General features: G+C 35.5%; 3 protein-coding genes and 2 pseudogenes across 3 annotated transcripts in view; 3 read left to right on the top strand and 2 right to left on the bottom strand.

The window, feature by feature from the left end:
- Positions 1-1,646, top strand: part of LOC132617824 (xyloglucan endotransglucosylase protein 6) — a 1,994-nt gene extending 348 nt beyond the window's left edge. The window contains exons 2-4 of the mRNA XM_060332899.1: positions 89-189; positions 597-790; positions 1,019-1,646. Coding sequence (XP_060188882.1) covers positions 89-189; positions 597-790; positions 1,019-1,454 — 731 coding nt within the window. The 3' untranslated portion in view covers positions 1,455-1,646. The remainder of the gene's footprint in view (positions 1-88; positions 190-596; positions 791-1,018) is intronic.
- A 22,781-nt stretch (positions 1,647-24,427) lies between these two features.
- LOC132618942 (uncharacterized) lies at positions 24,428-25,392 on the top strand. The gene has a single exon (XM_060333926.1). The coding sequence runs from the start codon at positions 24,652-24,654 to the stop codon at positions 25,015-25,017; it is 366 nt and encodes a 121-aa protein (XP_060189909.1). The 5' UTR covers positions 24,428-24,651; the 3' UTR covers positions 25,018-25,392.
- Positions 25,393-35,260: 9,868 nt separating this feature from the next.
- LOC132618907 (fasciclin-like arabinogalactan protein 21) lies at positions 35,261-36,702 on the top strand. Its single transcript, XM_060333903.1, has one exon. The coding sequence runs from the start codon at positions 35,466-35,468 to the stop codon at positions 36,501-36,503; it is 1,038 nt and encodes a 345-aa protein (XP_060189886.1). The 5' UTR covers positions 35,261-35,465; the 3' UTR covers positions 36,504-36,702.
- Positions 36,703-36,866: 164 nt separating this feature from the next.
- Positions 36,867-41,911, bottom strand: LOC132618460 (disease resistance RPP13-like protein 4; annotated as a pseudogene).
- Positions 41,912-63,807: 21,896 nt separating this feature from the next.
- Positions 63,808-65,352, bottom strand: LOC132619502 (disease resistance RPP13-like protein 4; annotated as a pseudogene).
- Between the last annotated feature and the right edge of the window lie 6,737 nt (positions 65,353-72,089).

Genomic DNA, 72,089 nt, shown 5'->3' with positions numbered 1-72,089 from the left:
TGTTGTATTATTGTGCAGTCAAGAATATTATATTTTGATGTGTATCATTAGTTAAATTTTGCTTACCTGATTTTATGTAATTTTTCAGGTACTGGGTTTCAATCAAAGAGCAAGTATATGTTTGGGAAAGTTACTGTTCAGATTAAGCTTGTAGAGGGTGACTCTGCTGGAACTGTCACTGCTTTCTATGTAAGTATTAAGTAATATTATCATTTATTAAAGGATAGAAGTTAAAAAGACTCAAAACATTTGTTGATATGACTTGAGCATTTTATTGAATCCACTACTGGTGAAATTTCTAGTGGCTTACATTATTAGTAGTGTGACAATATATCAGATTCAGTACATGCATTCGATTATTGTTTAAAGTCCTACGAACATGTTAAAATGCAATAAATCAAGCATTTTTTTAATTATTTTTTTCACCTTTAGTTATATCAAATGTAGTTGACCCTGTCTGCCCAATTAAGTTTTCTATTGGGTAAAATAGTGGTAGCATGACTTTATTGACTACTTAAACCTTTTTAATCTGTTCTTGCTGATATTAATATACTTGACGCTGATTTTCTTTACTCTGTTTTACGTGTGATATGCAGATGTCATCAGAAGGACCAACCCACAATGAGTTTGATTATGAGTTTCTAGGTAACACAACTGGTGAACCATACACAGTACAGACCAATGTCTACGTTAATGGTGTTGGTAACAGGGAACAAAGATTGAACCTATGGTTCGACCCATCTAAAGAATTCCACTCATATTCCATCATGTGGAACCAGCGCCAAGTTGTGTAAGTCTCCAATTAATTTATCACATTACTAAAGTATCTCTAATTACAAGCAAATAAAATAGGCCTAACATGCTGATTTTCAAGAATTGAAATGCTAAACAAAAGTACTTAAACAAGAGTTAGATTCCCTTTTCTTGACATGCCCAAAATGGATCCCACTTGCATTTTTTCAGAATTGTCTTTTCTTGATAACTTAAAATAATATAAACTATTTTAATTGTTATGCAGATTCTTGGTAGATGAGACACCAGTTCGTGTGCACTCGAATTTGGAGCACAAGGGGATACCATTTCCCAAGGACCAACCAATGGGTGTATACAGTTCAATATGGAATGCAGATGATTGGGCTACACAAGGCGGGTTAGTCAAGACTGACTGGTCCAAGGCACCCTTTGTAGCATCCTACAAGGGATTTGAGATCAACGGTTGTGAGTGCCCGGAAACTGCTGCACTTGCTGAGAATACTCGGCGTTGCAGCAGTAGCGGTGCTAAGAAGTATTGGTGGGACGAACCCGTTATGTCCGAGCTGAGCCTGCACCAAAGCCACCAATTGGTTTGGGTCAAGGCACACCATATGGTCTATGATTATTGTACCGATACGGCTAGGTTCCCTGTTGCACCTGTTGAGTGCCAGCACCACCAGCACAAGACTACTAAGAACTAGCTGGACACATTTGTGATTTGATTCGGAATTTTGGGGTTCAGTCTTGTATTGTGTAAAAATATTAAACAAGAGAAAATGAAATGAACTCCATGTTGCATGATGTTGGTCACCTCTCCTTGTTGTATGTAAAAATTTCATCGTCTCTTTGTTAATGTTTATGGTTTATTAATGGAGTATTTTTCATTTGAATTCTATGCTTGGCCTCAAATTACTAACTAATATGTTTTTCTCTAGTTTATATGAAGGCTTATTAAAACAACAATAATAATAAGTTGGAGTTTGAACTCCCCAACTTCTAAGTAGTATTTTTCATTTGAATTCTATGCTTGGCCTCAGTATTATTTATTACTGTTCATTAAGGATAAATCAAATTACTAACTAATGTGTTTTTCTCTAGTTTATATGAAGGCTTATTAAAACATAACAATAATAATAATAATTATTATTATTTACTTAGTTCCAATCAAGTTGGAGTTTGGACTCCCCACTTCTAAGTAGCATGATGCTGATAAACATGTTTTCAATTAGTAAATATCATCTAGAGCCTATTTGGATAGCCTATATAATAGCTGCAAATAGCTTATAAGCTAAAAAAATAAATTAGGGTAGTCTAACTTATTTTTGTGATTTATATAAGCTGTTTTTCAGCTTTTAAGCTGCTTTATAAACTAAGTCAAATAGACTCAATTATTTTTTTGAGCTTATTTTAAGCATAAAATAATTTTAAGCTGGCCAGTCAAACACTCAAAAAAACTGAAAACATAAGCAAGCCAATCCAAACGGGCTCCTAGTATTTTTTCCGTTATGTCTCCCAATCTAATCTGGGGGATCCAAAGGCAAAGATGTGTTTGCATACTCAATAACTTTTGTTCAAATTGTTTATAATATGTGTATTGTAAAATTTTCTAAATATCCCCATAAATATTGACTCTATTTGACCATAAAAATTATTCACTTTTTTTTTAGAATCAGCGTTTATCCGTGAGAAATCTTTACACAACTTGAAGTTATATTTCGGAATACTAAAAACTCATGAAATTTATTTTTCAAGAACTTTTCATTTTTACAGCTAAATTTTATCAAAAATTATGGTCAAACATAATTCCAACTTCAAAATTCTAAATTTTTTTGTTATGTAATAAGCGGGGCCTTAATTTTTAAATAAGTTATTAGTGCAGTAGCAATCAAAATAAAAATTCATAAATTTTAAATTCTGAATCCGGTTAGCTAAATCTTCCGTGCCTTTTAATACTTTCACTTATCGTACTTTGACGCTTATGGGCTGGCATCTGTATTTATTAGCAAAATTTCAATATTGTCGACGGTACGGAAACCAATCAAAAATCAAATTTATGTGGTCAAATTAAGATTAGGAGTCCGTTTGGATTGACTTATAAGTTGCTTATAAGCTGTTTTCAGCTTTTTTGAGTATTTGGCTGGCCAGTTTAAAATTATTTTATGCTTAAAATAATCTCAAAAAAATAATTGGATTAATTTAACTTAGCTTATCTAAAGTAGCTTATAAGCTAAAAAAAAAATAAGTTAAGGTAATCTAATTTATTTATTTTAGCTTATAAGTTGTTTGCACTAATAAGCCCCATCCAAACAGGCTCTAGGTTTATCAGCCAATGTTGTTATTTCCATGTGATAGTTGTGCATAATTTTGTTTTATTTTTATGATTTCTATAATTCCTAGTGGATCCCACTAAACTCACGGGGGCTGCATCAAGGCCCACGGGTACAAGAAAAAGATAAGAGGCATAAAGAATCTAGGTCCAAGATGAGTCAGCAGAACTTGAGCTGGCCTCAGATTCTTTGTTTATAGGATGAAGTTTGTCTACAAGGGGGTCACTTCAGTTCTTGAATCTATCATTGAATTGTAGGTTGTGAATTACATACTTAGATGATTTTATTTTAACTCTGTGAGTGTGCCTGGCCTTTTTGGCTATTGGTATTGAAGCCTTCTTGTTTCCCCTTTTTATTAAAAAAAGAGACTATTATGTGTTGTATATTTAAATATATTAGTTTCCATGTTAATTGGTATCTCACGTCGATCACTAATCTTGAGGTTGATTTTATAATCGCACCATATTGTTTCTTCTTGAGACACCGACTATGTATTCTAATCTTCTATTAATCCTCTTGCAACCATTTATATTTATACATATTTTTGTGGTTTCCAACCAATTTTGTGGTACTCGTATTGTGGTTCGATTAAATCCAGATTCGTGCCAGGAAGTTTCACAATAGAGTTAAAGTGCTCCCTAACAAAGGCTACTCCATACTCAATGAGGCTCAAAGTGCTATATTTATACTTGTATGCACATATAAGATTAAACTTTCATTCTTTTGTTAATAATCTTTGCAACCCCCAATACTATGGTATTTATTTTAGTGAATCAAATTTCTTTCATTTAAGGTAAAACAATGAACATCAAAATAAATGACTAAATGGTGAGCTTATATATACCAATTTATTAGCAGCTAATGCACGACTTTCATTATTTGGTTACTTCAGTAATTAGTTCTTTTTTTTATTATTCAATTTTAATGCAGACTAAGGACAAATGAGATAAAGGGTCAAAATAAAATAAAAAGAAGAAGAGAAGACCATAAATAATCTTTTCTTGTGGAACCTCTGTTATTAAGAGATCATTTCTGGTCTTTGAAACATATTATTTTATGCTGATAATATTATTAGGAATAATTTTTACGAACTTGGTTTAGGGGTAGGATAGTGCGACAACATTTGCAAACTTTGAAAAAAAAAAAAAAAACAATAACGATTATACATAAAAAGTAAAAGATCAACTTTATTTAAATCATGACTATAATACGTCATTTAAACCCTTCCACTTACAACTTAGCTTTTCAGGTGCAGAAATTTGTTTTCCTTCACATGTCATAGGAGCACGAGCAGATATACTTACAATTTGGATGTTGGGAGCTTTAAGTAAAGAATGAATCACTGGCTTTAGGTCCTAATAGCAGCATTTTCAGACAACATACTATCTGTCAACATAATTTTAAAATAAACTACCATTATAAATCAACAGTTGCATTAGAATTCATTCAAGAATTTGAAATGTCAGTTCTGATAAAGCCAAACGTAAACAACAAAAATAGAAATAAAACAATTTTTTAGAATATTAAAATGATCATGGTTGCTAATTAAGTAACTAAAAGGCCAATTTTAAAAAGATCTGTCAGGATGAAGTTGAGCAACGTACACATCAATAGATATTTTTAGAAAAAAGATGAATCTGTGCCAGGAAAAAAGAAAAGTGATCTAAGACCTTTGTTGTGCACATTATATAGTGCAATAAAGATGTGACGAGGCTACATAAATTGCTATTACCGGAGGATGCTCAAAGGACAAAACAAATGGAGTTGAAATGTCAAAAGGCCACAATGTAAATGATAATTAAGAATATTTACACAACTGTAACAACTTGTTATGATCTATTGGAAAATGAAACAGTCGTCCCATTTAACTTATCCAATTCAGTGCTGCAGAACCGGTTCATTGTTAATATAATTAAAAACATGTAATGTAAATAAAATATGACTATTTAATTAATTTTCTTGTTTAATTAGATATTTAATTAGATTTTGATTTAGTGTAAGGGCAAAATGGTAAACTAATTTTGAAGGTAAAAGCTTCCCACTTTTAGTATAATATAATATGATATGATACACTTAATAGTAATGGCATTATAGTTGTGCGATAGATAATTACAATCATCCATTCACTGTACCCAAGGTCATATTACTTCCTCCTAGGACAGAACATATATACCTGTTGATGACATAACGGTACCTCAAATCTCACCAACTTCGACGAACACAAATTCGGCAACAAATCACACAAAGACTCGATATTAGTTTGTAAGAAAGTATGCAGAAGTTCGAAAATGTAAAAGTTTTGAAAATTTAATAATTCCTCTAAATCTCTAGATAATGAAAGGGTGAGATGGAAAGTCGTAATCCAAAAGATGTCTTTTAGATACACTCCAAAAGATGTCTTTTAGATACACTCCAAAAGGTACATTTTCTCATTTTCCATTTACACCTTAAAATCCCAACAAGTAATACATATAAAAGAAGTTTCGAATCTGTTTGCTTCTAATGACCTATCTATACAGATAATTGACAGTAAAATACAAGTAGTATAATTTTTTGGTGAAAGTTATTCGACAAATCACCCTTGAACTTTTATGACACTGCCACTATTTGTGCTCCCAGCTCAATATGAGAATGTCAACAAGTCTGCAGTAGTGTCATTTATGAGTGTGGCTTGTGCTCGAAGTCTTGACCTTTGTATTGCTCAAACTTCTCTCAGTTGTATAAAGTAATATTTATAAAAGTTAGTTCAATGAAGAAAGTACCAAATCAACATTTATAATTTTAATTCCTATAAATATCCTCTATGTTTTACATGTTATACACTTATATACAAGCACAGCTAGATAGAATGTCACAAGATGATGGTAGAATTTGTTTTAAAGGCAGCTCGAAATTTGAATCAATTGCTATGGCACCCAAAGTTAGTGAAATTGGTATAAAATCTAGAAATCCAAACATGTAGTTCTTCTACACCTGATTTTCTTTAACTATGTTGCTCATACCAATTTCAGAATCAACTTATCACAAGTGATTATCCTTTAATCTGGATCAAAATATCTTTTCTAAACCAATATAAGGCCCACTATTATCATACAGTATTAATCATAATAAAAAGTTGTCAAAGTTGTAGAAATCATGAAGGTATCAACGCAGTAGTGGAAAAACAATTATTATTGGAGCATTAGTTCGAGTAAGTTATCAGAGTGCTAAATCAAATGAATGATACATTTAATATAGCTGTTGCATATCACATCGATTGGTCATTCATATTGAATAGGAATAGTAATTAACTCTGAATTATTGTACCCCAAGACGTCTTTTAACAAATAGTAGTAAACCAACATGGAAAAAAGAAAAAAGAAATCAAATCACTTGTTAATTTACTTTTTCGTTTTCTAGTGGTAAGTGCGACAGGTGGGTAATATAAGTGGTAATAGTTTTTGTCTCATGACTTAATAATACAATGCAATTACAAAGTCTATTAGACTCTAACTCGATACCCTAAAGAATATCTTTATCCACAAATAGACTACAAAGTCTCATAGTTCTTGACCTAAATTTCAAACTCAATCTATTTAGTATTCCCAATATAATTATGACATTACCACCTACTTTACGAGTATTATCCACCAATACCATGCACTATGTATAAGTGTGATACAACTGTGCTCATAATCTTCCTAACCATTAGCTCAATTAATCATTTTTTATATAAAGACCGGCATCTTATCATTTTTCCGCTAACTTAATCTTTATATATCATCAAAGTATATAAAGGACCATCATCTACAGTATCTTTCATTTTTCTTGTACCTTAAAGCACAATAACTCTAAAATAGTGAAAAGGATTAAATAGAAACAGCTGGAGCCAGTGAAATATCTATTACGCCTTTCAATCAAAGAGTGGGGCTAATTTGAAATGAAATGAGTGCTTGATGGAGGGTACTTTTGGATCCACTCCATTGAATTGAAGTTAATTCTATCTCTACAAAAATATCATCCTTTGGGGAATGCCAGAATGGGACAATCCAATGCTTTTGAATTTGTGCTTGGCCTTGGCTGATACCAATTATTGACTTACCCTAAAGCATCATTGTGGACCCAAATTTTTATACATGGTGACAAAGAGGTCTAGATGTAGGGGGTGACCAATTCACCAAAGGAGAAGCCAAAACTGTTTTCACTAAAGGACCTCTCATTTGGACCACATCAAATGATCAAATGTTATGGTTCAATCAAAAAGGAAATTGAAAATGGCTGATGTGAGTTCAATTTCACAACAAAACAATAGAAATGGGGACCCAGTGAATTATTTTAGTAGTTTGATTTATGGAGCAAATTGAAAGTGAAAGAAAAACTGTACATGCCAAAATTAATAGGCTAGACATAACATTTTACCTACCATCCTCTTTAGCTAATCAACATGATAGTGTAACATTTATTTGAAGTCTTAAATGACTTAATTCTTGAAAACCAAATATTTTTGTGATACCAATGGATAAAATTTCAACTCTGTGTATTTGTTAATTTTTACTACAAGAAGTTAGCCATAACAATTAAACAGTCTAGAAATGTAAATTGCCCTCGCTGCAAGAAATGTCATTGAGCTCAAGATCAGGAAATCTGGGCGTAAAGAAAGAGATTAGCCAAAAAGGAATTATTACACACTATATATAGCTACTGGAAAATTCAATGAGCATAAAATAGTTTTATTATTCTCTCATCCTCTTTGGTGAATTTTTACACAGTGCAGCTACAGAAAAATCTAATAAACATAAAACAGCCCTATTGTTCTCTCCTCCACCAAATGGAACCAGGAAATGCATGCCTAGTATGAGCTATGTTGTGTAACAAAAAAGAAAACACATTGTCCTCGTTTCTTTGGGTAAATAATTTTTCATTCAGCTAAGTGCATCATTTAGTCTATTTGGAGCACAAGGGCCAACATTTAATATTTGATCAATTTTAAAATATATGTACATAATATACCTAATTTTAAGGAAAAATCATGACTTCACGTGCACCAGAATTTGTACATTAAATCCACCCCCGAATATATCATGACATTAGGCCAAAAACAATTTTTGTTTTTATCAATTTCTGCAGTTGGCTATAGTTTACGAATTTTTTATGTTAAATTTTAAAACATGGCCAATAAGAGTTAGTTGAGCTATTTTCTTCCATTTAGTGGTCAGATTGAACTTATATGGCAATTTCTCAATAATTTTTGGAATGAGTTTATGGGCCAGGCGGCTGTAAGGCGCTATATTAACTGGGGATTTGGCACTGTGTACATTTTGGTATATGAAAGTGGCATATATTAACCAAGTTTTAAGAATGTAGCACAAGACGACCCATTTTCACGTTTTGGGTTAAAAAAATTGGCATATATGACCCATAAAGTGCTGAGTAGAAATAGGAATTTTGTACATTCTCTCTTTTAGAAGGTTAAATTTTTGTATACGTATACTTGTTCTCTTTCCTATATTTCTCTAACTTCTTCCCCAAAATTCTCTCCATTAGAACTCTAGAATGATTAATATATATTCTTTAAATTCTTCACTAGAGGGTTATTTGTAGTTGGGTTTGTTGTTTTTAAGAAAATAATTGAATTTTTAATTGGGTATATGTATTTTGGTTTTTGAATAATAAACTATACTATTATTCGGAAATTTCTCTCCCTTCACTATGTGTAGATATTTGAAAATCTCATTTGAGTTTTAATTGCAACTTTATTTTGGATACATCTATTGTATTCACTTGTTGGTTTGTTGATTAAGATGTATACAACTTAATGTATACACATGTTTTTTTATTTTCAATTTGGTTTTTGTATACATCTATTGTTATTTGCATACATATATTGTATACACTTGCTGGTTTATTGAACGAATTGTACCTAAAGTATGCACATATTGATTGAGATGTATACACATGTTTTTATATTTTTCAACTTGGTTTTTGTATACATATATTGTTAATTGTATACATATATGGTATACATTTGCTGGTTTGTTGAATGTGTTGTATACACCTAATGTATACATAAATTGATATACATTTGTTTGCATTAGTATCTGTATAATTTTGCACTGGTATACATACTAAATATGTGGTTTGAATTTATTATTTTTTAATTTTTCTTGTATTTCACTGAGATTATTATAGTTATACATATGGAAAATTTATTTACTAAGAGATATGAGAGTTTGAAGGAGATCATGCTTTTGCCTTGATAGACCCACTTAACAAATACAATTTTAATTATACGAAAATGATAGAAGATATGGTGATATTTGTATTCATAATTTTAGGGATATCTAGTAAGTGAATAAATGAGAAATGGAATCCCTAGTTTTATTGATATTCAACGTGGATTAAGAGAAATAATTAATGAAATTCCTAATTTTGCTCCACATCCCTATTATTAAGCCACGTCTTTAGTTGATTGGCTATATAAAGTCAATTATTTTAGAGCAAACTTACTCAAATGACAACTTTATTGTAGCTTCCTACCATTTGTAGCTACCCTTTTAAATATTACCATTTGTAGCTACATTTTAGCAAAATAGTGTATGTTTTCGCGTGTATTTGTTGCCAACAAATACATGACAACACGGTAAAAAAAACAGGATCCTTGATTTTAGCCTTTAACTGTGGAGCTATTAAATTAGATATTTTTTTTAGATGTATTTTAGTGATTTTTTTTTTTTGCTTTGATGTATTTCAGTAAAAAAATTTTGATGTATTTCAGTGATTTTTTTTTTTTTTGCTATAATGTATTTCCGTGTTTTTTTTAATGTATTTTACTGATTTTTTTTAATGTATTTCAAATACACTGTGTACATTCCAACTACATATGAATCCAAATATATTCAAATTTTAGTGTATTTGAATGGATTTCAACAAATACATTCAGATACAAAGACAAAATTAACAAAATACACTCAAAAAATACAAAGACAAATACATTCAAAAAGAGTGTATTTGTGAGATGTAGATTTTTTAATGTATTTGTATTTGGCTTTTAACAAATACACACGGCCAGATCTGAGACACTACCACCACCAAAAACCCTAATCTCTTCACCACCACTAAAATCCTAATCTGAGACACCACCACCACCAAAAACCCAAATCTGAGACACCACCAAAAAACCCTAACCTTTCCACCACCAACAAAACCTTAATCTCTCCACCTCCACGTCATCTTCTCCGCCGCCATCTCAAAATCAGTGCCATCGCTGCCGCCACCAACAATGCACACGACCAGATCTGTGCCATCGCCTCACCGGATAGAGTGAAAAGAGAGAGAGAGAGAGAGAGAGAGAGAGAGAGAGAGGGGGGGTGAGCACAGAGGGAGAGGGAGAAGAGAGAGGGGGGCAGCGGAGAGAGAGAGAGAGAGAGAGAGGTGAGCACAGAGGGAGAAGGAGAAGAGAAGAGGGGCGGCGCGGCCATGGTGGTGGTGGTGAGAGAAGGGGAGAGAGATTTTTTAGGGTTTTGAGAAATGAAAAATCTGAAATGGGTAGTGATGGGAAAAAAGAAAGATACATATGTTTGGGTATGTATTTTTGATATAGCTACCATTTGTAATTTAGAAAAGTTAATTAGCTACTAAATATAATTAAATAAAAGGGTAGTTAATATTAATAATTAGGTCTTAAAAGAAGCTACAATGAGTAAAAATTCCTTATTTTAGGCCTAAAACATGCTAACATGTTTTGGGTTAAAAATATGCAAATACTATGTATTACTTGTATTAAAATGCCAATTGCCCTATTAACTGGGCACCTCGTGTTTAAAAGAGAAATCGCGCTTCTAAATTTATGCACGTAATTAGCACAATTTTTAAAGTACATCAAAAATAACGTGTATAGTTAATGATCCCACAAAATTCTTCTGACTCTCTATTATCATTTCTATCTCTTCTTTAATTGTTACACCCCATTTTCCTCATTTCTTTCTCGTCTTCAACCAATACACCCCCATTATTCTCCGACTTCAAGAACGTATAGAAGGCATGAAAGGTAGATATTTCAAATTCGAATGTATTTTTAATTTATATTTTGCTTAATTTGATTTACTGCTCTCACTTGGTGCATAATTTTGTTATTTTCAAAACTACTTTTTTCTTTCAAAAGTTTTGTCTCTTATATTTGTAAATGTGAAACTTTTCTAAAATCAAATTCCTATTTGTCAAAGCATTGACATAAAAGCTTGTATACGTTTTCTGCGTGGGAAGCTTGTAGAGTATAGAACTCATTTGATTTATTTATAATTAATTTTGTCTGAATGTACAATGAGATCTAATTGGGTTTGATTTTTTTCCCATATGAGAAGTGATTGGAGTTGCAATAAATAAAATATATGATTTATTTCTAAGATTATATAATATTATTAATTATGCATGATTTAAACTGTGTAATCATCATTTATTCCTAACTTTGTGTGCTATTAGCCTATTAACTTTCTTATATACACACACTAATGCATATATCCTATCAATAATACTATCAGTATAATAATGTATATAAATAAATATACCATTAATATTATGGGTATAATAATGTATGTTACTAATTATACTAATAATAATATGAGTATAATTATAATAATGTATTGGTTGAAGAAGACCGGGTTTCATATTATTAATTATACCGATAATTATACAGATAATTATGAGTATAATAATATATATTATTATTTATACAGGTAATATTACGTGTATAATAATGTATATTACCAATTATACAAGTAATCTTATAAGTATAATACAATAATTATATTGGTAATATTATGAGTATAATAATATATATTAGTACTAATTATATAAATTATGAATATAATATTATATAGTAGTACTGCCAAACCTCTCTAGAATTGACATTCGTTATAACAACACTCACTATAACAGCCTGATTTTCTCCGGAACTAATTTTTTATGTTATATTTTACTTCTCTATAACAATATTCTGCCTATAACAACAATGACATTCATTATAGCGGTACACTCTTTGTAAAATTACCTCTCTATAACAGCCACACTCAAATATTGTGTAATAATATTTTGTAAAAAATATATTATCCGTAAAATAAAATATTTATGATAATCATCATTAATGTCATGTGCATCGTAAATTTCAAGTACGAATATCTATAAATCTTCAATTATACTATTAAGCTCTTAGCCAGCCTTCAAGGAAAAGCTATTAAATTCCCTTTTGCTGAAAGTTTGAACCAAAATCTTCGTTATTTCAAACGTTATATTATTATTAAGAGGCTGGAATTTATGGAACAATCTACAATTTTAGAATTCTTACATCAAACTTGAAAATTTAAATTTTCAATTAATTTTAAATGCATATGTTCCTTAGATTTTAATTCTTTATTGGTATGGTATAACTAGTTAAGGGTTTCTTAGTAATTTATTAGTCTTTTTAATTTTTAATTAATGAAATATGAAAATCAATTGAGATTTTAAAATTAACAAGTATTTTTGGTTTCGTTTATACTAGTATAAAAAGTATTAAAAAAAAAAATTACGTACTTTTGTTTACAACAGCTAAATGAAATTTAAACATCAAATGTCATTATACATACATAGCAGCACCTCACTATAACAGCCATGAAATTTAGGACAAACGCTGCAATTATAGAAAAGTTTGACTGTACTAGTTATACCAGTAATATTATGAGCATAATAATGTATATTATCAATTATGCTAATAATATTATGAGTATAATACAATTATAATAAAGAAGGAAAAAATAGACTACTATGTAATTAAAGAAAGAAGGTTGGCAGAAGAGTGAAAAGGTGAAATTACCATTACCATTAAAATCATCATTTTATGTTAGTGGGCAAAATCATTCTTTGAAAGAAAGAGAAAAAACTAAATATATGTTGAGCATTAAATTAGGGATCAAGGTTGTTAGGATAATGAATGTAAGCTGATATTTCGCTGGATTTGTGATGGAGAAACAAGGTGGATATTGTTATGAAATACATTTATATGTTGTTAAGAAATGTAAATTAAATAACTCTACTAAAAAATCGTAACTATTTTTAAAATTGTGTACAGTTACGTTTTTTTCCCTATGTAAAATTCATAAGCGAAAAAAGAGTCATAGAATGGGCTTCTCATTGGCCCGTGTTCTTTCAGTCATCAACTTTGAATGGGCGAGGGCAACTTGCACTATTGTTCTTAGGGGAAAGGAAACAAATGGTCGCTCGGCCATAAATAATCTCACGCATTGGCCCATCTATTTCTAAATTTAAAAATTAGCTCATAAACTATTTTCATTCGCTAGCCAAAATCTATAGCAAGTCTTTATGGCGACTAAAAGTCGCCACAAAAAATTTAAAAATTTGCCACTAAAGGCCTAGGCACTTTAAAAAAAAAAAACTTTTTGTGGCGACTAAATAAAGGGCTGCCACAGAAAAATCAGGCTTTTTAGTGGCAATTAAAAAAGTCTCCACTAAAGGTTAAACATCCCAAAACATGTATAATATGTGTATATTTAGTAAGAAATATCCCAAAAAACTTTGAGGCGATTTTTGTATATAATATATATCATTTGTGTATAAAAATATATTTCAGTACCTATCTCTAATGTATAGAAACTGTATAAAGTATGAATCACTAAGGTATGTATCATTTTTGTATATAATATGTATCATTTGTGTATATAATGTGTATTGTAGAATGGAAAATTGTATTGTTTTTGTATATACTATGTATCATTTTTGAATAGAAAGTGTATATATAATTCCAACATGTGTATATAAACTGTATCAATCTTGTATAGAAAATGTATCATAGAAACCGTATCATTGTGGCATTTAATATGTATCATTATTGTATATGTAAAAAAAAAATATCATATCATTATTGTATAATATGTGTATAATAAATGTATAATTAACGTATAATTTATGTATAATAAATGTATGATTAATTCTAGCATATGTATATAAACTGTATCATTCTTGTATTTAATGTGTATAATTAATTCTGCATATGTATATAAACTACATCATTCTTGTATATAAAGTGTATAATTAATTCCAGCATATGTATATAAACAAACTGTATTATTCTTGTATATAAAGTGTATATATAATTCAAACATATGTATATAGAAATGTATCATTCTTGTACATACTTACTAAATATACACATATTATACATATTTTGGGATATTTCTTACTAAATATACACATATTATACATGTTTTGGGATATTTAACCTTTAGTGACGACATTTTAATTGCCACTAAAAAGCCTGATTTTTCTGTAGCAACCCTTTAGTGGCGACTTAGTCGCCACAAAAAGTTTTGAGTTTTTATTTTTTAAAGCGCCTGGGCTGTTCGGCCGGCCAGCCTTGGCATTATTTTTGGCATTAATTTGAGCCGACCAGACTCCTGGTGGAATTAAGCCCAAACAGTGGTCAAATGTGGGATTATTTTGGCTGAATGGACACACAGTGTCCTTTTCCCTTGTCCTTATTCGAGGGTGGTCTTTAATTTTGTCCTTCAAATTGTTGGTCTTTAATTGTTATCCTTCACCTAAAATATCTCGAGGTTCTAGGTTCGAACCTCGGCTTAGTAAAAAAATAAATAAATTCGCAAGGAAAAATTTTGTGGCAAATTCTGGCAAACTTTTGTATAAATCCAGCAGTTTAAAAAAAAAAATCTGTCTTGCAAACTTTTTTGCCTTAAGCAAATTCTGCCTTAAGGCAGAAGTTTCGCGAAGCCTTATCTTGCCAAATTGTTTTATTTTTTGACTGAGAGAGGGTTGAGACCTAAAACCTTGGGATATTTTTGACCACTTTTTTAAGCGAAGGGAAAAATTAAAGACCAGTAATTTGAGCGGCAAACATTAAAGATTCGTGCAAAAAAATGAATGGGCGATCACGGTGAACAAACTAATTTTGAATCATTTTCCTCTTGACAAAGAAACAAAACAACAAAGAAAACTGAGTTATACATGCTTTGGGCCTCTTTTTTCGAATAAATTGTACGGTCTATACTTCAAATGGACTAATCTTTAAATTTTGTCCTTCAAATGTACTGGTCTTAAATTTTTGTTCTATAAAATCGAATTTATGCCTTTAAGGGTGCGAAGCATAATTTATTAGATATTATGATGCAAAAATATAAATTATACCTCGCGAAAAAGTTGTTTTTTATGAGGGGAAAAAAATTAAAGACCAGCACAAAATAGGGGAAAAAAATGCAAATGACCCTCTTTTTTCCCTGTTATGGCAAATATGTTTGGGTTTTTATTCAAATTCAAATTAAAAAACAATGGGCAATTTGTAGGATGCTGGGGGTGGTCTTTAATTTTTACCCCTCAAAATGGTGGTCTTTAAATTTTACCCTTCAGGCAGAATTTACACCTCACAGGCAGAATTTTTGCTCATGCAAATTCAGCCTGAAGGCAGAATTTTGCTGGGGAGATTTGTATTTTTTTTATTTGAGTTGGGGTTCGAACCCACAACCTCGGGGTGTTAGGCGAGGGATATAAATTGAAGATTACTAATTTGAAGGGCAAAAATTAAAGGCCACCCCAAATGAAGGGCAATCCCCGCAAAAAAAAAGAAGAAAGACAACCACCCCCTTTGCAAAACACAAACGGGCTTGGTGAAATAAGAATAAAACGAATGGGACTATTAGTGGTAGTTCTACCCAAAACATGGAAAGTTGGAAACTCCTTCACCCTCTTAGTGATTAATTGCGAAAATAGGGAGACAATGAAATTAACAAGTAGTTAAGTTACCGCCAAGATTTCTTGTCCCAGTAAAGTATGTAATTACAAAAATCAAAAACAGTTGTTTATGTTGGTGGCCCTATTGGTTGTTGTCTTTCCAATTTTTATATATCTTTGGGGCATAATTTAGCTACAAAAAAAAAAAAAAAAAATCTAATTCACATTATTTTGTTGCCATGTGGTCTTTTATTTGTTATGACTGTGTACATATGTTTGTGCTTGTATTTGTGTTGTGGACCTATGGTGCAAGCTGATGCATGCGTAGTAATCTATTACTATATAGTTTGGTTTAAGCTAATTTTATGAGTAAAATGATGAGAACACTTCTGTAATTGACTCACTCTTAATTGAAGATGATAGCTGAGTAAGAAATAATCTCCGTAGCCAAATTTATGTTCCAATAATTGAGGCCCCGTTTGGACATGATTTGAAATCATGGTTTGAAACCATGTTTGGACATGCAATTTGGATATTTTAAGGCGTATTTTCTCTTATAGACATAAAAACCCACAAGTTGTGAAAACTATCAAAACATTCTCAATTCTTATATAATTTTACCAAATGAACAAGTCATAGTTCATAACAAAATTAATACGCTAATTCATAACAACTGGCTCAAAATTAATACTAGAAGACCTTTCTAAAAATACAACATCAATTGATCAAATTTTAGTTCAATAAATAAAATTAAACTATGGGTCTTTTTTTTTTTTTTTACAAAATTAAAAAGTTGGTAGACATAAATAAAATTTGATGGAAGTTAATGAGATTGGTAAATGATTGATGGAGGTTATTGTTTAAAATATGTACCAATTTATGGGTCTTTTTTTACAAAATATAAACTTATGGGTTATATTTTATATTTAAAAAAATTGAAACCATGGTTTCAAACGCATGTCCAAACGCTGGTTTGAAACCATGGTTTCAAACCATGGCATGGCCAAACGCCTACATAAAATGGTTGCAAAATGATTCGATGACAAACGGCTTTCTTTTAGAAAGATCTATGTTATATATTGTTGAATGTACTTAAGCAGCAGCAAGATGTACAAGCTGAGTTAGCACAGTCTAAATTACTAAGCACATATATTTCCAAAGTTTATGCTAATTTACATAAATAAAATTGGAAGTTGTTGGCAATTAAAAATGCAGTTACCTCTTATTGCTTATTTTGTCTAATTATTACTCCAACTTGAGTCGATCTTATTTATAGCTTTGACTTTGTACGATTTTATTCAATTCTTTGAATGCCTTGTAGACATTTCACCAGCTGAAGCTAATAGATCTGATATTTATAGATTTTGATTTTAGGCCACTTATTCTAATGAACAGTAGCCCCTATATGTTCTTCCTTGACACCATGCTTTATTGTGATATGATTCTTTAGCTGAATAAATTATTTTCTTATCCAAATATTTGTGGGTATGTATTCTGTTTTTCAAGGATTTGTTTCATGTAGGATCATTTTAGTTAAACTCACATGTTATGGAGCCCAATATATGTTTACCCCGAATTTGGTAAATCAATTGAATTTGTACGCGGGTATAGGATATGTGTTTGAATCTCGATATATTTGATGGATACAAGATTCGTATGGTTAAGATGTGAAGAAAACGACGATGCTTAGAGGACCACTGTGGATTTATACATCTACTAACATATAAGTATTATTTGTTTGAACAAGTAATAGAGATGAACACAATGATTCCGGACCAAAATCTAATATTGAGAGAGAGATTTGTATATATCTTCTAGTACAAAAATGTTGTTGATCTCAGGGAGCCAGCCCCTACAAAGGAGAGGGATGTGCTCTATTTATAGTGTGACCTCCATGGGTCTCATATGATATGAGCTAATAAAATAATATCAACAAGGACAGCTCTGCACGGATTTGGTGGGATTAGACTGACGGCGCCGTCTGACACACGCATGGTGGGTAGTTGACCAGGACAGGACGTTACTGGCGCGTGACCCGCGTGCAACGGCCACCCGGACCAACGGCTACTCGGACCAACGGCTAGTCGGACCAACGGCCACCCGGACCAACGGCTACTCGGACCAACGGCCACCCGGACCAACGGCCACCCGGACCAACGGCTACTCGGACCAACGGCCACCCGGACCAACGGCCACGAATGCTCGGGTCACCGGGCTTGGTCGTTCCAATGACGAAGAAGGCAGATCAGTAGGCCCCCTCGCTCCACCGGTTTACCTCGCGTCCGGTTTTTACCGTATACAGATAGCCCCACACTTCCCGGATCTCCGATCTATCGGAGTAACGGGGAGTGGATAACTTCCGAAATAGGTGGCCCTGTCAGCTCGTCGTTACCTTCTTATTTCTTTGTTTTGAATGTTTGCCATTATTTTGGTCATGATCGTTGGTCCGTTTTAGGACAGGTCGACTTATAGTCGTTAATTCACCGTGCCCGTGGGACTTATCCGATGCTTCATAAGTTCAGATGCCTCCGAATTACGATAGGCATTTTCTTCAGGGTCGGTATTTTTTCAACCTTGGCAAAGTTTTTGATGTAGCATTCCCCGTTTTGGGGGAATTTGCCGAGCTTTGGCTTGGGTCATTGTGACCTTGTCGCCTTTGTCGAATCTCGGGCACAATCCTCGATATAGAGTATGTGAGTGGGGCAGTGCCGGAATACGGCGGTTACCATCGGGGCGAAGTCCTTTTAACAGAAAGACACCCAAGATTTTGTTATACCAGCTTTTGCGTTTGCAAAATGTTTGTACATATGAGAATTTTAATTCCTTCTGCTTTGTAGTAAATGAAAAATGGGACACGATTCATTATGATCGTTTGGTCCTTACATCGGAGGCTGTGGCCGGTGGCCGGGCCTTAGTTTTGCCGTAGCAAATGTTGAATGGGACACGATTCATTATGATCGTTTGGTCCTTACATCGGAGGCTGTGGCCGGTGGCCGGGCCTTAGTTTTGCCGTAGCAAATGTTGAATGGGACACGATTCATTATGATCGTTTGGTCCGGTCTTGACTTGTTGAGCCCCTCCGTTTTCCACTAACCGGGGTAAACCTCGATGTGGGTATAAGTCCCCTAGTATTTATCCGAGCTGCGAGGTCGGGTGAGTGGTATCAAGCCCCCACTTCGGAGGGTGTGACCTCGAGTTTCCGGGTGCTGGTCCCTTATCTTTGTTGAGTAACACGTTGTACTCGTTGCCTCATTAAAAACCTAGTCGGAAAACCCATTTTGGGACAAAACCGTACTAAGGAAAAGAGTGCAACACGTGTTTTCAGACCTAGATTCTAACTTTATCCGGTACTTGACTTCCTGCAAAAAAAGAAAGAGGTCAATAGAAAAACACGAGGAGTCCATACCTTAGTCCGACCTGAAGCTTGGTTTCTCCGGATGAGAATATGGCCGGTACCTCTCCCTCGACGATCTGGCCTCCGGTTCGTAATTCTTCCTTGGTCTCTCCAGACTTTTGTTCATATTTACGGGCCCCGGGGGAAGCTCGAGTTGGTCATCCTCCACCCGAATCTTCGACTCGTACCGGTTATGGACATCTGCCCATGTCACGGCCTCGTATTCCACCAAGCTTTCCTTTAATTTGAACGAAGCAGTCGAGCTCCGAACATTGAGCCCCTTTGTGAAAGCTTGTGCAGCCCATTCCTCCGGAACCGGGGGAAGCTCCATTCGTTCCCTTTGGAACCGACTGACAAATTCACGCAGTAACTCATCATTTCTTTGGGATATACGGAAAATATCCGCCTTCCGAGCCTGCACCTTTTTGGCTCCGGCGTGTGCTTTTATGAAGGCATCGGCGAGCGTTTCGAAAGAAGTGATTGAATGCTCGGGCAGATGATCGTACCAAGTCAATGCTCCTTTTGCCAGAGTTTCCCCGAATTTTTTCAGCAACACGGATTCGATTTCATCCTCTTCCATATCATTGCCTTTTATAGCACAGGTATATGAGGTCACGTGTTCGCAAGGGTCCGTTGTGCCGTCATATTTTTGGATTTCCGGCATTTTGAACCTCTTCGGGATCAATTTCGGGGCCGCACTCGGAGGAAAAGGCCTTTGAATGTACCTTTTCGAATTTGGCCCTTTTAGCAAAGGTGGAGCCCCCGGTATTTGATCCACCCGGGAGTTATACGTCTCGACCCTCTTTTCGGTCGAGTCTACCCGTTTTGCCAAAGTTTCGAGCATCTTTAGAACCTCGGTGGAGGAACCGGCTCCGGAACCGTTACTCTCGACCATCCGTGGCTCGTTTCTTCCGATTTCGACAACACCCTTCGTCTTCCCCGGGGTTGCTTCATCTCCTCCGTTTTGCAACCGGGCTATTGCGATTCCCTGTGCAGCAATCGCCGCTCTCTGTTCCTGCAACATTTCAAAAATTAAACGCAAGTCAATATTATCATTCGGGGTATCCGGTTCTTTCCGGACTTGTGTCCCGGACAAAGTAATCGAATTGTTAGTATTTAAAGGGTCAGTGGGGTTTGGCAATCCTCGCGGCCCGCTGCTTTCATTTTCGGCCACGATCTCGTTGTTGTTGACGTGACCAGATTGCCCACTGTTAGCCATTTGGTCCGTTTCTTCCGAGACGGACAACAGATGTTTCCGATTTTGATGGGTAAGATAGAGATCAAGATCAAAGACCACTATTATCCTAGCCCCACGGTGGGCGCCAAACTGTTTAACCCGAATTTGGTAAATCAATTGAATTTGTACGCGGGTATAGGATATGTGTTTGAATCTCGATATATTTGATGGATACAAGATTCGTATGGTTAAGATGTGAAGAAAACGACGATGCTTAGAGGACCACTGTGGATTTATACATCTACTAACATATAAGTATTATTTGTTTGAACAAGTAATAGAGATGAACACAATGATTCCGGACCAAAACCTAATATTGAGAGAGAGATTTGTATATATCTTCTAGTACAAAAATGTTGTTGATCTCAGGGAGCCAGCTCCTACAAAGGAGAGGGATGTGCTCTATTTATAGTGTGACCTCCATGGGTCTCATATGATGTGAGCTAATAAAATAATATCAACAAGGACAGCTCTGCACGGATTTGGTGGGATTAGACTGACGGCGCCGTCTGACACACGCATGGTGGGTAGTTGACCAGGACAGGACGTTACTGGCGCGTGACCCGCGTGCAACGGCCACCCGGACCAACGGCTACTCGGACCAACGGCTAGTCGGACCAACGGCCACCCGGACCAACGGCTACTAGGACCAACGGCCACCCGGACCAACGGCCACGAATGCTCGGGTCACCGGGCTTGGTCGTTCCAATGACGAAGAAGGCAGATCAGTAGGCCCCCTCGCTCCACCGGTTTACCTCGCGTCCGGTTTTTACCGTATACAATATATACTACAGAATATACCTATCACAAGGTCTAAAAGTTAGATAGATAGCTGGGGAGAGTACTAAATAAAAGAGGAAACTAACGTCTAACCGTTGTATCCCAGCTGTGGTGCCAGCTAATTGACAGATTACTGCACTTTAATTTCAAAATACTGGTTCTTAAGAACCTTGAATTTTCATAACAGTTTGCTCAATGAATCCTAGGCAAACGCTAATTCAAAGTTTAGAATCAGTAATTTCATAATTTGATTTCTATATCTTATAGAATATATTTCAAAAAAAAAAAATTCTTGCATATATACATATAGTTTGAGTTGAAAGCAATAGGTTTACACGTTTAGTTAAACTCACCAATCCGACCCTAATTCCCCTCTGGACTTATATATAAGTTAACTAGAAAATAAAAGTTTGAGCTAATAGTAGATCAAGTGTTATTGTCCAATAATGCACAGGTAGAGTGTTCCACTAGCCACCCTAAAAATGGATGACAATTTGTGTCCAATATCGGAGAGAGATATAAGATTAGAAGCGTAAGAGATTGGTGCATCACAAATTAAATTAGAAGGGATTCCACACATTTGTTAGGCGAAATCCATACCACATGCACAAGAAGCCAATCCCATTAATTATCTTTGGGTTGCATAACTTGTATTATTGGTTGTTAATAATATTGTCTTGTCTCCTTGAGCCTAGCCATGCTGCTTTCCTGATTGCAGCAATCTTACGTACTTCTTTTTCATTTTTCTGGTGCCAACTTTAAGGGGCCCTCTATATATTTGACCTTCTAATTACTTTTTGATTTGCTCCACAAAAGTCCTGTATCATTAAGTTCATCGATCGGATGGATATTCACCCCTCCATCTAACAATTGTTGAGCTTGACTCAGACATCGTCAACGTAAACAAATAAATGATCTAAATTTATTCCTAAACTATCAAATTTGTTTATATGTATCCTATGCTATAGTTTGAAGCATGCCCTTAAATATTAAAAAGATCCAAATAGACTCTCGAACAATTGACCAAAGGTCTAAACTACAATCCTATGTGGCTTCCAATATCATATCAACCAAATCACATCAATACATTGCCAATTGTATGGACATATTTGAAAAGAAGATAACAGTAGAAGTTTCTATGGTCAAAAGGTAAAAGGATTACATGTGTTAAACAAATAGCAAACGTTGGGAGTACATTTGGACATTTTTCCTATTTAAAATTTGTCCAACAAGCATTAGGAGTATCACCAAGATGATGTAGCACTTTATTATATTATTTATTATATGAAAAGTGTTTGAGCATGATTTGAAATCATGAGATAAAGTCATGAGATAAAATCATGAGATAAAATCACGCGATGAAATCATGTTTGGACATGCAATTTAAATTTTTTAAGTTGTATTTTTTCTTATAGATATAAAAACTCCATAAGTTGTGAAAACTATCAAAACTTTCTCAATTCTTGCACAATCTTACCAAATGAGCAAGTCATATTTTTAGTCATACTGACTTCACATAACACGCTGTCGGTTAAGGATAATTAAATTGCGCTAAACGCATCCATTTCAATCTTCTGCTTCTCGGCCTCTTTCATATTTTCGAGACACGAGTCGTCCAAAGCATAGACTGATCCTTCTCTTCGTAACAATGCCATGATCTTGATCTTCCAGATCTTGAAGTTATTACTCCGCCCATCAAAATTCGCTGCCTCAAACTTCATAGATGTCATAGTCTCCCCGTCTTCTAGATCTCACGACCTTTAGGCTTCTGATATCAATTGTTAGCGCGGAAACGATAAAAACACAATAATTAACGTGGTTCGGATAGATGTGATCCTAGTCCACGGAAAACTGTCGACACTTTTATTAATATCAAGAGAGAAAGTAACTTACAATATTGAATACTCTTAGGGGTCGTTTGGTACACGGTATTAGCTGGGATATCCCAACACTGACTGTGGAATTAATTTTGTACCATATTTGGTAGAAGGTATAAATTTATCCTAGGATAAATTTATACCTTGTACCAAACAAAGTATAAAGTTTATACCAAACTTAAAGATGGGATATCCTATCTTATCCTGGGATAATTTTGTTTACTTACCAAATGACCCCTTAGGTTCTATGTTCTGTCCTACTTAATAAATCATAGCTAGCATTTATTTATATTACTAGGTCTAATACTTTCCTAGAAAGGATTTAAATTCCAATAACACTCGAAAACCAACAAAGAAAAAAGTTTCCTTTTATTTCTTTCCGTTTCTGAGTAAGAATTGGTTTGAATATCTTCTCAACTTCACAAATTTCATTGAGTCCCGCGTTATTCTATATCAATCAATAAGATAAAACCAGCCAATCGTGAAGTTGCTAATTTAATGAACTCTTCCTACTAACATTTGCTCATGAATTATTAAAATTTCCACACTGATTGACTAAAGGAAATTAAATAAGTTCTTTATCAAAGCTGGACACAACAAAAGGAGTCCTTTCTGCCCAACAAGGTTTATATAAAATGAAATAGCTTAAAAGAGTTTTAGTTTAGTCGCTGATAGTTGTAAATTGAGGTCATATGATATTAGATTAAACCGAGATCAAATGAAACGATCTTGATAGCAAAATTCATATAATCAACTCTTAACTTAATTGAGATTAAGATAATATAGCAGTAGTTGTTATTGTAGGCTCATGCAATCGGAGCTATTTTTGGTCACGGGAAATTCTGAATTGGGTTGCATTATATTTGGTTGACTCTTATGGCAAAAATAGAGAAAAATGTCCGGTATTTCTATTGAAACTCGATTATATTTAAATTCAAGTCAAAAAGTCCACATTAAAAGGTAAAACTCCCTAACAAATATACCTTCGAACACAAAAGGACTCGATTCTGAAATCTTTAGTTAAAGATAAAAGGATATTTCTCCACAACAATCTTTTCGGATGATTACATTTTATTCATTCTTCCAGCTGTTGTTTCTCTGTTTCCGTTTGATGTCACTCTCCTTTCCCGCTGCATAAATTTACGTGTAAATTAAAGATTCATCTCACATTACTATTATGACCAATAAAGCTGTTTGAACTACTTTCTCCAAACCATTGGGCATAACTGGGTCCCATCTAAAGCCCCAGCTGGACACCTTTCCCAACGTGTCTTCTCATCCTTTAAAGGCTGAAACTTCCTCTCAACCTTCAATTATATTTTATTCTTTATTTTTTATTTAGTTTCCACACACACTTTCACAACTTCTCTCCTCTATTTATACACACAGCCAACCAACCACTCAAACCCAATTCTGTAGCTCACACAGATACTTCTAAGACTTTCTAAGCTCTCTGCCACAAAATATTCTCGTAGTATAATTATCAACCACACTCAAAAACCAATTTAAAATTTGCAAAAACCCCCATTAAAGATTCTTTTTGCTGCTTTTGCAAAGATTTCCACTTTCACAAAAATGGGTCGATTCAGATTTTTCTTCTCTTACTTTTTGCTACTAGGGGTCTTGTATTTTCAAGAAGTGGCAGAGGGATCTACAACAAGAAGTATTGCACTAGCATATCCAAGAAAACTGATGGTCCATAGAGCTTTGTTGTCAACAACAAGTACTGAGAGTAACATAGCAGATGCACCTGGTGAAAATGAAGTTGAAAAAGGACCTTCCATTGGAGAATTAGCACCAGAGAGTATTGAAAGAGAGCATCATCATTCAGATAAGTCAGTTGCTGGTGGAGGGGTTATTATTGGTGGTCTTGTTACTGCCATTTTTGCTGCTGTTTATTGCTACATTCGTGTAACTAGAAAGAGAGATGGAGAATATTAAAGCACCGGTAAAATTAAATTATAGAATAGGAGTATTATTTTAGTCAGACAAAATTTGTGAATAGTTTAGCTTAGGGGTTGCTTATAAGTATCATATTAATTTGTTGGTTCTTGATATAGGAAATAGATAGGAAATTTTTGTGTGAGAAACTTCGGATGCTGAACATGGGAAATTAATTACATACAATTTAAGGATGTTTGGAGCTAAATTTGTCCCTCTGTGTATGAAGTAGAGCTGAATAGTTGAATATAACTACTATACTTGACTGAATATAATGTATTCCCGTGGAATGCGCCTTAATTCAAGAGAAGTTGTTAATGGACTGTCCAATGTTATTTTGAAGGAACATTCTTCTCCTTTTATTTTCTCGTTAAATTTATTATTGGGCAAAGGTGTAAATATACCTCTTGCGATTTAGAGAATAAATACTCCCTCATTGTAAAAGTAGTATATATATATACTCCTACCATTTAAGTTATTTTTTTATAAAAACTCCCGTCAGTAAAAAGAGTATATTTGTACAATTTTATAACGGCAGGGGTATATTTACACTATTTTATAACGGCAGGGGTATATTTGTATTATTTTATAACGGCAGAGATATATTACATTATTTTATAACGACAGAGGTATATATACGCTACTTTTATATCGAGGGATATTCATGTTTTAAATCGCAAAATTTGCACCTTTGTCCTTTATTATTTTTTCTCATCGGAGCTATCAGCTATATTCTCGAAGACTGCCAGGAACCAAATTTAAGAAAATGGAAGCCTTTTGTTTGTAGTTTCGTACTTTAAGATTAAGGTAATCACTGCAAGAGGAGAAAATAACACACGAAAGGCTCATTCCCTTTCCTTGGCAATACATTCTATTTTTCATAAAATAAGTTGTCGGGAAATGAGGAAAAAGACTTTTCCTTATTTTCCAAAAAATGGCATATGCAGTTGCAAAACAAAATGTTGGACTTTAGTGATTCAGTTCCTACTTGAGGAGTTGCATGCAATTGCAAAGCACAACGTTGGACTTTAGTGATTCAGTTCATACTTGAGGAGTTGCATGTAATTTCGTCAGAAATGTTAGAAGTTACTCCAATTTCAACTTATGTAGTTTTGTTTGAATGGATATTAAGTTTAAAAAAGAAAGACTTTATAGCCTAAAATAAAGTTTAGACATTTGTATAGTTATAAACATCTCATCACTGGTAGAAGTTAGAACAAGAACTTCTAAAATAAATCATTACTCTTTCTCTTTCAATTTAGTGGCATACTTTTTTTTTTTAGTCCGGTTAAAAAATAATGTTATCTTTCAATAATTAGAAATAATATAACATTAAAAATATTTTTTTATCTTTAATGAAATGATTTATAGTTACATAAATATCTAAAGTTTATTTTAAACTATAAATTTTATTTTTTAAATTTTATATTAAATTAAATAGTATCACATAAATTGAGATGGACATAGTAAAACTTTGGTAGGTTGAGACATATTTAAAGTTTTAAACTACAAGTAGGGGCCGACCTAGTGAAGGGATAAAAAAATAAAAGAAAAAGAAAACAGAAGAGGAAATGAAAAGAATGGAGCCATGTGCGCGTATTACCTTTATATTTATTGCCGCCACTGCAGATGAAGAAATAAAATATTTTGCAAGCCCAACGATTTTCCAATTTGATGAAGCACCGACCTTGGTCAGAAAATCTCACCAAAACATTTATTTTGTAACGTTACAACATCAATCTTCACGTCTTAGTTCGATAGGCTATTATGAGGTCATACTAATTGATACCAGTATTTTAAAAGAAAGTTTTAGAACTCGTTTCGAGGTGGGACACTGGTAAAATATTTCGGGACTCACGTGCGAGGCTTAGTGCAGATTGTACGACTGTACGCTCTAAACACGCCTAATGCCAAATGCTCGGGTCTCGCCTAATAGTTCTTACACAAATTATATGTTAAATTCTTTAGTTAAAATCATTGACCCTCATAATTCTTTAACAAATGAATAATACTTAATAGTTTTTCATCCATAGAAATAGGAAGATTGGGTGTAGCTCAAATAACAAGTCGTAGTATTACATATTTACTATTTGAGACTTTCGTGAGGGTGAATATCACTTGATATTTCTTTTAAAAATACATAGCCGAATTGTACATTTTCACTTGTCATTGGTATTTTGTCACGTGTATCAAAATTGTCATATTTTATTATTTCACTATTTGAAAATAACTTTATTTTTATTCATGAAGGAGTTATGTTTTAATTATAATACTGATAAAGTTTATTGATTATTTGCTTACAAGGAGATAAAATGAATAGTACGATAGTAATATTGTTTTAAGAAATTGTGATTTTTTCATTGTTTGAAAGTTAAAATATTAGAGTTGATCTACATTTCATAATACCTTTCATTTCATTGTATTATTTATACTTGTAAAATTATGTTATATATAAATACAATTGTAAGTGGTGCATAATGGATTGCTTTGATTAGCTTTTGTGGGAATCAAGCGCGCGCGCGCGCGCAAGCAAACACACACACACACACACACACACACACACATATATATATATATGTATATATATATATATATATATATATAAGGACAAACTTAGGGAATTTTGTAGTCCTCACAAGAATTTCCAAATTTTTTAAAGCTTTTTAATTAATTACTTTTGGGTTCTAATCTTATTTATTTAAGTCAATTTTTTTTTTGTTTTTTGTTTTTTGTTTTTTGTTTTTAAGGTCTACTTTTCAAAAGTTATGGAACCTTCTACCTCATTTTTCATGTTCTCTGGTTTTCTGTTTGGTGCTCGATATCCGCATTTGAGCCCAATTAATCCAAATAATTCGTACTGTATCGCGCCCATTCAGGGGAAACGCTCCCTCTAAAGATTTTTTCCATATCCATGTGTCACGACCCAGCCCCGTGGGCCGTGACTAGTGCCCGAGCTGGACACCAATACGTACATGTCAACATTATCGGGCCGACACTATAGGCCTCAACTAATAACATCGCATCATATTCACATACGCAAGCCGACGAGGCTGCCACTATACATTAAAACATTACGCAAGCCGACAAGGCTGCCACTACACATTAAAACATTACGCAAGCCGACAAGGCTGCCACTACAAAACAATAACACAAGCGAGCCATCAAGGCTGCTACAACAACACGACAATATAAGCAAGCCGGCAAGGCTGCTACAGCGACAGAACATACACAATGTTCATAAACACAACTGATCACATCTGAATACAACCCACATACATGTCTACAGACCTCTAAGAGTTTCAACAGTGAAATATGACGGGACAGGGCCCCATCGTACCCTTAGACAACATATACATAGATAAATCAAAAAGGGATCTGTACCAAAATCTAGGCTACAGAACAACGGAGCTCTCCAAGATAGCAGAAAGGGAATCCTAAGCTGGCGGATCACCAAAGCGAGTATCTGCACCTGCGGGCATGAAACGCAGCCCCCTGAAGAAAGGGGGTCAGTACGGAGTATGTACTGAGCATGTAAAGCATGAAAAACAGTAAACAGGATCATAACTGAAATAAGGAGTACAGGAAACAAGTACAATGTCCAGAATACCAAAACACTTTCCTTTGAAACATAAATCATGCATGTCAATGTCATATATCATATACATATATACCGTACCCGGCCCTCTAGTGAGGGGCTCGGTGAATAAAGTCATCATATGCCCTCCTGGCCGCCATAACATGTCATCATATCATCACATATATATATATATATATATATATATATATACCGTACCCAGCCCTTTAGTGAGGGACTCGGTGAACAATGCAGTGAAACTGTGCACGATAACATACCCGGCCCGGGACTCGATGAAAGATATATTGAGGCATACACGAGGAGAGTAGTGAGAAACCATATGCAATTTAAAACATTATCAAGACTCAAACAGAATAAGAAGAAAGGGTTAACACTTGAGTATTAATAGCGACAATCCTATCAAGTATCCCTCGAATGTCATTATAGAATATATCAAGAGACTTAGAAGTCATAACCATGTATCAAGATCATATGAAACAATTTATAGAAGTCTAGACATTAGCTATTACAGAGTTCTTGAGAATAGGAGCTTATGTATTGACAGTTATCCAACGTACAGAAAACTGAAGAGGAAGGCTCAATCACTTGAGAATTGTAATGTCAAGAAGTGAATAAGAATCATAATATCACTCAAAGCTTATGAATGGAATTACCCCAAAGTTCATATCAGTCATCACTTAAGTCTAAGACATGCCAAAAGAAAGAAGGGACAGCTTTACATACTGTTGACACCCAATTTTGTTTCTCCTTTATTTAATTTTATTCACTCGGGCGTCTAAATTTACTGACGAGCTAAATCTTTATATTCACTACTATTATTTTCGCTACTTTTATTTTCAACATTACGAGCATTACTTTATCACAAATTTTAAATGTTCGTCATCGTTTCATTTTCGGGTTTGGAATCGTTAAATTAATTACAAGACAACACTTTGTGAAATCTTTGTTTTTCTACATATTAATTATTAATTGTCTTTACAAGGTATATATTGTACTAGTTGTTAAATTAGAAGCCAAAAAAAATAATTAAAATAAAGAAAGAAGAACCCATATTTTCGGACCAATATTTGAGCCAAATCAGTCCACCACACGACCAGCCCATTACCCACTACCCCTTCCACCCGGTCCAGCCCAACAAAATTCGCCCGACCCGGCCCAATCTCCTTATTTCCTTTCAGTTGCCCTAACCCCTTTCCCTCTCTCTTTCCTTTCTCCTCTTTCTCTTGCCGCACCCCTACCCTCTCCTCACGCTCCCTCCACTCACTGCTGTCCCCCACACCTCACGTTCCTCTCCACTTCCCCTTGTTCCCCACGCCGCTCCTTCGTCTCCCTCCCACGCTCCTCTCTTTACTTTAATACAAATGAAACCCTATAAATGTAATCCGAGTTGAATCGTTTTAGAAAAAGGGATTTTTGATGAGTAAAACCGAATAAAACAGAGATCAAACAAAAAAAAAACTGAACAAAAACGGAGAAAAAACAATAATCCAGCGTTTACACGATCTGAAATTCCCAAATTCCCCTACTAAAACACTAGTTTCGGTCGCCTCAAATTTCCCAGAAATCCTTAGATTTCACGACTTTCATTCGCTTGATCATCATTCTAACTTTAAGACGGTTAAGCATTCATTTCTGTCTCGGTGGACTTTGACCACGACAGAGATCTTCAGATTCATTTGTATGAGTCTAGAATCTATCAATAAGAGAGAGGATTCGAGACCCCGACGCCTCAATTCATTGCACACAAAAAAGCTGTCAATACGTTAAACATCAGCAGTCCCTTGTTTCGAACAAATTATCAAGATATGGGTTGATTGATTTTAAGAAAGCTGGCTTCTTCTTTGTAATATGATTGGAGTGTGTTAAGCTCCATGTCAATATCTGGCTGAAGCTGAAATCTGTTTCATTCCATTGATGTGATTATGGGAAATTGCGTGAATGTTGTGGTGGTTCTGTGTTTATTTAAATTTCTACGTGTTTATACATTGTGAGTATACCGTGTTTGTTTAAATTTCTACGTGAATGTTTTTACATGTTTAACCTCATTCGTTGATTATATACTAATCCTTTTCTTTCGTTTTTATGCATGACTATCGCATACGAGTCCGAGGGACTCGTTTTCTTTCACATTTGACGTTGGGCTAAAAGCCCAACATGACTCATCCCTTGTCCAGCCTCTAGCCGCAGCAGTCCACAAAATGATTGGGCCAAAGCCCAACAACAGCCTGGTCACAACAGTTCTAAAATGGGCTGAGCACATTAAACTTATTTCCCCTTCTATTTTATTTTTTTGAGCATTTAAGTTGTGTTGTATGACTAACACTTTAGTTTGTTAATTTAGATGAACCTTAGCGACATTAAGGGGTTTAGTTTAGTAATGGGTAGTTAATCCCACAAATTACATTCTCTTCTATTTATGTTCTAAACTATTTATAGTATCTATAACATTTATTTGGAGTAATTGATTTTCAAATGGCATGCCTACACATTCTTGGGTTAAAGGAATCATTTTTCATCTCAAGATTTTCAAAACATCACAAATTATACGCTAATGTTAGCTTATTTTGAGAAATAAAAAGGCAAGCCAGTTCTGTGGATAACTTCTTCACTTTAGCTCTTTTTCAACGCTTGAAACGCATATTTGTTAAAACAATCCTTACATAGTCTATATTGAACTATTAGTCTTCCGTAAGTTTTACTTTTAAATAGCACTTAAAATCTTCTTTTATACAAATAATTATTTTTCTACGAGTCCTTTTTAAATTGCATTCTTACAAGTCTATCTATAACTTTAGTCACATTTACAAAGCTACGTTCTTTTACAATACTATATTTACACTTAGCCTAACTAATCATAAGTCCGGTCGGTTAATCATTGTTAATGGGTCTTAAAGGATGCCTAATACCTTCCCTTTAGACTAATTGATCCCTTACCTAGAATCATTTGGTTTCGTAGACTTTAAAACAGATTTAACTTTAGATAATAACTTTAATAAACTTTAGGTGCCCTAATTCACCGTAAATAATTAGGTGGCGACTCCTTAAAATAAACAAAAAACAGGAATCACCAATATGTTGTACCTCTAATTTAACCCGGTTAAAATGGGGTATGACACATACCTTTAGCGCTTGTTTGCAACACAACACGTATATGCTGCCCGAGTCGTCTTAGCCTATATTAAAGCGTCAAGAACTATGGTTAAGCTACGGAGAGATTCAAAACATATCCAACGTTAGTAACTCCTTCCTAGATAATTAGACGGCGTTGCCCTTATATTCAAACCAATTACATAACAACCAAGCCAATATCAATAACCACACGTTCAAGTACTAACCCGAGACTATTCAAGACAAGATTCGAGGACGTTCCGGAAAGCCCACACAACATTCCAAACAACCTACATTTACAATATTCGATAACAATCCGCGTGCGATTAGTACACATTCAAATCATTCTTAATGTCCCATAGTCTTAGCATTTTCATCGAAACGATCTTCTAACAGCCCAACCAATACAATAACATCATGTATAACTTTAGTTACACTTAATCTTTCAAGCTCAACAAAAACAACAACGACATATCAAAAACAGCCCCTAACTACGACATAAAAGATGCTCGAAAATCTTGCGAATACCTACGAACACACCAAGCAAACCACATACGATTCTTACACGTTATTTCATACGACCTTCTCATCTAATTCTGGTGAAATACAACAATAGGCACACGACAACTACATCATCTATTCATATGCAAGCGCACTACATTATTGTCACTATAATTCTTACAACAGCGCACAAACAATTTAACTTCAACTCTAACCATTAAATACCTTCATTCTCATCATAAAATTCATAACAACAACAATCAAAGTACCAAGTAAAATCAGTTCACCACCTTCTACACAAAACAGTCCCTACACAGTCTCAACACCAACATACATAATTCCATGGACTCCATCCATATCCACAAATTTATACAAGTTTAAATTGCCTCCAAAATGTGTATAAAAAAAAAGAGGTCAAATCTTACCTTAATCAACTCGACTCCGAGAATCAATTCACGTTGGAATCCTTGAATGTATATACAATTTTTGCAATCTCAATTTTTCCTCCACAATTTCTCAAATCTCGGCTCAAATTGAATTTGGCCGAAAACCTCTTTCTTTCTTTTTTTTCAAACTTTTTTTTTTGCTTTGTTCTTGAACAAGTTTGTGAAATGATCATTTCATGACTTATTATGGCTATATATATGGTCCCTCCTAACCCTACACGTGCACCCTAAGGTGTCACTTAATTTGATGATTTGTCCCCCCCCCCCCCCCCCCTTTTCTTTTAATTAAAAATCGGGTGGGGCCCACTTGTTTAATTAATTCTAATTAATTACTAATTCCCACTTAATAATCTAATCACAATTAATTAATTTCTAATCTCCAATAATAATATTTTTACACTAAATAAAATTTATAACCAATTAATTATAATTTAGAAATTAAAAATTAAGGGTTCCTATTCCGTGTCCTGGAAGGGTTCCGTCTTTAACTCACAACCGTCTTTTAACTCGCATCAATTCCTTTGTGAATAACTCGACGTATAAAAGTACGGGGTATAACACCATGTTCGAACCCCTAATCCCTAATTAAGGGAGGAATAGCTCCATCCGCTGCACAAGTTAAATTATGTATTTGTCTTAAAAGTTCATTAACTGTGTATAGATTATTTATTTAGAACTAAATAACTTCAGAAAATTAGGATACATAACTTATAAATGTCAAATTCTGGCTCCGCATTTGGTTTGAAGTAAATAATTTTATCAAAATGGAATTTAAAATATTAAAGGAGTGGAATGAAAGTTTTTGCTTTCATATATTGAAAATATACTTATATGAAATTTAATTATTACTAACGTAATTACCCACTTGTGACTACAATTGGTATATGGTTGTTGTTGTGTTGTTGTACACTTATACTAACACAAATTATATTTCTTTAATTAAAATATCTACTTTTATATCTTGAGTTTAAGCCCGGGCCTCACATAACTAGTATATATGTAATATTATTGCAATTTTACCTATTTAAAAAATCTTTCTTTATTTCTTAAACTTTGTGCCTAGTCAAACACCTTCATATAAAATTGGATGGAGGAAGTACTTCTTTTTCAAAGCATTTGATTAAGGGTAAGTTAGTAAAAAAAAACACTTAATTTCTAGGTGAGTTGTTTTCTTAAGGAGTGTTCCCTAGCTCAAAACACCACTGTTATTTTCTTTTTGGCAATTAAAGATTTTATTAACTACCAAGTGCACCAATACAAAGTAGGAATTAGTAGCTTATATGATCACTCAACTTTGGGTAGTCGGCTACTACAGTCACTCAACTTTGTGTAAGTGACCTCTATAGTCACTCAACTTTGTTTTGTCTTCCAAAAGTCACTCAGCTATGAGTAAGTGGTCTTTATAGTCACTCAACTTTGAGTAAGTGACCTTTATAGTCTCTTAACTTTGGGTAATTGACCTTCATAGTCATTTTAGTCGAAATATAATTTCTGATACATATTTAATGACATGACAGTTATTATTTGATTTTAAAAAACATCTTAAAAAATAAAAATTATTTATTAAATTTATATATTTGGGATTCAATTCATCATATTTAGTGCATATAATACTAAACTTTAGGCTATTATTCATCATTAATACATAAAAAGAATTAACTTAAACAACATATCTCAAGTAATATTGCAAGACATAGATAAGAAAAAAAAAGTTATTCTAATAATATAAAATTCTATCAAATTAAGATTTAGGGTCTTCAGTTTGCTGAAAATAACTAGGCTAATGTGTTACAGTTTGAGAATTTTTTGAGCAAAGTGGCTGCTGGAGAATTCTCTGGTGAAGATTCGGCTAGTAATAGTGAAGATGAGATTGAGGCTGAAGGAGGGGATAATGTCGTCGAGATAGAATTTTATATTCGTAGAATAACTTTTTTGATTATTTATGCCTTGCAATATTACTTGAGATATATTGTCTAAGTTCATTATTTTTATGCATTTAATGATAAATAATATCCTAAACTTTAGTATTATATGCACTAATTATGATGAATTGAATCATAAATAAATAAATTTAATAATTGATATTAATTTTTTAAGATATTTTTCTAAAAATAAATTATAACTGCCACATCATTAAATATGTACAGGAAATTATATTTTCGACTAAAATGACTATGAAGGCCAATTACTCAAAGTTGAGTGACTATAGAGGCCACTTATCCAAAGTTGAGTGACTTTTGAAAGACAAAATAAAATTAAGTGACTATGGTGGCTAATTATCCAAAGTTAACTCATCATATAAGCTTCTAATTCTACGAAGTAGACGGTGAAGCCATACCAGGATTGTCTCTTCTCAATGTCATCCAAACAAACCTTTCACAACTAAGCTTCTTAGAACCTATCAAAATCATAAAGTACATATAAAATTAAAGGCTAAAAACACCACTAAAAGCTAATCGAAAAGTCTGTGAAGGAATTAATGAATGAACGGAACAATAAAGACACTCAAAAGTTGATATCAATTGATGATAAAAAAAGGTTGATATCAATTGTTTTCTTTCGTATTTTCAGCTTAGAGGGTGGAGAATGCAGATGTTCCCTTCTCTTTTTCTTTATCTGTGAAATGAAATAACCAAACAAACTGCGAATTCAGTATAGTTCACTTAACAGACCACTCAATACAAGGCATTACTCAATATTCTTTCTCTGGTTGAAGCAACTTTTCTTTCTCATCTTCACAAAACACAAGAATCACATTGCATACACAAAAACAAGAAGAGAATTAATTGTAAGTAACTATGGCTAGTTCTGGTTGTCATGCACTTTTCTTCGTAATCCTCTCCATAATCCTAGCATACACAGCAATCACCACAAGCATGCACTCTAAATCAACCAAGAACTACTCAAATTCATCTCAACAACTCATCAAACATTCCCTCACAATGAACGCTTCTAAAGCTCTACGTAATCAAGGTTTCAACATCTTAGCTACTCTCCTTCAAATCTCTCCTGAAATTTTCCTTTCAACTCCTCAATCAACCATTTTCGCCATTCAAGATTCCGCTATTTCTAAACTCTCTGTTCCTTCTTGGGCAATGAAACAGCTTTTACAATACCATACTTCACCTTCAAGAATCCCATTTCAAGAATTGTTGAAAATGTCCCAAGGTAGTTGCTTGATGTCCCTTTTATCTCAGAAAAAAATAGCCATCACCAAAGTTGATGAAAAAAACAGGTTTATTATGATCAACAATGTATCTGTTTCTCATCCTGATTTGTTTCTTGAAAAGAGTCTTTCAATTCATGGAGTTACTGGGACTTTTTCTGTGTTAGATTTTCATGGAATGGATGAACATATGGACGTTATTCAATCACCAATATGTGAAGAAACATCAAACACAAAGGACTTGGTTGATTGGACTAGGATTATTAAGTTGCTAAGCTCAAAGGAATATGTTTCGTTTGCAATTGAATTGCATTCTGTTCTTGATGGGATTCTTCGAGATTCTGCAAATTTGAGTGATGTAACAATCTTTGCTCCTCCAAATTTGGGATTTTTATCATCCCCTTCACCATTTCTTGAAAGAATTGTAAGGCTTCATATAATGCCAAAGAGGTACACTTTTATGGAATTGGCTTTCTTGCCTGATATATCATCCATCAAGACACTGGCTCCAGGCCTAAATGTTACCATTTCTAAGAGAAATTTTTCGCGCATTTTGACAATTGATGGCGTCGAGATCACAGCACCGGATACTTTTGTATCGAAGAGGTTCGTCATCCATGGAATGTCTCGGCCTTTTGAGTTGGAGGAGCTATCCATTTCATTCAGATAATTAGCTTTCTTATTTTGTGCCACTAAAGCATTAGTATTTCTGTTAGATGTATATTTTACTTGACCAAGTTTTGCTGTATTCATTTCAAACTAGATTTAAGATACTAGTACTAGATATGCAAGTTATACTAGTCGTGCTTCTTATGTTTAGATTTGTAGCTCCAAAATTGTTATTTGGATGTAACATCTTAGCAGAGTTGATAACCACAATGTCGCAAAGTATTTGTTATCTTCTGACTTGCTAGTTCTATCATAGTTGATTTCAATGCCCAATTGCTAATTTTCATTTGATTTTTTCGCTTGACGAACTTCCAATAGATCGTAATGCCTGTGACAAAGTCTGCAGCCTAAGGAAAAGGAAATATAAGCTCCACCATTCACAGTAACAATAAATCAGCAAACCATACAAAATTATCACCTGTTCGTTACATGAAAATTGTATATGAATAAAAACTCACAAAACAAGCATACAGAATAGAAAATAAGTGAACACTGTGGCAACAGCAGAATGTGGTACCAGTTTTCCACGAGGAAAAAAAAAATTGGAAGAGCGCATTATTGTGTACTGAAACTGAAGATGGGAATCCTATAATTTCAGTGCGTGTCGTCAATTTCTCCTTCATTGGACGAAATCACATCCTGTTCGTCTTCGTCTTCCTGCTCTTCCTCTGGCTTTGTCCAATATCCTAAACCCTCAACGTTACACGGGAACCTTTTCAGCGAATTGCAGTGGCTGACTTCTAAGTATTTGAGTGCTGGCATTTCACTTTGGAATGTTTCCCATGTTTCCCCCACCCTAGGAAAGATTTTCAAGCACAGTCCTTCAACATTCCAGTTACCCTCATTACCTCCCCAGAAATTTTCACTCATGCGGTTAAGCACTCTTGAATCTTCGATACAAAGGTACTGCAGTTGAGGAAGTGAAATGGGGTTTATCCATGCTGGTGTTGTTTCTCCGAGGAAGTGCCTTAGGTATAATTCTTCAACACGCGTTGGTGGTGACAATTTATCCAGCTTCCTTATAATGTCCTTGTTTTCACAGTCTCCAGCATTGATTGATAGCACCCTTAGTAGTTTAAGGTGTTCCAATGCAGCCAATTCCTTGTGCTCCATCATGCTTTCCTCCGTTATGTCTAATTGCAGTACTCGTAGTTGAGCCAGTGCCACGATCTCACTCAGGTGACAAGCTTCTGTTGTTGCTGGGCTTGGTATCTTGAACCCGTACAGCTCTTCAATATTAGAAAGCCTAGAGAGACCTTGTGGTAAGCATGAAAAAGATGGACAACTTCCAACATCAAGAATTGCCAATCTTGGAAGTGTCGTGATTGATGTTGGTAGCTTTTTCAGTTCCTGGCATTCTCTAAGAACCAGTATTTGGAGACCCCATAACTTCCTAACAGAATCTGGAATTTCGTCCAACTTATCAACACCTCGAAGATTTAAATAAGCTAGTCGCTTTAGTGATGTGATCCAGCTCCATAGATCGACTAAACAGATGTTTTCTAGCTTGACAAATGACAGGTCCAAGACCCTTAGAGTCTTGATTTCAGCCAGAGCGATTTTCCTGTTGAAGCCGATGATATTTGTCGTAGTGAGAAGAAGTGCTGTAAGCTTTGAATTCCCAGCCAAGGATTGAAAAGTTGTTTCTTTGGTGACCCCCAAGTGCCTAGAGTTAACTGTGGCTATGTGCCTACCTCTTTTAAAGCTACAAAATGACTTCTTCTGCAACCAGGATTACCATGTCCCGAACCATATCATGCATTTTGCAACTGTAAACTCTACGATCAAAGTTTCTTCTTTGAGCAGCTTCAACCAAGCACCTACTCACCAGTTCGGACAAGTAACTAAAAGCTACATCTGTTGCAGTTTCTGTGCCATTGCTACGGACTAATCCTTCCCCTACCCACCAACGAACCAATTGTTCCGCCTCAATTTCATGGTCATCTGGATAGATTGAGAAGCACAATATGCACTGCTTTAGATGAGCTGGAAGCTCATCATAACTTAGTTGCAAAGATGCCATTACGGATATATTGCTTTCACTATCCAATACCAATTTCTCTCGAAAGTTTTCACATATCCGCGTCCACTCCCCGAGTGACTGTGGTTTTGATGATAACATCCCACCTGTGGTCTTGATGGCTAGAGGAAGACCATGACATTTGCGCATGATCTCTCTCCCAACATCTTCCAATTGAGCATTACACCTCCCTTTAGTTGACGAAAATGCAAACTTGCAGAACAATGACCAACTCTCTTCATCATCAAGCAATCTTGGTCGATGAATTCTTGTTTCTATGGCTCCCATTCTCTTAACAACATCCTCATTTCTTGATGTGATTATAATACAACTATTCTGCTCGATAAACTTGGGTAATCCCCTTGAGATCCTATCCCACCATCCATCATCAATGCTCCATACATCATCCATGACAATCAAGTATGACTTATGTGAAAGTGCTTCAAGAATTCTGTTAAGCATCTCTCCTTTGTCAGTTCCACCATCATCTACATTTAGCTGTCTCAAAATTCCCTTCATGATTGCCAGCTCATCATAAGTTTGAGATACAGAAACCCAAACTTTCTTTTGAAATCTCACATTCACTTGTCTGTCGTGGTAAACCTTTTGCGCGATTGTGGTTTTACCCAAACCGCCCATACCAACAATGCCAACATGATGTAACGACTCGCTGTGAGAAAGGATCCATTCTTTGATTTTTCTTGTATCTTCTGATAATCCCACAATTTCAGATTGGTCAAAAATGTGTGAAGTCCATCGTGTCCGTCTGCTGCTGCTATCCTCGCTTCTAGATTGTTCAGTTATTGGACCAACAAAAGTCCTCAGCCTCTGATGCATTTTCGCTATCTCCTTGTTGAGTTCTGTCAGTTTCTTTCCAGTGTTGTATCTGAAAGAAATCTCCCTTGGAGATGGAAACAAGCATGAAGAATTCCCTTTCATCTTTAGATAATCTTCGCGAATTTGGCAATCCGTGATCACGTTATCTGCTTCATAAGTTAGTTCTTGAAGATCAGATAAGGTTGATTTGATAGACTTATTGTTTCCTTTCAGCCTGTTTGCTTCAGTGAGATAACAACGCATGAGATTCAGCTCTTTCTTCATCTCTTCAAACTGACTTTCAAATTGCAAAGCATATTGAGCATGCATATTCACTTGTTTTGCCAAGTCGTTCACAATGAGCTGAGTTACAGCACTTATGATTGGGTCGCCCATCTCTCAGCTGCAAATTTATCAAAATTGAAAACTTAATGAGCCCTCATAGACATTAAATGGAGCAGAAAAGAAGAAATCTGCTATCAGTTGCAATGATATTTAAATATTTTCGGATTAGAGAGATTCATTATGGTTGTCTTGTTATGAGTCCCAAATTGCGTGAGCCTTACTTGTAAATTGTCCTCTATTTACGACTCAAAATTTCCTTACTGAGCTAGGATTACATGAAACTGGTATTTGGAAATCCACAGAAGTTTTATTGTTAACTGACTGAGACAGAAGGAAAAAATTTCTGGTAAAAATGCTTCTAAGTGATATCATCATGACTCTCCAAGTCATGTGCGATAGAAATACCTAACTGTTTAGAATGAGTAGTGGGTTTGAACTAAGTCTTGGCTAATTAGACGTTGAAAATCATAATGTAACGATGCTTTTCAAATCCTACTATCTGTTATATCCTTACTGGAATAATTATTGCTAAGAAGACTATCTTGTGGCATATTACTAAAGTCTTTGCATATGAGTTCTGTGAAAAATGAATATCTAAAAAAGCTAATCTGAAGCTCAATTAGTAAGTAATATGAAATGATATGGCTAAACTTTCCATTGCAATGATACATGATATGTTACCTAGACATTTGCAACCATGAACTGATGTTTAAAGCCGATTCCAGATTTCACTTACAAATAATTTAGAAGAAATTATTCTGTGATAGACACTTGGGTGACACATAAGAAGGTCTTTTATATTAAAGAAGTAGCAGGAATGACACTGGAACTACACATGAACTTATCACTGTGTAAGTACATAAACTTGTTCGAGAATCAAGAGCTAGTAAGAGATTACAAATAATTGGTTCAGAAACTAATCAGTTTGTTCCAAAGATATATGTTCCTCAGACTCTTTAAAAATATTGCTGGACATGTGTCGGGTCCTCTAAAAGTAGTGCATATTTGGAGGGTCCAACACGGGAGTAACAACATTTTTTAAGAGTCCGAGCAACATAGCCAAAGATGCTATTATGAATGTTTAATTTATTGTAACTTCTAAGAAGAGTCTCAAGATTTCTTACCTCACTGTTAGCTGATAGTCTGATAACAATTTTGCTCAGAGGACTCAGAAATCCAACAGTGTCTCCGCAAAACTCTTCAAGACCTAATCAACAAGTCATTAACTTAAATAAAAATGAAATGGAAAGGAACAGGGACATATGAAGAATGTAAACCTTCAGGGGAACAGGGACATATGAAGAATGTAAACCTTCAGGGGAACTGTGTAGATGACAATAATAAATAAATAAATAATTAAAAAAAATACTATGACACGTTTTACATCTACATTTGGCAATTACCTGAAGTGGACTGGATGACTAGTCGTGACCAAGAAAATATTGTTTAAAAGCTAGGAAATTAGTCTAAACTGAGGTTCCCCTAAACATATCTTTTGCAAAATAATAATCTTTTCTAGTTAGTAAAATGATTTAATTACCAAAAAATATGAAGCATGACATGTTACGGAGAAGAAATATTAAAACTCTGAAACATTGCAAGAGCCTGAGAGAAGCATAGAATAAGAATGGATAAAGGAATATTTACCTTAAACTAGTTATTACAAGTCTAGAATTCAGAAGAAAAAGAAAGGTTTGTGCTCCTTCAAATTTGGGAAGTGCCTATTCATTAGAAAGGGCGAAAACTACAGATAAGAGCAAGACCCCCTTTCTCTTCACTGGATCAAATATTAAGTACAACTTAAGAGATTCCATTTTGTTTGTGGCCCCATTACAAATGTTATTTTAGCTATATGATTTTTTCAATAAGAGATTAGTACAAAAATAACATATTCGTTTTCTTATATTCAAATTGTAAATGATCTAATTAGTGTTGAAAGCAACGGTAAAGTTATCTCTGCGTGACATCTAGGTCACGAGTTTGGGCCGTGCATGTAGCCACTAATCAAGGGTAGGCTGTTTGCATCACACCCCTTAGAGTATGACCTTTCTTCAGACCCTGCTAATGCGAGCTACTTTGTGCATCAGACTTTTCCTTTTTTAGTGTTGAGACATCTAGAAATTTCTCCATATGGTTAAACTTTTTTCTTATTAGCATTTAACTTTTTATGAGCTCTAAGCCAGAATTACTCAGTGTAAAGTCATGGGTTTGAGCCGTATAATCAACTATTAATAATTGTGTCATATTAGACTATCTACACCCCCCCCCCCCCCCCCCCCGCCCCTTAAGATCAGCCCTATCCCGAAACCTGCATAAATGCGGAATGCTTTATACATCAAACTCTTTTTTTTTTTTTTTTTTTGGTTGATGTCAAATTACTCAGAGTAATGACTAGTGACTGAGATTTAGTGGGCAAATTAAAAGAATAAGCATTTGCTTGTCTTACGATAGATGTTTCACGCACAAGTCTAGTTATGGCCCAGGATACCAGAATAGAGGCCCATGGAAAATTTCAGTTTATTGTAATTGGTTGTGTTCTTCAATCAATCTTGCAAAAAGTCACTTTAGATCATAGGATTCCTTTTGATGTTTTCCATTAAATTGAAGGTTAATTAGGGGCATCTGATCCTCATGATTTGTTCTGCTATTGACCACTCGACTAATCTCCACTTTCAGATCAAGTCCCCATCAATGTGTTCTAGTTCCAATTTCCTTCATAATATGTAGCCAAATTGTTTTGGCTGGTAAAATGAGTATCAAATAGTCGGGTGATTACTAACGGGCCAATTCGGTAAAGTTTTATGCTCCATAATATTATCCTTTGTCAGACAGTAATTATAAAAAAATAAAGAGTTAATTTTTCCTAAGTTTCACCTCAATTATTCGCTGTTCCTGTTTCCTACTTGAATTAACACCATCTATGTATTAAAACACACCTCAACTATCCGTTGTTCCTTTTCCTATTACTTGAGACCATCATCTCAAAAAAAGACACCTAAATGTTAACTAAGGTAAAGTTAAAACTAAACCTCCGTTAATAGTCTGCTTAACCAATGTGATTCTAGGTAAGGGCTCTATATTATCCTAAAGGGAAGGGGTCAGACATCCTTTAGAATCCGCTAACTACGGTTGTCCGGCCAAACTTAGGTTAATTAATTCAGATTAAATATAATACTTAACTCTTAAGAAAAAATAGGTTGTAAATGTTATTGAGGTTTTAAAGGGAAACATAATGATGCTATTTAAACTGACTTGAAGAAATGCATAGTAGTCCACTTAAAATAAACTTATAAGTATTGTTAAGCTTAAAAATAATAATTTTATTGTAAAAATGAGACTGACAAAATATAATGATTTGTATATAAATAGAATGCTTTTAAGAGTAAACCTAGCCAATGTGGCATTATATCAGTATAATAGTGTAAGAAATCTAGACTTGTTTTAAAAAATAGAATGCAAAGATGATGAATTTCTTTCTCTTTTTTACTGATTTATTTAATTATACTCGGCTAAAAAAATAGACATGACTGATTCAAACTTGAAGAGTTATTTATAAAATAATACTTGAGTTTATACTTGCGTATTAGTGACGTTTTTGAAACATTTATGATAGAAACATGATTCCCTTTACTTAAAATATATAGTCATGCCATTTTGCAAATCAATTATCCCAAATAAAAAATGAAACATGAAAAAGAATGGTATAACTTATGGAATTAATTTTTAATCTTCCTTAAACTAACTACCCATTACTAAAACTAAATCTACTAAATCATTAGGATTCATCTAAGTTAATAAAATAAGATAAGGTTAGTCATACAAAAACAATCAAAATACGCAACAATAAAATAAAGTAGAGGGGAAGAAAGTTGAATGGATCTGGCCCATCTTCCCGGCCCAGCTGCTGCACACTATGCATGTTATTGGGCTTTGGCCCAATAAATTTTATATATTGATATTGCAGATTGTCTTGATGGGAAATGATTCAAGATGATTTCGTTGGGCTTTTAGCCCAACAACGCATGCAGGAGAAGAACGAGTCCCTCGGACTCGTATGCGAGTTTCATGCGAAAGATAAAAGGAAAAGGATTAGTATACACTCAACGAATATGGCAAAACATGTAAAAAATATAAGCTCAAAATAGATCAGTAGATGATATATAATCTGTATATTTTAAATATATTTTGTGTATACACAATTCACAGGGATGTATTAGATACATCAACATATACGAATTCAAATAAGCACAAAATCATCATGGCGTTTCACACGGATCTGCACCCCTTTTATATTAAGGTAACATGACTATGTACCCAAAAGTTAAGCCACTCTAATGAGGCAAATAACAAGCTCAGGCCTAAATAAAAAAAGAAGATACATTTTCCAGTATAGTCATATGGTATTTCAAAGGTCAACCTTATATATAAGTCAGCAGGAAAGATTCAAATTTAGCTAAGAATCCAGTTAACATCTTGCTATGATTTAACCAACCAAAATCTTAATATATTTACCGAAATCATTCCAACATACCGCCTCCATACAGTCCAATAGACTAAACCTTTCAGGACATTTTTAGATCTTATTAAGACTATGTGAACCCTGTTTCAGACAACAATAAACTTCTGCCAACAACCGAACCAATAGCAATACTTCACAGGCCAAACAAAGACTCCAAGGGACCATACTTTCCTTCATGCATTGACTTAAATTTATGTGTACCATTTCTTGCATCAGCAAATGTGAGGTGCACTAAACAATGAAATACACCTTTTGAAAATAGAATAGGGCATTAAAGCCATGCTTTTCAAGAGGAGTCGAGGCATGTCATTACACACTATAACCAGGTTATAAGGAAGCTTAATAGGATTCCTACTAGATGTTCATACTTCACACAGAGCATGTGAGTTCATATTAAGGAATAATAGTAATGTTAAATGTATACAAATCATCTTTTAAGCATTTAAGACACTTTCAATAGCCAACCAGTGAGACTGCCACAACAAGTTAAATCATTTATCAAGGAATTAAGATAAACACAGAGTTACTTGTAACACTATTAGAGTAGGCTATCCTACAGGTGAATCACCTGATCAAACCATTAACTAAGCGAAGCATAAACAGATGTGATAAACTAAACATAAGCAAGACTGAACAGAAATTCATACTGAGGACTAGGTAGATCATATATAGTTTGATCAACATATTAGCCTAAAACCTCAACTAAATAAGACTAGACTGATACACATATAAACACACAGTATGTTATACACACACAAACATACAGAATGCTGGAACTTAAAACCAAAGGAAAGGAGTTTACAAAGGTCTTGGTCAGTTTAATAACTCAAGTTACATGTTTTTTGGTCTCTATGAACGTAGTTTTAGATCCAAGCAGCCTTATACAAATTGGTACACAACTTATCATCAGGGTTTAACATACAACAAAATTTAAACTTCCTAAAGACAAACATCATTTGAAATAACAGCTCTGTATTGACTAGCAACCAGACATATGCATGCTTAAAGATTACTTTATGCTTCCAAATACCAAACAGCTACTGACAAGTCACATAGGGATCAGGTAAACCATCAAACATACTACATAAGCATTTTCAACGATTCTGACTAAACAAGATATTCAAGCTAGCACACTATGATCAAATTAATCACTTACACAAGTAAACCAATATGCTAACAGGATCGTAATAGGAATATAGCAAATGCCTGAGAAAGCAATAGGCAGAAATAGAACCAATCATGTACTTAATAAACTTTAAGACTAATAACATCTAAATCATGCCATACAGTAACTAAAAGAAACAACACATAAAACATGCTAACCTAACACATAATCAACTACAAATAACCAAAGAGACAGAACAAAAATGCAAAGTAAAAAGAAAGGGGAATTACAGACCTTTTTGGGGTGCAGCGAACTAGTGTGCGGGGCTTCGATATCCACTCGAACACTACAGAAATTCGAACTTGCATATTCTCGGATTCAAAACGAACATCCACAGCCCAAAAAACAGGATTTAATTTTGTGACGATATCGAACAATTAAAAGTTGATATTTTGAAAGGGGACCGGAACCATTAAAGACTTGTGTTTCGAAATGACTATCAAGAAGTATTAAGGTATCTCTTAGGGGGTTTCTGAATCGAAAAAAAAACCTCAGTTTCCTTGGGGAATTTTTGAATCGAAAACCTCTCGGTTCTTGGGGGGTTTTCACCAATAAAAAATCCTCAGATTCTAGGGGGGGTTTTCACCAATCCAAAAAAACCTCCCTTGATGACTTAAAAAACCGATTATTTATAGGGCGATTCTAGAGTTTGTTGCGAAGAAGAGAGAGAGGAGCGGGGACAGAGAGGAGTGGGGTGACAGACGGAGGTGGAGAGAACAAAAGCGTGGGGGGACAAAGTATGGTGGAGTGGCAGTGGCGTGGAGAGGAGAGAGGGAGAAAGGAGGGAGAAGGAGAGAGAGAGAGGATAAGGAAGGGGGAGGCGGCGGATCAGGGAGAAAATGAAGAAGGGACCCTAGTGGTTCCCTTATTTTGGACGGGAATTGGGCTTCCGGGTCGGGTTAAAAAATGGGCTGGTTTGGCTAAAATATAGGCTGGGCAAATAAAAAGAATGGGCTGGGCAAATAAAAAGAATGGATTGGTCGGAAATGTTGGCTAATTATTTGGGATGGGGTGAATTAAGTTGGGCTGGTAAATTAAAATGATGTCAGGTAAATTAAAATGTGGACTGGTTTTTTGTGAATTGGTCCGAAAATAGTACGAGTTGATTGGGCAACTACATTTAAATAAAATACCTATTTAAATAACTTGTGTTAAAATATTACTTAATATAAAATATGCAATTATTAGTGCTCAGATAAAAAATGGTGTTGTAATAGCCGTGCAATAATATTTCGAAAATCCACAGTAAATAAACACTATTATCTAATTATGCAAAGATAAATGCGATGCGTGTGCGTAAGCTGGCAAAAATGCCGGAATGATAAAATTGTGAATACTAATAATAATAATAATAATAATAATAATAATAATAATAATAATAGGTAACTGTAATAGAATAATAAAACGTGGGTATTGATAAGAGGCTAGTAATTATAGTAAGATATAATATATATATTTTTTAATTTTCCAAAAATATTAGAAGCGTAAATAGGTATTTCGGAGGAGAGGCGGGACAAAATTGAGTGTCAACAGATGTGATTATAATACAACTATGGTGCTCGATAAACTTGGGTAATCCCTTTGAGATCCTATCCCACCATCCATCATCAATGCTCCACACATCATCCATGACAATCAAGTATGACTTATGTGAAAGTGCTTCAAGAATTCTGTTAAGCATCTCTCCTTTGTCAGTTCCACCATCATCTACATTTAGCTGTCTCAAAATTCCCTTCATGATTGCCAGCTCATCATAAGTTTGAGATACAGAAACCCAAACTTTCTTTTGAAATCTCACATTCACTTGTCTGTCGTGGTAAACATTTTGCGCGATTGTGGTTTTACCCAAACCGCCCATACCAACAATGCCAACATGATGTAACGACTCGCTATGAGAAAGGATCCATTCTTTGATTTTTCTTGTATCTTCTGATAATCCCACAATTTCAGATTGGTCAAAAATGTGTGAACTCCATCGTGTCCGTCTGCTGCTGCTATCCTCGCTTCTAGATTGTTCAGTTATTGGACCAACAAAAGTTCTCAGCCTCTGATGCATTTTCGCTATCTCCTTGTTGAGTTCTGTCAGTTTCTTTCCAGTGTTGTATCTGAAAGAAATCTCCCTTGGAGATGGAAACAAGCATGAAGAATTCCCTTTTATCTTTAGATAATCTTCGCGAATTTGGCAATCCGTGATCACGTTATCTGCTTCATAAGTTAGTTCTTGAAGATCAGATAAGGTTGATTTGATAGACTTATTGTTTCCTTTCAGCCTGTTTGCTTCAGCGAGATAACAACGCATGAGATTCAGCTCTTTCTTCATCTCTTCAAACTGACTTTCAAATTGCAAAGCATATTGAGCATGCATATTCACTTGTTTTGCCAAGTCGTTCACAATGAGCTGAGTTACAACACTTATGATTGGGTCGCCCATCTCTCAGCTGCAAATTTATCAAAATTGAAAACTTAATGAGCCCTCATAGACATTAAATGGAGCAGAAAAGAAGAAATCTGCTATCAGTTGCAATGATATTTAAATATTTTCGGATTAGAGAGATGCATTATGGTTGTCTTGTTATGAGTCCCAAATTGCGTGAGCCTTACTTGTAAATTGTCCTCTATTTACGACTCAAAATTTCCTTACTGAGCTAGGATTACATGAAACTGGTATTTGGAAATCCACAGAAATTTTATTGTTAACTGACTGAAGACAGAAGGAAAAATTTTCTGGTAAAAATGTTTCTATGTGATATCATCATGACTCTCCAAGTCATGTGCGATAGAAATACCTAACTGTTTAGAATGAGTAATGGGTTTGAACTAAGTCTTGGCTAATTAGACGTTGAAAATCATAATGTAACGATGCTTTTCAAATCCTACTATCTGTTATATCTTTACTGCAATAATTATTGCTAAGAAGACTATCTTGTGGCATAGTCACGGATCTCTGGATTCTTATGTAGCTGCCCAATTTGATATCTGGTAATCAAAACATAATATAGCTCTCCAGATTCGTTTACTATCCCAGTGAACTGAATTCTTCCAGATTCGTTTACTAGCTATAAGTAGCTTTTAAGCATCAACTACTGAAAAACACTTTTTCTAGTGTTGGATTTTGGAATTGTCAAACTCTAAGAAGGTACTAAAGTCTTTGCATATGAGTTCTGTGAAAAATGAATATCTAAAAAAGCTAATCTGAAGCTCAATTAGTAAGTAATATGAAATGATATGGCTAAACTTTCCATTGCAATTGTAGGAAATCAATCCGTAATCTGTATTGATGTATGATAGTCATTATATACAAAGTAGGTATCTAACTGTCAGCATAATACTAGGCTAAATTATAGGACCTAATTACTATACATAAGGAAGAGATCACGCCAAATATACATTTGCTAGTTATGAAAAGATTATCCTAATATTTACGTTGACTATTTCATAGTCTAACACACCCCCGCAGTCGAAGCGGGAGGTTGTCGTATGCTTAGACTGTCCCTGAAATCATCAAAGAGTACGCGCGGAAGACCTTTAGTGAAAATGTCTGCAACCTGATAACGGGACGGGACGTGAAGAACACGAACTTCTCCACGGGCAACTTTCTCACGTACGAAATGTATGTCCATCTCAATATGTTTAGTGCGTTGGTGCTGAACTGGGTTACCAGATAGGTATATGGCACTAACATTATCACAATAAACCAATGTAGCTGTCCGGATGGGACAACGGAGCTCCAAAAGAAGGTTGCGAAGCCAACAGGACTCAGAGACGACATTAGCGACACCACGGTATTCGGCCTCGGCACTAGACTTAGACATAGTAGGTTGCCGTTTGAATGACCATGAAAGTAGATTATCGCCAAGGAAAACACAGTAACCGGATGTGGATCGGCGAGTGTCTGGACACCCACCCCAATCTGCATCTGTATAAGAAACAAGAGAGGCAATGGAGGATTTGTACAGATGGAGACCAAACTCAATAGTACCTTGAATGTATCGTACTATGCGTTTAAGAGCATTCATATGTGCAACCTTTGGATCATGCATGTGAAGGCATACTTGTTGAACCGTATAGGAGATGTCTGGTCTTGTGAACGTAAGGTACTGCAACGCGCCGGCCAACTTACGATATTGTGTGGGATCATCGCAAGAAGGCCCGGCCGTGGCGCCAAGTTTGGCTTTGGTGTCGACCGGTGTCTGACTCGGCTTACAGGCAGTCATGCCCGCATGCTCTATAATATCTGCTGCATAATTTTTCTGAGAGATAAACATGCCGTTTGAAGTACGGGTAACAGCAATACCCAGAAAATAGCTTAACGGGCCCAAATCCTTCATAGCAAATTCGGCACTAAGCAGAGACATGATGGATTTTCTGAGAGCATCTGAGGAAGCTGTGAGAATAATATCATCAACATATAGCAGAATGTAAGCAATGTCAGAACCTCGACAATAAATAAAGAGAGAGTGATCAGATCGGCTATGTGAAAAACCAATAGTGGAGACATAGTCTGCAAAGCGTCGGAACCATGCACGGGGAGCTTGCTTAAGCCCATATAACGATTTCTTCAAGAGACAGATATGATGGGATTCTTTGGATCCTTAAACCCAATAGGCTGATGCATATAAACAGTCTCATTAAGATTACCGTGTAGAAAAGCATTCTTGACGTCCAACTGATGAATGGGCCAAGAGTGTGCAAGTGCAATGCTCAAGACAGCACGAATAGTAGCCGGTTTGACAACAAGATTGAAAGTCTCGTCGCAGTCAACTCCAACCTGTTGAGACCTGCCATCACAGACAAGACGGGCTTTGTGCCTCTCAAAAGAACCATTAGATTTCTTTTTATGACGAAAGATCCACATAGAACGAATAAGATTCATATCAATGGGACGTGGAACCAACTCCCACGTTTTATTTTTAATTAGAGCATTATATTCATCAACCATGGCAGCTTTCCAATTGTGGTCATTTAAAGCACTCACAGGATTTCGCGGGATAGGCGAGATGGAGGTGGTGGTGGAAGTGTTGAAGTTGAACGGTTGTTTGGGCTTATAAATCCCATGTTGGCTTCTAGTGACCATGCGGGTGGGCTGCTGGGCAGTGGTCACGGGTGCAGCAGTAGGGGGGAGGGGCTGCTGGGCAGTGGTCACGGGTGCAACAGTAGGGGGGAGAGGCTGCTGGGCAGTGGTCATGGGTTCAACAGTGGGGGGAGGGGCTGCTGGGCCAGTGGTCACGGGCGGAGTGGGCTGCGACAGAAAATGCAAGGTATATGGAGAAATCCTATGGTCCGAAAAATCATAAGAAGTTAGGGTTGGTGAGTGCAATTTTGAGAAGGGAAATTGAGTTTCCTCAAAGATGACATGCCTTGATATGATGATTTTGTTGGTTGATAAATCATAACATTTATATCCCTTATGATTCAAAGGATAGCCTAAAAATACACACGGGGTGGATCTTGCTTGCAACTTATTAATAGTTGTAGATGGGAAAAGAGGATAGCATAGGCACCCAAAAACCCGGAGATGAGAATAGGAGGGGTTTCGTTGGTAGAGAATGTGCGTTGGTGATTTATACCCAAGGATCTTGGTGGGAAGTACATTAAGGAGGTATGTGGCCATTTGGAGAGCGTGATGCCAAAAAGAGGGGGGCATGGAGGAGTGGACAAGAAGAGTGCGCACTATGTTGTTAATGGATTTAATTTTTCTTTCCGCTTTGCCGTTTTGAGGAGAGGTATGGGGGCAAGAAAAATCTGAAAGTTAAACCATTTGAGGCACAAAAAGATTGAAAATGCCCATTGGCGAACTCCCACCCATTATCACATTGAATGTTTTTGATGTCTCTTTCGAATTAAGTCCGTATTAATGCCTTAAAAGATAGAAAAGTAGAATAAACTTGGGACTTGTTAGAGATCGGAAAAGTCCAAAGAAAATTACTATAATCATCAAGAAAGAAAACATAATAGCGGTGCCCATTAGAACTCAAAACAGGAGATGTCTATAAATCACTATGAATGATATCAAATGGCATAGTAGTAAATGACAATGAATCATAAAATGGCAATTTAACGTGTTTCCCCAAAGGACAAGAGGTACAAAAAGAAGTTCGGGCCCTATTACATTTAATTAAGGCATTACTACGAAGAGAACTAAGGATAGCATTTCCCGGATGCCCGAGTCGGGAATGCCACAAGCTAGGTGATGCGGCAATGAAGGTTGATGGTTGAGTGGTTCGTTTTGTGGCAGTGATAGGATATAATTCCCCGGTGCTCTCACATCTCATTAGGTGGCTCTCTGTCTGTAAATCCTTCACAGAAAACCCAAGAGGATCAAACTCAACAGAAACATTATTGTCCTTAGTGAATTTACGTACGGAAATAAAGTTTTGGATGAGTTTTGGAGCATGTAAGACATTTTGGAGACGTAATTGGGGATTAGGTGGGGGTAGGGATGTATGACCATAGCCACGAATTGGAATAGTGCTACCATTACCAACAACGATTCCAGAATTATTGCCCAAATTAAAATAAGACGTGAGAGTACCTATGTTGGCAGTCATGTGGGAAGTCGCTCCGGTGTCCATGTACCAATTATCATCTGGTTGATGCATGGACAGAGTGTGCATGGCGACCTCCACGTCTGTTGGAGTGTACCTAGAGTAGGATGGACCATGCATGGAATAGGCCTGCTGAGGTGAGCGTGGACCTGCACCAAGAACGCCACTACTGGGCCTTGGCGTCGTGGGATGCTGCTGCCATGGCCTTGTTAGATACGGACAGGGGGGCAGTGCCCATTGCTGTGGCGGCCAGGCAGGCCAGTAGTAGCCTCCTGCTGGTGGCTGGGCCGTGGCTGGTCTATCCGCCATGGCCGGATTTCCCGCGATTGTTGTTGTTGTTGTTATTTCCCTTTCCCTTGTTCTTGTTGGAATTCCTGCCACGATTATTATCACGACGGTTGGTTGAATTATTGGTGCCTCCAGGTGGCGGGGAGGGAGCATCATTATCAACAAGGAGAGCCGCGGGACTAGAATCGCGGGCACGTTCCTTGGCAGCGGCGTCTTCGAGCTTGAGTCTGGAGCACACTTCAGAGAAAGAGGGCAGCACATCCTTCTGCTGGATGGTTGTGACAAAGTGTGCATATGTCTCCGGTAAGCCCGCAAGGAGGCGCAAGACCATACGTTGGTCGGACACCGGCGACCCCACGTTGGCAAGCTGATCCGCGAGTGACTTTAGCCTATTATAATAGGCCATAACCGAGCCGAAGTCGGCCATTTTTGTGGTGGTGAATTCAGTTTCAAGGTACGCTGCCCTTGAGTGCTTGTTATCTTGGAAAGACTGAGCAACTCGGTTCCAAGCCTTCTCCGCAACATCATCCGCCACGAGAATAGAGGTAAGAATATCATGGGATACGGTGGCGTATATCCATTGGAGAACCACCGCATCGAGCCGTTTCTAGAGCGAAAGATTAGCCGCCTTCGTTGCGTTGTACGCGGTGAGTTCGGTGGTGTCAGTTGGTGGTATGATGTGCTCAAGTACGGAGTGGACGCGGGCTAGAACCTTGAAGAGTGTCGCCCATTCGTGATAATGGCCGGTTTCCATGTCAAGGGTGATTGGTATTAAAGATTTCACATTCGTGACAGTTAAAGCAGAATAGAAATTTTTGTCAGCCATTGAAGAGAGAAGAGGGAGGAAGAAGAGGACGGCTAGGGTTAGGAAGAGGGTGACGGCTAGGTTTAGGAGGTGAGGAAGGAAACCTAATCTGATACCATGTAGGAAATTAATCCGTAATCTGTATTGATGTATGATAGTCATTATATACAAAGTAGGTATCTAACTGTCAGCATAATACTAGGCTAAATTATAGGACCTAATTACTATACATAAGGAAGATATCACGCCTAATATACATTTGTTAATTATGATTATCCTAATATTTACGTTGACTATTTCATAGTCTATCAGCAATGAAACTTGATAAGTTACCTAGACATTTGCAACCATGAACTGATGTTTAAAGCCGATTCCAGATTTCACTTACAAATAATTTAGAAGAAATTATTTTGTGATAGACACTTGGGTGACACATAAGGTCTTTTGTATTAAAGAAGTAGCAGGAATGACACTGGAACTACACATGAACTTATCACTGTGTAAGTACATAAACTTGTTCGAGAAAGAGCTAGTAAGAAATTACAAATAATTGGTTCAGAAACTAATCGGTTTGTTCCAAAGATCTATGTTGCTCAGACTCTTTAAAAATATTGCTGGACATGTGTCGGGTCCTCTAAAAATAGTGCATATTTGGAGGGTCCAACACGGGAGTGACAACATTTTTTAAGAGTCCGAGCAACATAGCCAAAAATGCTATTATGAATGTTTAATTTATTGTAACTTTTAAGAAGAGTCTCAAGATTTCTTACCTCACTGTTAGCTGATAGTCTGATAACAATTTTGCTCAGAGGACTCAGAAATCCAACAGTGTCTCCGCAAAACTCTTCAAGACCTAATCAACAAGTCATTAACTTAAATAAAAATGAAATGGAAAGGAACAGGGACATAAGAAGAAGGTAAACCTTCAGGGGAACTGTGTAGATGACAATAATAAATAAAAAAATAAAAAAAATACTATGACACGTTCTACATCTACATTTGGCAATTACCTGAAGTGGACTGGATGACTAGTCGTGACCAAGAAAATATTGTTTAAAAGCTAGGAAATTAGTCTAAACTGAGGTTCCCCTAAACATATCTTTTGCAAAATAATAATCTTTTCTAGTTAGTAAAATGATTTAATTATCAAAAAATATGAAGCATGGCATGTTATGGAGAAGAAACATTAAAACTCTGAAACATTGCAAGAGCCTGAGAGAAGCATAGAATAAGAATGGATAAAGGAATATTTACCTTAAACTAGTGATTACAAGTCTAGAATTCAGAAGAAAAAGAAAGGTTTGTGCTCCTTCAAATTTGGGAAGTGCCTATTCATTAGAAAGGGCGAAAACTACAGATAAGAGCAAGACCCCCTTTCTCATCACTGGATCAAATATTAAGTACAACTTAAGAGATTCCATTTTGTTTGTGGCCCCATTACAAATGTTATTTTAGCTATATATGATTTTTTCCATAAGAGATTAGTACAAAAATAACATATTCATTTTCTTATATTCAAATCGTAAATGATCAATAAGAAATTGTTTCCTCTAATTAGTGTTGAAGCAACGGTAAAGTTATCTCTGCGTGACATCTAGGTCACGGGTTCGAGCCGTGCATGTAGCCGCTAATCCTTGCAATAGGATAGGCTGTCTGCATCACACCCCTTAGAGTGTGACCCTTCTTCAGACCTTGCTAACGCGAGCTGCTTTGTGCATCAGACTTTTCCTTTTTTAGTGTTGAGACATCTAGAAATTTCTCCATATGGTTAAACTTTTTTCTTATTAGCATTTAACTTTTTATGAGCTCTAAGCCAGAATTACTCAGTGTAAAGTCATGGGTTTGAGCCGTATAATCAACTATTAATAATTGTGTCATATTAGACTACCTACATCCTTTCCCGAAACCAGCATAAATGCGGAATGCTTTATACATCGATTTTTTTTTTTTTTTGAAGTCAAATTACTCAGAGTAATGACTAGTGATTGAGATTTAGTGGGCAAATTAAAAGAATAAGCATTTGCTTGTCTTACGATAGATGTTTCACGCAAAAGTCTAGTTATGGCCCAGGATACCAGAATAGAGGCCCATGGTTATTGTAATTGGTTGTGTTCTTCAATCAATCTTGCAAAGAGTAACTTTAGATCATAGGATTCCTTTTGATGTTTTCCATTAAATTGAATGTTAATTAGGGGCATCTGATCCTCATGATTTGTTCTGCTATTGACCACTCGACTAATCTCCACTTTCAGATCAAGTCCCCATCAATGTGTTCTAGTTCCAACTTCCAATTTCCTTCATAATATGTAGCCAAATTGTTTTGGCTGGTAAAATGGGTATCAAATAGTCGGGTGATTACTAACGGGCCAATTCGGTAAAGTTTTATGCTCCATAATACTATCCTTTGTCAGATAGTAATTATAAAAAAATAAAGAGTTAATTTTTTGCGAGTTTCACCTCAACTATCCGCTGTTCCCGTTTCCTATGTGAATTAACACCATTTATGTATTAAAACACACCTCAACTATCAGTTGTTCCTTTTCCTATTATTTGAGACCATCATCTCAAAAAAAGAACTTTGTTAATTTGGTTATGCGATTCATATATCCATTTCTGGTCAACAAATAGCAAACTTCCTATTAGCCTTTTGACTTTGCAAAGAGCTTGCAAACGCAAAACGCAACATGCAACAAAATATCTATCAAAATATACGTTCATGTTTTCAGTAATATGAGAAGTCAATTCCTCCTCCTCTTTCTCCTTCTTCTACTATCTTTGCTTCTCCAACACAATTCTTGGTAATAATCTCGTCTTAAGAAATGAATAAAAAAACAGAATATTTATCACTGTTCTTGAGACTATTTTTTTGCTAAGGTGACACTTATTTTGGAGTGAAGGGAATAAAATTGTGCAGCTGAATTATTGGCAACTGACCACTTCATAATTCATAACATGGCCTTACGGAAATGATACGTAATAAAGTTGACACTAGTGGTTGTTAATAAAAGTATAAAGGCGGGATTCTTTTAATTTTTAATTTTTATGAGCGCTGCAAGCATAGTTCAAAACGAAAAGGTAAAATGTAACGCTGGAAAGTTGTTTCTTCAAAAGTGTAAAATATTGTGTTGGATATATTTATAAAGAAAGACCAACACCCTAATATTGGGGTCCTCTTCTTGAAGTCTAGTAACGGGAGACTATCTATGTAGTTTTCATTGTGGAAAAAGTTGAGGATTTTTGGAGACATATGCTTGTGATATTCTAAATTATTGGAGAAAAAGGTAGAAGTGTGCATAAATGCTTTCCTTAAAATTAAAAGCTGATTGAATCAACATAAAGTTGCTCTTGTAGAAAGACTTTCCAGGTGGAGTTAATTAGACAAAAAGCTGGAGATAAATATGAAACACCTTGATGGTTGGGCCATAGACTCGGGTGGAGCTGAAGGCTTCACAACTTTCACCGGAAAATTATAATGTATATATAAAATAAATATTAAATTTTCTTGGCATATTCTTCCGTTTTCTTTTTCATATTTTAAACTCCTGCATAAACAATTTCCCAACTTCAAATATTATCTTTTTAAAACAATTCAACCAAATCATGTCCAAACACCTTAATTTAAAGTTTAAGTGGTCTAACAAAGGTTTCCTGAAATTAGGAGCCATTATTTAGTGAGTTATACATCTACACAGAATAATCACCTCTACAAATATAAACTAAACTTTTAGGTAGGGGTGTCAATGGTTTTCAAAAAAACCAACTTAACCGACTGAACCGTACCGTACCTAACCGATTTTTAGGTTTCTTTTAATAAGACCGACGATTTTTACAAAAAAAATACAACCTTACCGAACAATTAGGTTGGTTTTTATTATATAAAATAAAACCGAAAAAATAACAAACTGTACCAAATAAATTTATGTGTAATATATATTCTATATATTAGATTTTAATATAATAAAATATTAAATTTTTGTCTTGGGTTCGGGATAATGAAAATGACCACAAGCCGGCAGCATAATTAACACCTAAAGTTCCAACTCTAAAACCTATTATACTACTACTATTGAAATTAAATTAGTTCTAGCATCTCGATTAGTAACTAGCTTGTCAGCTACAAAGTATTCCAACGATCTTGGATAGAAAGATACAAAGTATTAGATATATTTCCTGTCATATGATTTTAAATTTTCTCTTATTGGATACTTAATCTTAGTAGACTCAGTTCTTGAGACCCATCTTGATTGATTTTTGCCTCTTCGTGCAATATAAATTATATACTTTGTGTCTTTACTTAACATTGTTTTACACTACCGTAAAATAAATGGAATATCTTGACCACATTTTGCTCTTTTCATTTCAAACTAGATTTAGGATACTTTAGTTAGTAGATATGCAAGTTATAGATGAGAAAGAGTACTAAAATAACTTCTGATGTTTACTTTTGTAGCTCCAAAATTGTTACTGGATGTAATATCCAAGCAGAGTTGAGAAGCACCATTTTACATATTTGCTACGTACTTTCTAACTTGCTAGTTCTATCATACTTATATTAGTACCCAATACCCAATTTCCATTTGATTTTTGCTTAACGAACTTCCAATAGATATTAAGGCCACAATACTTTCCGTAACAAAGTCTGCAGTCCCCCTAGAAAGAGGAAACTGATGACTGGAATCCGATGAGCTCCATTATTCAAAGTCATATAAATTAGCAATCAGCAAACAATACAAATTTACCACCAGTCCGTTACATGAAAACTCTATTAGAATAAGATTCAACAAACATGTCATTGATATTATGTAAAGCATGCATACAGAATAGCAAATACATCACTGTGCTAATACATAATGTTGTACCAGTTTTCCAAACCAAAAAAAGGAAGAAAAAAAAAAAAGAAGAAAATTGCATGATTGTGTACTGAAACTGAAGATTGAGAATCATATAATTTTACTGCATGTCATCAAATTCTCCTTCCCTGCTTTCTTCGTGGCACGAAATCACGCCTTGTTCGTCTTCGTCTTCGTCTTCCTGCTCTTCCTCTGGCTTTGTCCAATATCCTAAACCCTCAACGTTACATGGGAACGTTTTCAGCGAATTGCAGTGGCTGACTTCTAAGTATTTGAGTGCTGGCATTTCACTTTGGAATGTTTGTGGGGTCCAGCCCCATTTACAGGAAGTTGTTTTTCTTCCTTTTGGTATGAGATTTTCAATGGTGTGCAGATTTGGTTGATTGGCCAAAGATATATTCAGACTGCAAGTGAAACTTTTGCATAAAAGTGATGTCATTGATGACATAATGAGGAGCAATTCATTCCTATAAATAGGCAGCTTATGGTTCATTCGAAAGACACCGAAAAATCTCAGACAATACATTTGAGTGAGAGCAAAGTGAGGTATACCATAGACTGTGTAAGAAAATAGTTTGTGAAGAAAAATAGAGTGTGAGTGATATTGTAGTGAGGTGAGAAAATCAAAAGAGTGTTATTTCTTTTGAGGGTGTAGTGGTCTTAGGAGTATTTGTACTCATTACTACACAGTGTAAAATTCCTTGCTATAGTGATATCAGTTGCTCCTTTTGGCCGTGGTTTTTTCCTTATTCAGAAGGGTTACCACGTAAAATTCCGGTGTCATTATTGATTCATTTTATTCTTGCTGACTTGACCATAACTTAGTGTTCCGCGTTTATCACTAATGCCGTGAATATTATTTTTGCGGGTCTATTTTATTCCCAACAAGTGGTATCAGAGCCAAGGTTCTGTCTGGGTATGCTCTGTGGTTGCAGCACAGCCTGAACTTCCACATAAGAAAAGAATTACTTTGGGCTCCGAATAAATTGTATTGGTATTTGTGATAAACGATGGAAGCCAACACTAGTAGAATGGTTACTTTGAGTGGCGTAAATTATGTCATTTGGAAGGGCAAAATGGAAGATTTGCTTTATGTCAAGAATTTTCATCAACCTGTCTTTGCCACTAAAAAGCCTGATAATAAATCAGATGAAGAGTGGAATTTGTTGCATCGGTAGGTTTGCGGCTTTATTAGATAGTGGGTTGACGATAATGTGTTGAACCATATTTCTGAGGAGACACATGCTCGGACCCTATGGGAGCATCTTAAAAGTTTGTATGCTCAGAAAACTGGTAACTACAAGATGTTTTTGATAAAGCAAATGCTGGGTTTAAAATACCACGATGGTTCCGCAATGACGGATCATCTGAATATTTTTCAGGAGATCATGAACCAGTTATCTACTATGGGCATTAATTTTGATGAAGAAATTCAAGGCTTGTTTCTACTTGGTTCCCTACCAGATTCTTGGGAAATTATTAGAACTTCATTATCAAATTCTGCTCCGGATGGTGTGATCTCTATGGATCTTGCCAAGAGTAGTCTTTTAAATGAAGAGATGAGAAGAAAATCTCAAGGTTCCTCTTCATCAGATGTCTTGGTGACTGACACTAGGGGGAGAGGCAAGAATCGTGGTTCTCAAAATAGAGAACATCATAGAAGCAAATCCAGAAGCAGACTTAAAGATATTGAGAGCTATCATTGCGGGAAAAAAGGGTACACAAAGAAGTTCTGCCGGATTTTGAAAAAGGAGAATAGAGATAAGGAGGAAAAGAAAGAAGATAGCAATCATGTTGCCGCTGTCACTGCAGAAGATCTTGTTACTGTCCTTGATGCGGATCTGATAAATATTGCTTGTGATGAGTCAAGCTGGGTTGTGGACAGTGGTGCCGCATCTCATGTGACATCAAGGAAGGAATTTTTCTCATCCTATACTCCGGGTGACTTTGGAACTTTGAGTATGGGTAATGAGACTGTATCTAGGGTGGCTAGTGTTGGAATGATTTGTTTCGAAACTAGTATTGGAACTAAACTAGTTTTAAACAATGTAAAGCATGCACCTGATGTTCGTTTGCACTTGATCTCTGTTGGTGTTTTGGATGATGAGGGATATGTCAGTACCAATGGTGCTAGAAAGTGGAAGCTCACTAAGGGTTCCATGATTGTGGCTCGTGGCGAAAAGCGTCGTGGTCTATACTAGACTACGGCCTCTACCTGTGTTAATATGGTGAATGCAGTTGAGAGCAATAGCTCTTCAACGTTATGGCATAAGAGGCTTAGCCACATTAGCGAGAAAGGACTAAATGTTCTAGCCAAAAAGAAATTGTTGTCAAATTTCGAAAGTGCTAAATTAGAAAAGTGTGAGAACTGCTTGGCTGGAAAACAAAATAGAGTTTCTTTCAAGTCTCATCTTCCTTCAAGAAAGACAGAGTTTCTTGAGTTGGTGCATTCAGATTTATATGGTCCAATGAAGACACGGACTCTGGGTGGTGCACGTTACTTTGCTACTTTTATTGATGATTGCTCAAGGAAACTTTGGGTCTACGTCTTGAAGACTAAAGACCAAGTGTTGGGTGTCTTTAAGCAGTTTCAGGCTTCAGTTGAAAGAGATACTGGAAAGAAGCTGAAGTGTATTCGTACTGATAACGGTGGTGAATATTGTGGACCGTTTGACGAGTATTGCAAGCAACAGGGTATCAGACACCAGAAAACTCCTCCTAAGACTCCTCAGCTTAATGGTTTAGTAGAGAGGATGAACAGGACCTTGATTGAAAGAGTTAGATGTTTTCTTTCTGAAGCAAAGTTGCTGAATTCCTTTTGGGGTGAGGCATTGTTGACCGCCGCACATGTTATTAATCTATCCCCTGCAGTTGCTTTGCAAAGTGATGTTCCAAACAGAGTTTGGTATGGCAAGGATGTTTCCTATGACCACTTAAAAGTGTTTGGTTGCAAAACTTTTGTACATGTGCCTAAAGATGAGAGGTCAAAATTAACTGCCAAGACAAGGCAATGCATCTTCATTGGTTATGGCCTTGATGAGTTTGGTTACAGGCTATATGATCCAATTGAGAAGAAGGTCGTGAGAAGTCGTGATGTTATCTTCATGGAGGATCAACCCATTGAAGATATTAACAAAGCGGAGAAGATAAAATCTTCAAGTTCTGAAGGTTTAGTTAATCTTGATCAAGTCCCTCATACAAATGTTGATGACGTTGGTGGGCTCGATGACGATGGTGATGCGCATAATCATGTTCCAGATCAGCATGTTGATGATGATAACGATGCTGCTATTGATGAGGTAGATGCTCCTACTCATGAAGTCGTGGATGAGTCAGATATTCCACTTAGAAGGTCTACTAGACAACATGTTCCTTTTTCCCGTTATTCACCTAATGAGTATGTATTACTCACTGATGGGGCCTGAATGTTATGAGGAGGCCATGGAAGATGAGCACAAGGATCAATGGATTGAAGCCATGCAAGATGAGATGAAATCTCTGCATGAGAACCATACTTATGAGTTGGTGAAATTGCCTAAGGGCATGAGAGCTTTGAAGAACAAGTGGGTGTTCAAAGGTAAAACCGAAGAACACAGCTTGAAGCCCAGATACAAAGCTAGATTGGTTGTTAAGAGATTTGGTCAAAGGAAAGGTATTGACTTTGATGAAATATTTTCTCCTGTCGTGAAAATGTCCTCCATTCGGACAGTTCTTGGGCTGCTAGTCTTGATTTGGAGATTGAGCAGATGGATGTGAAGACTGTTTTTCTTCACGGTGACTTAGAAGAGGAGATTTATATGGAACAACCTGAGGGCTTCAAGGCAAAAGGTAAAGAAAATCTTGTATGCAAACTTAAGAAGAGTCTATATGGATTGAAGCAAGCTCCCATACAGTGGTACAAGAAGTTTGAATCTGTTATGGGGGAGCAAGGCTATAAGAAGACTTCTTCATATCACTGTGTGTTTGCACAAAATTTTTTTGATGATGACTTTATCATCCTTCTGCTATATGTGGATGATATGTTGATTGTAGGTAGGAATGCTTCCAAGATTGACGAGTTGAAGAAACAGTTGAGTAAGACTTTTGCAATGAAAGACTTGGGTCATGCTAAGCAGGTTTTGGGCATGAGAATTACTCGTTTAAGAGATGAAAGGAAGCTTTATTTGTCACAAAAAAGTACATAGAACGTGTACTAGAGCGCTTCAATATGAAGAGTGCTAAGCGGGTTAGCACACCTCTTCCTGGTCATCGGAAATTGAGCAAAAAGATGTGTCCTACAACAACGGAAGAAAAAGAGAGAATGGACAAGATTCCTTATTCCTCTACCGTCGGAAGTTTGATGTATGCAATCGTATGCACTCGACCAGATATTGCTCATGCAGTCGGTGTTGTTAGCAAATTTCTCGAAAATCCAGGGAAAAAGCATTGGGAAGCTGTGAAGTGGATACTCAGGTATCTAAGAAGAAGCTCAGATAAATGCTTGTGTTTTGGAGGATCAAATCCAATCTTGAAGGGCTATACAGATTCTGATATGGCAGGTGAACTTGATAACATAAAATCCACTACTGGATATTTGTTTACTTTTTCAGGGGGAGCTATATCATGGCAGTCGAAGTTGCAGAAGTGTGTTGCACTGTCTACAATTGAAGCGGAGTATATTGCGGCTACTGAAGCTGGCAAAGAGATGATATGGCTCAAGAGATTTCTTCAAGAACTTGGATTGCAATAGATGGAGTATGTTGTCTATTGTGACAGTCAGAGTGCAATAGACCTGAGCATGAACTCCATGTACCATGCAAGAACAAAGCATATAGATGTGCGATATCACTGGATTCGAGAAACGATAGAGGACGGATCTACGCAGGTCAAAAAGATCCCTATATCTGAGAATCTTTCGGATATGTTGACCAAGGTGGTACCAAGAGACAAGTTCGAGCTATGCAAGGAACTTGTCAGGATGTACTCAAACTAGAAGCCCGATATAGCCTCCTTCAGGTAGATGGGTCCGGAGGGGGAGATTTGTGGGGTCCAACCCCATTTACAGGAAGTTGTTTTTCTTCCTTTTGGTATGAGATTTTCAATGGTGTGCAGATTTGGTTGATTGGCCAAAGATATATTCAGATTGCAAGTGAAGACTTTTGCATAAAAGTGATGTCACTGATGACATAAGGAGGAGCAATTCATACTATAAATAGGCAGCTTATGCTTCATTCGAAAGACACCGAAAAATCTCAGACAATACATCTGAGTGATGGCAAAGTGAGGCATACCATAGACTGTGTAAGAAAATAGTCTGTGAAGAAAAATAGAGTGTGAGTGATATTGTAGTGAGGTGAGAAAATCAAAAGAGTGTTATTTCTTTTGAGGGTGTAGTGGTCTTAGGAGTATTTGTACTCGTTACTACACAGTGTAAAATTCCTTGCTATAGTGATATCAGTTGCTCCTCTTGGCCGTGATTTTCCCTTATTCAGAAGGGTTACCACGTAAAATTCCGGTGTCATTATTGCTTCATTTTATTCTTGCTGACTTAACCATAACTTAGTGTTTCGCGTTTATCACTAATACCGGAAATATTATTTTTGGGGGTCTATTTTATTCTCAACAATGTTTCCCATGTTTCCCTAAACTAGGCAAAAATTTCAAGCACAATCCTTTAACATTCCAGTTACCCTCATTACCTCCCCAGAAATTTTCACTGATGCGGTTAAGCACTCTTGAATCTTCGATACAAAGGTACTGCAGTTGAGGAAGTGAAATGCGGTTTATCCACGCTGGTGTTGTTTCTCCGAGGAAGTGCCTTAGGTATAATTCTTCAACGCGCATTGGTGGTGACAAGTTATCCAACTTCCTTATAATGTCCTTGTTTTCACGGTCTCCAGCATTGATTGATAGCACCCTTAGTAGTTTAAGTTGTTCCACTACAGCCAATTCCTTATCCTCTATCATCCTTTCCTACGTTATGTCTAATTGTAGTACCCGTATTTGAGCCAGTACCACGATCTCACTCAGCCGACAAGCTTCTGTTGTTGCTGGACTTGGTATCTTAAACCCGTACAACTCTTCAATACTAGAAAGCCTAGAGAGACCTTGTGGTAAGCATGAAAAAGATGGACAACTTCCAATATCAAGAATTGCCAATCTTGGAAGTGTCGTGATTGATGTTGGTAGCTTTTTCAGTTCCTGGCATTCTCTAAGAACCAGTATTTGGAGACCCCATAACTTCCTAACAGAATCTGGAATTTCGTCCAACTTATCAACACCTCGAAGATTTAAATAAGCTAGTCGCTTTAGTGATGTGATCCAGCTCCATAGATCAACTAAACAGATGTTTTCTAGCTTGACAAATGACAGGTCCAAGACCCTTAGAGTCTTGATTTCAGCCAGAGCGATTTTCCTGTTGAAGCCGATGATATTTGTCGTAGTGAGAAGAAGTGCTGTAAGCTTTGAATTCCCAGCCAAGGATTGAAAAGTTGTTTTGTTTGGTGACCCCCAAGTGCCTAGAGTTAACTGTGGCTATGTGCCTGCCTCTTTTAAATCTACAAAATGACTCTTCTTCTGCAACCAGGATTACCATGTCCCGAACCATATCATGCATTTTGCAACTGTAAACTCTAAGATCAAAGTTTCTTCTTTGGGCAGCTTCAACCAAGCACCTACTCACCAGTTCAGACAAGTAACTAAAAGCAACATGTGTTGCAGTTTCTGTGCCATTGCTACGGACTAATCCTTCCCCTACCCACCAACGAACCAATTGTTCCGCCTTAATTTCATGGTCATCTGGATAGATTGAGAAGCACAATATGCAATGCTTTAGATGAGCTGGAAGCTCATCATAACTTAGTTGCAAAGATGCTATTACGGATATATTGCTTTCACTATCCAATACCAATTTCTCTCAAAAGTTTTCACATATCCGCGTCCACACCCCGAGTGAATGCGGTTTTGATGATAACATCCCACCTGTGGTCTTGATAGCTAGAGGAAGACCATGACATTTGCGCACGATCTCTCTCCCAACATCTTCCGATTGAGCATTACACTTCCCTTTAGTTGACGAAAATGCAAACTTGCAGAACAATGACCAACTCTCTTCATCATCAAGCAATCTTGGTCGATGAATTCTTGTTTCTGTGCAGTGGCTCCCATTCTCTTAACAACATCCTCATTTCTTGATGTGATTATAATACAACTATTGTGCTCGATAAACTTGGGTAATCCCCTTGAGATCCTATCCCACCATCAATCATCAATGATCCATACATCATCCATGACAATCAAGTATGACTTATGTGAAAGTGCTTCAAGAATTCTGTTAAGCATCTCTCCTTTGTCAGTTCCACTATCATCTTCATGTAGCTATCTCAAAATTCCCTTCATGGTTTCTAGCTCATCATAAGTTTGAGATACAGAAACCCAAACTTTCTTTTGAAATATCACATTCACTTGTCTGTCGTGGTAAACCTTTTGTGCAATTGTGGTTTTACCCAAACCGCCCATACCAACAATGCCAACATGATGTAACGACTCGGTGTGAGAAAGGATCCATTCTTTGATTTTTATTGTATCTTCTGATAACCCCACAATTTCAGATTGGTAAAAAATGTGTGAGGTCCATCGCGTCCGTCTGCTGCTACTATCCTCGCTTCTAGATTGTTCAGTTATTGGACCAATAAAAGTCCTCAGCCTCTGATGCATTTTCACTTTCTCCTTGTTGAGTTCTGTCAGTTTCTTTCCAGTGTTGTATGTTGACACCCAATTTTGTCCCGCCTCTCCTCCGAAATACCTATTTATGCTTCTAATATTTTTGGGAAAAATTAAAAACATATATATTTATATTTTACTATAATTATTAGCCTTTTATCAATACTGGCGTTTCATTATTCTATTACAGTTACTAGCCATCATCATCATCATCATTTATTATTATTATTATTATTATTACTATTACTATTATTATTATTATAATTATTATTATAATAATAATAATAATAATAATAATAATTATTATTATTATTATTATTATTATTATTATAATTCACAATTTTTATCATTTCGGCATTTTACCAGCTTACGCACACGCATCGCATTTATCTTTGCATAATTAAATAATAGTGTTTATTTACTGTGGATTTTCGAAATATTATTGCACGGCTATTACAACGCCATTTTTTATCTGAGCACTAATAATTGCATATTTTATATTAAGTAATATTTTAACACAAGTTATTTAAATAGGTCTTTTATTTAAATGTAGTAGCCCAATCAACTCATACTATTTTCGGACCAATTCACAAAACCAGTCCACATTTTAATTTACCTGGCATCAATTTAATTTACCAGCCCAACTTAATTCACCCCAGCCCAAATAATTAACCAACATTTTCGGACCAGCCCGTTCTTTTAATTTTGCCCAGCCCATTACCCACGTTACCCGACCTGGTCCAACCCCATTCCTTATATTTTTTTTTAACCCTAATCTCTTTTCCCTTCCCATTTTTTCTCCGCCGCTCTCCCCTTCTTCATCTCCCATCTCCCCCCATGCCTCTGCCACTCCACCATGCCCCGTTCCCCACGCTCACTGCCACCCCACTCCTCTGGTCCTCCATTTCCCCTTGTCCCCCCGCTCCTCTCTCTCTCCTCACTCGTTTTCTCCTTAGCAAACCCTAGCTGTTTCTTATAAATACTTGCTTCAAGTTCCATTTTGAGGGAGCTTTTTGGAGAGCTAGAAATTCGATAAGAGAGGTTTCAACCATCGAATCCCCAAAAACAAGAAGTTTTCTGCCATAAAATTTCTATTGAGCCTAGTCTGTCTTTTGTGGATCTTAAATTTCTTTTATGTTTCCGTTTCTGTTTTGAGTGAGTCGAAGTTTTAGAAATGAAAGTTCGACTATGTTGTAGACGAAAAATCGCGCTAAAAAGGGGGTCCTAGTATCTTTCGAATTCGAGGTATATCGGAGATTCGAGCCCTTTCGCTGCACCCGAAGAAGGTAATCTCCTTTCTTCAAATTACTTTTTTTTTATGTTTGTTTGAACGTTTGAAACCGTATACTTGATTTTGTTTGCTTAGTTTTATTTCAGTTCTGTTATAGTTTATTCTAGTTGTATACTTAATTTTATTTCAGTTCTGTCATAATTGTTCTAGTTACGTTAAGTATGTTTAGTCCTGTTTAGTTTAGTTTTTTCGCGACAGTTTAGATTCATATGCAAGTTTAGATTAGCCTTGTGCTTTAAATGGGCCTTTTGTTTGCTCTGTACATCACTGAGTTAATCATATGTTAGTTTAAATCCAGTAATTCATTAATCGTGTTTGTACTCTTTAGCTCTTTTTCTATGATTAATTAACCCGAATCTGATCTGATTAAAGTCTGATAAGGATTATTAGCATACCTATCCTGTTTGCTTCTACATATTACTTAGAGGAATGATGTTAATCCTTGCTTATTCTCTGAAACCTGGATTTGTTGTTTCACTACTATGACACCCAATGAGTTTTGCGATCAGTTGTGACCTAGAAGTCCGCTAATCATGCTAATATGGTTAAAATTTGTTATGATTAGTCATTCTGTTAACTGTTTGTGTCAAATCTGGATTAAAGGAGTTGGACTTGATCAATACGATTAAATATACATGCATGCTTTCCTGTTCGACACTATGATTAGTCCATAATTTATTGACAAGTTACAAGTTGGTTGAAATATATAAAGAATTTCTTATAAGAGCATATGTGGAAAGAGACTTAGTCTCAGGCACCTGTTTCGTCTTGCTTTGGTTTTAAGATGATTCAAATCTGTAAAGTCTATTATTCTGCATATATATTATGTCTCAAGTGAATCCTGTGTGTGATTTAAGGTGCATTAATGATTAATTAATGCTGAAATGTTAATTGCGTGTCAAGAAACTCGCTCTTTGCTGAATCTGTCTTGTTCTTACCTATTTCTGCATATACTGCTGGTCTGTTAAAAGTTCAGAAACACTTAGCCTAAAAATGTTGGTATTTGCTATCCTTAAGAAGTCATGCTTGCTCAGTTTCCTATCATGGCTAATTAGAATAAATAACCTTGCCTAATTCATACTAGCTATGCCTTATATTTGATCAATACATGATTATATGTTTGGTTGCCCTTGTGAGATTGATTTAAAGATAACTGTTTGGTTATGTTTGTGTCCAACTTGTTTAAATCTTAATGCCTAATGTGATCTGAAATGGGCGTTTAAGGTCTCTGTGTAAGTTAGGAGGAATGTAGCACAGTTTAATTTATAGGACATAATCTTGGATACGACTTGTTTGGATTTCCAGGATGGAGTTATTTTTCTAACCAAGATATTATAAAGAATATGTGCCTTGTTGAGACTCTGTTACCTTTAAAAGATCACATGTTTTAAGATGTTCGAAGTCTTTGACTATTTATTTGAGCACAAAGGATATATGGCCAACTTGATGGGTTTCTCTGCCCAGTATGCTGATCTCGCTACGCTGTTTTCTTTTTATTGCACTAGTTTGGCTTTTAGAGCTCTATACTCCTTCTGTTATGTATGTATGCCTACTCCTGTAGTTTAAAATTCAATTTGACATTTGCTCCACTGTTATGAACTGGGGTTAAACCATGCCCAGGATAAAATTTGAGAAGTATAAGAAGATTGCAACTCAGTTTGTATTTTTTTTCTTTTTTATGCGTTGCGTCAGCGTCTTAGAACACGGGCAGTGTAATATTCGTTGTATATCCGAAATATTGTTGAAATCATTTCGAATGAATGGGTGAAATAATGTGTTAGTTAAATCATGTATGCATTCTGGTACCAGTACATATCTTTGTTAGAATCCTGTGTGTCTTGCAAGTATATCTCAGTTTGTAGTATGTATATAAATTTATATTTGAAGCATGCTCATAAAAATACATTAATAAGGGTGAAAACCTTCTATATATCCCTATGAATGTGTAATACATAAGGTATACATTAAATATACATAGTATATGCGCAATCCATTGATCTGTTCTTTTATTTGCATTATACCTTTTAACTTTACTGGCTGATCACATATTGATCCTTTTCTTTTGTTTTTATGCATGACTATCGCGTACGAGTTCACTCGGACTCGTCTCCTTCCACATTGGGCGTTGGGCCAAAAGCCCAGCATGATCTCTCTCTGTCCAGCCCCCTATCCGCAGCGAAAAAATGAATTCTGGGCCAAGCCCAATAGACGTGAACAACCCACAACACGTTTAAAAAATGGACTGAGCCCACTCCCATCAGCAGCCCAGATTACAGCAGTCTTAAAAATGGGCTGAGCCCATTTAACTTATTTACTCCTCTATTCTATCTTTTTGCATTTTAATTTGTATTATGCAACTAACTCTTTGCTTGTTCTGTTAATTTAGATAAACCTTAGCAAAATTAGTGGGTTAGTTGAATGGGACGGGTAGTTAATATTTCATTTTGTTAGAACACTTGATTTTTGATAGCATACTCGGAGTAAAAGGAATCATGTTTGGCTACTGTAGAATATTGCTTTGAGAAATGTCACTAATATGCAAACATGAACTCTAGTATATGTTATAAATAGCTCTTCAAGTTTGAATCAACCATGCATTTTTTAAATTAAGCATAGTTAATAAAGGGTAATGGAAAAGAGAAAGAAAACTCCATCTTGTCTAAACTGCAAAATCAATTCGTTTCAAGTATTAAAATGTCGCAACCTGCATTTTCTTCTGTTTATGTGCAAATTATTATATTTTTGCAAATTTTATTTTAAATAACACTTTTTAAAGCCATAGCAATATTTATAAGATTATTTTTTTAAAATAGCATTATCATATTTTTAAAAGCATTAGTAACATTCGTAAGTTTATTTCAAATAACCTTATTATTTAAAGCTTTAGAAATATTTACAAACCTTATTTTTAACAGCTTATATTTTCCTTTTAAAACGTTAGCCCTATTGCAAACCAATTTCTTAAAATCCAAATGCCACATTTATATCTTTAACTTTAATTAATTAATCTAAGTTTGGTCGGATAATCGTAAGTTAACGGATTCTAAAGGATGCCTAACCCCTTCCCTTTAGGATAATATAGAGCCCTTACCTAGAATCACATTGGTTAAGCAGACTATTAACGGAGGTTTAGTTTTAACTTTACCTTAGTTAACATTTAGGTGTCCTAATTCATCGTTAAATTAATTAGGTGGTGACTCCTTAAAACAAAATAAATAGGAATCACCAATATGTCGTACTTTAATTTAACCCGGTTAAAACGAGGTATAACATTGTATCTGAAAGATATCTCCCTTGGAGATGGACACAAGCAATATGAATTCCCTTTTTCCTTGAGATAATCTTCGCGAATTTGGAAATCTGTGATCACATTATCTGCTTCATAAATTAGTTCTTGAAGATTAGATAAGGTTGACTTGGCTGACTTATTCTTTCCTTTCTACTTGTTTGCTTCAGTGAGATATGAACGCATAAGGTTCAGCTCGTTCCCCATCTCTTGAAAGTGGCTCTTAAATTGCATAGCATATTGAGCATGCATATTCACTTGTTTTGCCAGGTCGTTCACAATAAGATGAGTTACAACACATGTGATTGGGTCGCCCATCTCTCAGCTGCAAATTTATCAAAGTTGAAAATGTAATGAAACCCTCATAGTCGTTAAACAAAGCAGAAAATAAGAGTTCTTAATAACTATCGGTTCTGGTTACACAACATGGTTCGAGTACATGTCAAGCTCAAGGCCTTGGAGTGCTTTAAGAGATCAAGAATCAATCTTAAAAAAATAACTAGTTTTATAATTAAGTCCTAAGGTCCATTTATGTAATAAGCTAGTGGTACTATAAATAGTGACACTTGGGATTATTTTGGGAACATAGTTTTGGATGATTGCCTTTTTGTGGGTGATTAGGGTTTTCATGTATCTCTTTAGGAACCTTCTTTGGATTCATCAATGAATGAATTCTTGTATGAGTTCTTTCTTCTCTTTCTTGAATTATTCTATAATTAAAAGTTAATTTAATTTTTAGAATTATCCTTTTTTTTATTCTAATTGCTTGTTATATTTCTTTCTGCCAATCTTATTCTTAATTTCTTCCTTCTGCATATTCGATTGTTATATTTTGGTATCAAAGCTTCGTTAGTGTTTGTTTTTTTTACATACACTGTCTAGCTTTTTTAATTCAGAAAATCAATTCATAAAAAGAAGTCATTGTGTCATTGTTTTTTTTTTAATTCCCTGTGTCATCTCTTGTTCCTGAAACTTTGTGAAGTGATTCAGAATCTGCGTTTGAAGTTTGGTTATCGAGTGAAATTCATTTGGGTTTCATTGTTTGAGCTTAAAATTGGAGGTCACGAACGGATCCAACTTATTTTTTTTGGGGGGGGCTCTTTGAATATCATTTTGGGTTCATTTGTTGAACGTAGCTGCTGGTTGTTGAAGGATTCAGTGAAGGCTTATAAAAAAGAATTTGATTTTTTTTAATCTGAAAATTGTTGGATATTGATTGCTAAACTAAAGTTTGAAGAACCCAAATTGAAAATGAAAGAAAAAATGGTTCAAATCATGTTAATCATTGTTAGAGTTTGAAGCTTGAAGAAGAAACTTGAAAATGAATTTTGTTGATTTGTTTTTGTTTGAAGAAATTGGTGGTTGAGATTTGTTCACAGAGTTGTGGGGGAAGTTGTATCTCAAATTTGAGCTCATTTGATTGAGAGTTGTAGGAGATTGAATCAAATTTTTTGAGCTTCTTCTTAGAGAAGAAGATGAATTTAAAATTTTCAGATTTGCAGAAATAATCTGTCAGAATTTCAAATTGGGAAAAGGGTCAAATTTACCCTCCAACTATGGTCTATAGTTTAGATTAACCATTCGTTAGAGTTTTGGTTCATATTTACCCCTCTCGTTAAGTAACTTGTTACATTTGCCCTTATCACTGACAGATTGCTGACTAGGAGTCCTTATCTATCCACATAGATGCCACGTGTATATATCAATTTTGTTTTATTTTATAACATATACAATTGAATTTCGCCATTTAATTTTCTTTTTCTGCAAAAAAATAATCTAAAAATACAATACCTAATCTTCTTCTCCATCAAACCACCACTCTCATTAACCGGCGGCGGTGGACGGTGGCGGAGAAGAAGAAGGGGAAGTGGTGGTTTGATGGAGAAGAAAATTAGGTATTGTATTTTTTTTTATAGAAACAGAAAATTACATGGCAAAATTCAATTAGTATATTAT

Source organism: Lycium barbarum, chromosome 11, assembly GCF_019175385.1.
Source record: "Lycium barbarum isolate Lr01 chromosome 11, ASM1917538v2, whole genome shotgun sequence".
Lineage (NCBI taxonomy): Eukaryota > Viridiplantae > Streptophyta > Magnoliopsida > Solanales > Solanaceae > Lycium > Lycium barbarum.
This window is presented reverse-complemented; position numbering and strand designations above follow the sequence as displayed.

Bases quoted from the DNA above. Each gene is read 5' to 3' on its own strand.
- LOC132618942 (XM_060333926.1), top strand. From the start codon at position 24,652: ATGGGTCGATTCAGATTTTTCTTCTCTTACTTTTTGCTACTAGGGGTC.
- LOC132618907 (XM_060333903.1), top strand. From the start codon at position 35,466: ATGGCTAGTTCTGGTTGTCATGCACTTTTCTTCGTAATCCTCTCCATA.